The 67,473-nt window shown below is 41.2% G+C and overlaps 1 protein-coding gene and 2 pseudogenes across 1 annotated transcript; 2 read left to right on the forward strand and 1 right to left on the reverse strand.

Moving 5' to 3' along the window:
* Positions 1 to 20,751: 20,751 nt before the first annotated feature.
* On the forward strand, positions 20,752 to 32,107 carry LOC118666922 (annotated as a pseudogene).
* An 18,036-nt stretch (positions 32,108 to 50,143) lies between these two features.
* On the forward strand, positions 50,144 to 51,305 carry LOC118666964 (annotated as a pseudogene).
* Positions 51,306 to 57,237: 5,932 nt separating this feature from the next.
* LOC118658181 (ankyrin repeat domain-containing protein 26-like) lies at positions 57,238 to 66,417 on the reverse strand. Its single transcript, XM_036313357.1, has 4 exons — positions 66,362 to 66,417; positions 65,786 to 65,915; positions 58,037 to 58,318; positions 57,238 to 57,482 (listed from the first exon to the last, which is right to left on the reverse strand). The coding sequence occupies exons 2-4, from the start codon at positions 65,816 to 65,818 to the stop codon at positions 57,270 to 57,272; spliced, it is 528 nt and encodes a 175-aa protein (XP_036169250.1). The 5' UTR covers positions 65,819 to 65,915; positions 66,362 to 66,417; the 3' UTR covers positions 57,238 to 57,269.
* Between the last annotated feature and the right edge of the window lie 1,056 nt (positions 66,418 to 67,473).

The following is a 67,473-nucleotide window of genomic DNA, read 5'->3' on the forward strand; positions in this document are numbered from 1 at the left end:
TAATCTACTTTGTCATACTCTCAACTTCCATGACCCCTCTGCCCACTCTCTGCCAGGCTTTCAACCACCCACAAAAAGGGTTTCTTTTATAGACTAGAATTAAAGCTTTGCACAATTTATACCTGCTGTTGCTTCCTGAGAAAAGGTTACAGGAACTTCAGTACATTTTAATGAGTTAGATTTTTAGGCCTCTACTGATTTATGTCAGAAAACATTTGAGATTTTGTAGTAAGTGTATGGTTGACATGAATTATCACGTCTACCATACCTCATACACCATCCTCTTATTTTAAAGAGTAGCCAAGTTATCAAAGTGGAATAATTATTAAATGTCACTGTTGCATCTCTAATAACTATAAAGAACTAAGTATGTAGAAAATCAAATTCCTGCTTCCTAGATGTGACTCACCATTAAGTTTCTTCTTATGGACAAAATACACTGTTTTGTTTTTTTGTTTTTTTTTAAAAAGTCAGGGCTGCTGTGATTCAGATGAGGAAGGGAGGGTCTTCCCAGGAGGGTTTCTTAGGGAATTCCCAGAAATATCCTCGGGCGTTTCTGGACCCCTTAAGGCAGTGGTTCTCAACCTTGGCTGCACATTAGAATCACCTGGGCATCTTTTTAAAATCCTGATTTCTGGGCCTCATCCTCCGGAAATTCTGTTTCTTTGTTACGAATATTGTGGCCCCACCCCATAACAAAGAAACAGAATTTCCGGAGGATGAGGCCCAGAAATCAGGATTTTAAAAAGATTCCCAGGTGATTCTAATGTGCAGCCAAGGTTGAGAACCACTGCTCTAGATTGTGTCCCCACGCCTGCACCTTTCCCCCAGGCGCCGGGAATCTGGGCCTGAGCTAGTCCATCTGTCCCCCCACCATTGGTCCCCATTGGAATGAGCCTGCACAGGCACCTTCCACTGTGCGCTCCCTGCCTCCCCTCCAAACCTTAGGTGCGGGCACCTGAGCCCCTAGCAGGACCCCGTCCGTCCTGCCCCTCCAAGGTTGGAGCCTGCACCTCCACACCAGCGCGTCTAGGAGTCCCACTGGTCGCCCCCCAACACCACTGGCAATTGGAGCTGGCATGGAGGGCCCAGTGCATTCGCGTCTCCCCTCCGCCTCCCCCCACCAGACTGACCAGACCTGTGGGAATGACTGAAGGTGAGTGCGTGCGCTGGACATGGAGTTTGCAGAAGGCGGGTGCAGAGGGGCCTCCACTGGGCATTCCACGCGATGGGGCGGCGGGGAGGGGCATCCCTGGTGCCTTGGACCCCTCCCTGGGCCTGCCCACAGAGTGCACTAGCCCAGGGCGGCTTTCCAGGCGCCCAGCCTGGGCCACTTTGACTTGCAGAAGTTGCCCAAGATGCAGCTGAGGGAGGGAGGCATGTCCTCACTGCCACCTGCAGCCTTGCCAGAGGCTCTGCAAGGCCCGAAGGGAGAAGGAGCTGCTTCCAGGGAGAGTCCCCACTCATCCAGACAGCCTGGAAGTCCAGAGTCCTCACTGTCCAGCCACGGGGAGCAGGCCCAGAGCGCCCCTGGAGGAAGGTCTCAGCTTAGGGAGAAGCATGAACACATGGAGTCAGAAGGTAATGCCTGCCACTGATTGACAGGTTCACCTGTAGATAACTCAGGTTTATTGAGCAATTAGCAATAATAGGCAACTTATTGTATAAAACAAGAGTTTGATCATTTCTCTGTTCAAAGGGAGGACAGTTGACAAGAGTAAACATTGACTGCGTTTGGGTATGGATCAGGGCCCCCAAGCCCCCCAGGCTTGTTGATTCATTGGGAAGACTGGCGGCTTTGATGTATCACCGGGAAAGGACAAGGCAACATTTGCAAAGGCATTGGCTCCCAGTGGAGACATGGGAGCACTGAACTCCCCAGCACCCATTTCTGGGACACCTGAAGTGTTGCCAGCAGGGACTCAGCACCCTGACATTGTGTTGGCGGCCCATCCTGTGGGCATCCCACACTGGCATACAGCCTAGTCCCAGACCCCAGAAGGACAATCGCGTTTAATACAAAGCACATTGCATAATTGGTTTAGGCACAGAGAGGCCTCGTAAGTAAAGGTGGTGGGACCCTCTTGAAATCTAAGTCCCCAGATGCCTGCAGGGCCAGCCTGTGGGCAGACTTCCTGAGGAGAGAGATGGTTAAGGAGTTTGGCCTGTTCTTTTAAGAATGTTGGGGAAGGAGGAAGTTAAACCTGTATTTAAGACAGTTAATCTTAGTAGATTTTATTTGCATTATTCTGTGTAGAATCAAAAGGTGGCAATTGGATTTTTCTGAACATAAAATTAACTAACTTATTCATTTACTTATTTATTTTTTTTACATACTTTTTGTTTTAGGGAGAAAGGAAGGGAGAGGGAAGGAGAGAGAGAAACATGGATGTGACAGAGAAACAATGATCAGTTGCCTTCAGTACTTGCCCCAGTTGGGGATGAAACCTGCAACCTGGAAAGAAATTGAAGTGGCAACCTTTTGGTGCATGAGTCTACGCTCAACCAACCAGCCACACCAGCCAGGGCAACTTAGTTATTTACTGAGCACCTTGTGCCAGTTTCTGTTGTAGACACAGGAAATGCAGGTGGAGCAAGACAGATACTCAACTTTGAAGCACCAGTGTTGAGTGCAGGCAAGTTATTTATTTTTTTAATTTTAATTCTTTATTGTTTAAAGTATTACATAAGTCTCCTTTTTCCACCATTGACCTCTCCCTGGCCACTCCCACCCCCACAGCACATACCCTCACCCCACTACTATCTGTGTCCATTGGTTATGCTCATATGCATGTATACAAGTCCTTTGGTTGATCTCTTAACCCCTCATCCCCCACCTTCCCTCATAGGTTGGACAGTCTGTTCACTGCTTCTATGTCTCTGGTTCTGTTTTTGTTCATCAGTTTATATTGTTCATTATATTTCACATATGAGTGAGATCATGTGATATTTATCTTTCTCTGACTGGCTTATTTCACTTGGCATAATGCTCTCCAGTTCCATCCATGCTGTTGCAAATGGTAAGAATTTCTTCTTTTTTTACAGCAGCATAGTATTTCATTGTGTAGCTGTACCACAGTTTTCTAATCCACTCATCTGCTGATAGGCACTTAGGCTGTTTCCAAATTTTAGCTATTGTAAATTGTGCTACTGTATCCTTTCTGATTGGTGTTTCTGTTTTCTTGGGATAAATTCCTAGAAGTGGGATCACTGGGTCAAATGGGAGTTCCATTTTTAATTTTTTTAAGAAACGCCATACTGTTTTCCACAGTGGCTGCATTCCTACCAGCAGTGCAAGAGGGTTCCGTTTTCTCCACATCCTCTCCAGCACTTGTCATTTGTTGATTTGTTGATGATAGGTATCTGACAGGTGTGAGATGGAACCTCATTGTCATTTTGATTTGCATCTCTCAGATGATTAGTGACTTTGAGCATGTTTTCATATGTCTCTCAGCCTTCTGTATGTCCTCTTTTGAAAAGTGTTTATTTACGTCCTTTGCCCATTTGTTGATTGGGTTGTTTATCTTCCTTTTGTTAAGTTGTGTGAGTTCCCTGTAAATTTTGGAGATTAAACCCTTATCTGAAATAGCATTGGCAAATATGTTCTCCAATGCAGTGGGCTTTCTTGTTGTTTTGTTGATGGTTTCTTTTGCTGTGCAGAAGCTTTTTATTTTGATGTAGTACCATTTGTTTATTTTCTCCTTCATTTCCATTGCCCTAGGATCTGTGTCTGTAAAGATATTGCTATGACATATGTCTGTTATGTTGCTGCCTATGGCTTCTTCTAAGAATTTTATGGTTTCCCATCTTACATTTAAGTCCTTTATCCATTTTGAGTTTATTTTTGTGTATGGTGTAAGTTGGTGATCTAGTTTCATTTTTTTTGCATGTATCTGTCCAATTTTCCCAACACCATTTATTGAAGAGACTGTCTTGACTCCATTGTATGCTCTTGCCTCCTTTTTCAAATATTAATTGAGCATAATGGCTTGGGTTGATTTCTGGGTTCTCTGTTCTTATGCATTGGTCTATATGTCTGTTCTTGTGCCAGTACCAGGCAGTTTTGAGAACAGTGGCTTTGTAATACAGCTTGATATCTAGTATTGTGATCCCTCCAACTTTGTTCTTCTTTCTCAAGAGTATTTCAGCTATTCGGGGTCTTTTTTTATTCCAGACTAGTGGCCCAGTGCATGAATTCATGCACATTGAAAGGGAATTAATTAGAAGAAATATTTTAATATCACTATTTGCCCTTTCTCTATAATAGAAGTGTCAGAGATTAAAGAAAATTAGAAAAATGTATATGAAAGTAATATATAAATTTATTAATAAATAAACAATAACAACCTGTCTGGGTCCTGGATGCTGGTGAATGGGATTCCTGGCTGTCAGGCCACTGACAGCAAGCTGGCCAATGGCCAATTCCTTGAGGGCCAATTCTGCTTGAGAGCAAGGCTGTCCTGGGCTTGGCGCTCCGGCGGTTTGCAGGCCAGCCATGCCCAACAGGGGTGTAGGTCTCTGCTGAGGGGCAAGGCCGGCCTGGGCTTGGGGAACCAGCTTTTTACAGGCCAGCCAAACCCCCAATTGGGGTGCATGTCCCTGCTGGGGCCGCGGAGTTCTGGTCTCTGGACCTACTGGTGACTGGTTGTTTGGTTGTTCCACATTATGGTGTCATGGCCACAGGCCTTTTATTAGTATAGATGAATTTTTGGAGAGTTTGTTCTAAGTTTTTGAAATATGTTGTTGGTATTTTAATGGGGAGTGCATTGAATCTATAGGTTGCCTTGGGTAGTATGGACATTTTAATGATGTTGATTCTACCAATCTATGAACACGGTATATTCTTCCATTTGTTTATGTCTTCCTCTATCTCTTTTTTCAGTGGCCTGTAATTTTCTGAGCACAGGTCCTTTACCTCCTTAGTTAAGTTTAGTCATAGGTACCTTAATTTTTTTGTTGCAATAGTAAATGGGATTGTTTTTTTAGTTTCTCTTTCTGTGAGTTCATTATTGGTGTATAAAAAAGGCATAGATTTCTAGGTGTTAATTTTGTATCGTGCTACATTGCCAAATTCATTTATTAAGTCTAGTAGTTTTTTGATGGAGTCTTTAGGATTTTCTATGTACAATATCATGTCAACTGCAAATAATGACAATTTTACTTCTTCTTTTTCAATTTGGATGCCTTTTATTTATTCCTCTTGTCTGATTGCTATGGCTAGCACTTCCGGTACTATATCAAACAGGAGTGGTCAAAGTGTGCATCCCTGTATTGTTCCTGTTCTTAGGAGAAATGGTTTTAGTTTTTGCCCATTGAATAGATGTTGGCTATAGGTTTGTCATACAAGGTTTTTATGTTGAGGTATGATCCCTGTATTAAGCTTTTTAAATGACCTAAGAAAATATATCAGATGCCTTAGCTGGTATGTTAGTTTTGAAATTAATTTAACCTAAAGTTAAATTAGTGTTAACTTTGGATTAAATATTTTTCTCTTTACTCCTCTTGAAATTTAAACATTACCGCTCTCTACCCATTTAACCAATATTAGATCTATTACCTGTATTTTTTTTTTAATATATTTTATTGATTTTTTACAGAGAGGAAGGGAGAGAGATAGAGAGAGTTAGAAACATCGATGAGAGAGAAACATCGATCAGCTGCCTCCTGCACATCTCCTATTGGGGATGTGCCCACAACCCAGGTACATGCCCTTGACCGGAATTGAACCTGGGACCTTTCAGTCCGCAGGCCGACGCTCTATCCACTGAGCCAAACCGGTTTCGGCTATTACCTGTATTTTTTATATAGTGCCATGAAAGAAAAAAATATTCTTGGAGAAACATCTTACCATTATCATCTCAAATGCACCCCTAATTCTAATATGGTTAATTCTTTGGGAGAAAAGTTACTTAAATAATTATATTTTATTACTCTATAGTATAAACTGGTCAGTTTTTAACTATAATAACTTTATTTCTAGTTCTTAAGATAAACCAATAATATTTTATTTATTTAGGGCATTGAAAACATAAAAAATGGAATTGAAGATTTAACTGAACCTTTGATAGAACCTGTGTATGAGCATGGCAGGTAATTAACTAAAATTGATAATCTCCTCAAATGGACTTTAATTTAAGAACTTGACTTAGAATAAAGAACCATGGAATCAGAAAATTTTGTCATTGTTAACAGGATAAAGTCTGTGAATTGGAGCAGTCTTGTGCTTTATGTGTTGCTTGCCTTCTGTATGAAATGTTAATTTTCACTTTAGGTTTATGTATGCAGTGCATTTATTGTAGCACATATTTTGTTTCAAGGTGACAGGGGTATTCAAGAATAGTATAACAACTTCTGCTTGATATTCCATTTATGAAACTTATAATAGATGAAATTTATTCATTTTGACTTAGAAATAAGTATATACTTACGTATTTATAAATGTTTTCTTGCTTGGGTAAAAAAATTCTTATTTTCTCTATGAAACTATACTCCTTCTCAAGCTCTTTTATAGCTATTTCTATTAAGATGAATAAAACAGTGATTATTAACTCACCCTAAAAAATAAGTACTTCTTTTTATAACTTTATGCCAGAGGCTGAAAGTCATATATGTTCCATCAAGCACAAAATAATAATATTCATATATGTATCCTCTTAAATTATTATAAAAATTAAGTAAATTATCAGTTTGAGTATCATTCTGTTCATTCAAATATGGTATCTTAGATAAAGTTGTTAAATTTATGTGAATAAATAAAACAATAGATACCATTGTGGTGATTAATTTAGTGATAGTTAACAAGACTGTTGTTCCATTGAGTGTATAAAATGAAAAATGTAAGGTTTTTTTTTAAACTTTGTTTCTTAAACAATATAATTTAATATAAAAAGTCATTACTTTATGCCTTACCATATGGGTCATTTTATTTGAAAGTTAGTTTATTCATATTTTAATTCTTAATTTTTACGAACAGCCAAAGTTTCACCTCCCATTGACAGGACACGCTGTTTCTACTGTATGGGATGGTGATAGAGAATGCTCAGGAATGAGTAAGTATATCCTTTGCTTATTTATCTCTTTAATGATTAATATTTCACTAGGTTATAGTTGGTTGTTATTTATCTGTTTAATGGCTTGTATTACTTAGAGCTTAAGGTAAGTGCTTTATAGGAGAAGAATCCTTTACAGTTTTCAGGGCACCATAATGTGAAAAACTTAGAGTTTGGAGGCAAACTTGGGCTATGATCTCAAGCCTTTCATTTTCGCAAGTATAAAATTGGGAATGCAGGACTATTTTCTTTAGAAAAAGTAAAATATAGATCCCTTTATATAAACCTAGTACCTATTTATGCCATAGTATCTATAAGTCAGGTATACTGTTGCATATTGCATAAAATTGAGAATTACTATAAGTATTGTAATTTGAAATATTTGCTTTGAGTGGTTTTCCTGTATTACCTTTAATTCCATCATTTCCTTTAAGATGCTGGGCAAATTTAGTGTCATCTGATAATTTTTATCCCCCAACATCTACACCACTACCTCCATTTCTGGTCTCAGTTATTTCTTTCCTATCACTTTATATGTTGCCAGGGATATTGCAGGGACACCTTTGGCCAATCCAACCAGCTAAGGAGACCTGATATATAGCTCAGAATAAAATTCCCTTCAGCTTATTGCCAAGTCAGAGTAAATTCATGTATTTACTCACTCAACTTATACCAAATAACACTGTGTACCTTCTTTTGAAGTATGCAGTATAGGACAGGAAGTTCCATAATCCTTATACCAATTTCCAGAGGGAAATTTATTTATTTCTTCTGTAATTAGATAAAACTTTCATCAAATGTCAGAAGCAATGTTATGATTGAGAAAATAAGAGTTACTGATGTATGGTTCCATTTAAGTAGGTCAGTCTTGATCTTAAATATGTACTATTCTCAAATTTTAGAAATATGTATAGTTAATTAAGTGGAACATGAAAGGATATAACATTAAGGAAAATTCAATAAAAGTTATATAATTTTGTAATTAAAAAGCACCTCTTAAGAATATAATGGTAAGGGAAATAAGTCAGAGAAAAAAAGTCAAGAACCATATGATTTCACTCATGTGAGATAGAAAACTGAAAGCAACAAATGAACAAGACAAACAAACAAAAACTCAGAGGCACAGACAACAGAGGGAAATGTTGGTGGTGGGGGGAGGAAGTAAAGGTTGAAGGGGTCAAATATATGGTGACGGAAGGAGATTTGACTTTGGGGTAAACACACAGTACAGTATACTGCTGATATATTATAGAATTGTATACTTCCAACCCACATCATTTTATTAACCAATGTCACCCCTAATAAATTAATACATTCTTAAAAAATTATATAACTTCAAAATTAAAAAGCACCTCAGCATGATCCAACCCTTCATTTCTCTGTTTATGAAATTTTAGAACAACCCTCCCTATGTTAGATAATCTATGGAAATTATTCACTTCATGATGAGGTTAGAATGACAACCTAGTTTTGCCCATTTCTGGTAAAGTTCAAATTTTAAATAGTAAAATTCACAGGCAAATAACTACACAAGTTATCCTGCTCAATTTTATTTTTTTATTTTTATTTTTTGTAATTGAGCCCACCCTCTCCTTGAACCCTCATTCTGACTGAGAGCTGGAAGCACTGCATTTTGCCAATAAAAGGTGTCAGTCTCTCTTGAGGAATATGCAGGTCTCCCCTCTCACCCACGTTGGCTCTGCGCACCTCCTCTTCCTCCTTCTCTTGATGGTTTCTTGGGCGCTGAGGTATCTTATATAATCTGAGACATTAGGGACGGAGGATCTGGTTCCCGCTGAACTTTGGTTGAGGTATCTCAGCCCACTTAGCCTGTGTTCTGGCTACCCCTGTGTGCTGTGGCTGAGAACTCCTGCCACCTGGACTTTTGGCCTTACTCTGGCTCTTGGTCCTAGTTATCCTGGTCCTTCTTTCTACACATTCTGCAGATGCTCCCAGGCCTCTTCTGTTTCCAGAACCAGAATATTCTTTCTGTCTCCTAGGCATTCCCTGCCCCAGCCTGCCATAAGCTTTTTTTTTTTTTTCTGGCCATGTACTACCTTTACAGAACATTAGTCAATTAGCCAAATTTTGATTCTTGATATGTAAAAATTCATCCTTTTCTGTTTCTTAAAATATTAGATTTCAAAGCTATTATCTTGCTATGAATTTGTTTTTAAAATAGTTTAAATATCAAAACTAAGTAATGATGTTGAAATAATTTTGGAAAAGAAAATACATAGGGTATATTTCTTGCATTTTCCCTTTAATTCTTAGGAATGTTGACTTGAGGTTAAATCTGTTTACAGTCACAAAACTTAAAATAAAAATTCATGCATTTATTCTGCATTTATTGGATGTTTTTCTGCTCTGACAACATGGGAGGAGGATTTAAGATGTGTAAATATACAAAGAAAAATTCTAATTGTGTATTAAAATCCTTAGGCAAGCCACGTCTCACAGTTTCAATTTCCATTCATAAAATGTGGAGGTAATACCTATGTCAAAGGGATGTTGTAAAGATTAGGATCAAATTTATAAATGGGCTGCTGCAGCTCAGTGGTTGAAAATGGACCATGAACCAAGAGGTCACTGGTTCAATTCCTGGTCAGGGCATATGCCCAGGTTTAAGGCTCCATCCCCAGTAGGGGGCATGCAGTAGGCAGCTGATTGATATTTCTCTCATCAATGTTTCTACCTTTATCCCTCTCTTGTTTTCTCCCTTACTCTCTCTCTAAAATCAATCAATAAATAACTATCCTATTTAATAAAAGAGAAACATGGTAATTGGCATACGACTGCTACACTTCCCATTGGCTAATCAGCAAGATATGCAAATTAACTGCCAGCCAAGATGGTGGCCGTCAACCAGGCAGCTTGAAACTAACATGAGGCTTGCTTGCTACAGTGACGGAGGACTCCAACGTTCCCTGCCTGCAGCTGCAGGCCTCTGGGCTGCAACTATAAGCAACTATGTAACAAATATAAGAGCTAAATAAAACCCCAGAAACCTGCTTTAGTCTGCGGGATGGCAACATTGTAAGCAAAGGCCAGACACCTACTTTCAGCAGAGGAGGCCTAAGAGCTGGAGCCAAGCCTCAGAGCTAAAGCTGGCCCAGAATAAAAAAAAAAAGAAAAAAAGAAGCGATTGAGAGCTTCAGTCACCCCCAGCCTGAAAACAGCCCTCAGCCCCTCACCCAGACTGGCCAGGCACCCCAGTGGGGACCCCCACCCTGAAGGGTGTGTGACCAGCTGCAAACAGTCATCATCCCCTCACCCAGGCTGGCCAGGCACCCCAGTGGGGACCCCCACCCTGATCCAGGACACCCTTCAGGGCAAACCAGCCAGCACCCAACCGTGCACCAGGCCTCTACCCTATATAGTAAAAGGGTAATATGCCTCCCAGCACTGGGATCAGCAGAGCCGCGAGGCCTCCTGGCACTGGGATCAGCGTGACAGGGGGCAGCGCCCAAACCCCCTGATCGTCCTGTGGCTCTGTGTGTGACAGGGGGTGGGGCCACAACCTCCCTATCCGCCCTGCTCTGTGTGTGACAGGGTGCGGCACCCCAACCCCCCTGCCCCCCACGGGCCCTGCTCTGTGTGTGACGAGGTAGAGCCATAACCTCCCCATCCACCCTGCCCTGAGTGTGACAGTGGTGGCGCCCCAACCCCCTGATGGGCCCTGCTCTGTGAGTGACAGGGGGCAGTGCCCCAACCCCCTGATTGGCCCTGCTCTGTGCGTGACAGGGGGTGGTGTCACAACCTCCCCATCGACCCTGCCTTGAGTGTGACAGGGGGCGGTGCCCCAACCCCCCAATCGACCCTACCCTGAGTGTGACTGAGAGTGGCATCACAACCTCCCGATCCACCCTGCTCTGTGCATGACAGGGGGCAGCACCCCAACTCCCCAATCGGCCCTGCTCTGAGCCCGACCAGGGGCTGCACCTAGGGATTTTGCCTGCCCTCTGCCACCCGGGAGCAGGCCTAAGCCAGCAGGTCGTTATCTCCCGAGGGGTCCCAGACTGCAAGAGGGCACAGGCCGGGCTGAGGGACCCCCTTCCCCCACGAGTGCACAAATTTTTGTGCACCAGGCCTCTAGTTTATATATAAAAGATAAAATTCATAACATGCCTCAACTTGCCATAAGAAGAACTCAGTTTTCCCCCAAAAGCCTATACACCTATACACCTACACACCTAGTTTTGGGATACAAGAACAGGCACACAAATAGCTACAGTGCAAGGTAAATGCAGCAGGTTGAAATAAAGTATTACAGAAGTTCAGAGGAAGGGGAAAACTCACCCTATTGCCCTTATATTGGGGTAAAGGGAGAGATTTTATGTAGGAGTTAACATTTTCATGGGCCCAACGGTATTTTGGGGGAAATACAGCTTATGTTTAGGGACAGGGAGGCACATCAGTGTGATTGGAACAGTGGCTCTTTTTCTTGTTGTTAATCCTCACCTGAGGATATTTTTACCATTGATTTGTAGAGTGGGATGAAGGGAGGGAGGGAGAGAGGGAAGGAGGGAGAGAAATATTAATAGGAGAGAGACACATCAGCTGGTTGCCTTCCCTCATGCCCTACAAGGATAAGGGATCTAACATGCAACCCAAGTATATGCTCTTGACCAGGAATCGAACCCATGACCCTTTGGTGCATGGGCTAATGCTCTAACCACTGAGGTTACCAGCCAGGGCAGAAGAGTGGTTCTTAATCCTGGCTACATGATTATTTGGGGAGCTTAAAAATATGTCAGTGCTGGGGCTCCAGTTGAGAATGCATGAAGGCAGGAAGAATGGAAGGGGAAGGGGAAAAGGAAGGGGAAGGGGAAGGGGGAGAGAGAAGGGAAGGCAAGGGAAGGCAAGGGAAGGGAAGGGAAGGGAAGGGAAGGGAAGGGAAGGGAAGGGAAGGGAAGGGAAGGGAAGGGAAGGGAAGGGAAGAGGAGAGAAAAAGAATCTCTAGGTGGTGGGGCCTATGCATGATCATTTAAAACTGACCCTTACCTACTGGTACCTAGTCAGGCTTGAGAAGCAATGAATAGCACTGGATCTGTGAAGGAGACCAGTCAGACAAAACATCCTATATGCAGCTTTGGGTAAGAACGCAGAGCACTGTAAATACGCAGAAGTTTTTAATTTTGTTGGCAGGCACTAGGAAAGGAGTCATTGAAGACATCTGAAAAGAGGAGGAACATAAAGCATAAAATTAAGAACCTTAATCTGTCACTTTGTAGCATGTATTGAATGGGATGACATGCCAAAAGCACACAGTCAAGACAGGTAAGAGGTAAGGAGAGGCAAAGGTGCATGGCAATGAAAGAAAACAGATCCCCTAGTGTTGTGTACTTTGTGCTGAGCAGTATGCTTTCGATATGTATGTTCCTAAGCCCAATATCCTATCTAATAAAAGAGAAACATGGTAATTGGCATACGACCGCTACCCTTCCCATTGGCTAATCAGCGATATATGCAAATTAACTGCCAGCCAAGAAGGCTGCCATCAGCCAGGCAGCTTGAAGTGAACATGAGGCTTGCTTGCTTCAGTGACGGAGGACACCAACGTTCCCCACCTGCCTTGCTGGCCTCTGAGCCTGCAGCTTAAGAAACATAGTAACAAATATAGAAGTTAAACAAAACCCCAGAAATCTGCTTTCAGCGAGCCCGGGATCTCAGAGCTGGAGTTGATACAGAGTTTTGATTATAGAACCGAAACAAACCAGATACCTTCTTTCAGCAGCGGAGGCCTAAGAGCTGGAGCCTCAGAGCTAAAGCTGGCCCAGAATAAAAAAGAAAAAGAAAAAAAGGAGCAGTTGGGAGCTTCAGTCGGCCTGAAAACAGCCCTCAGCCCCTCACCCAGACTGGCCAGGCACCCCAGTGGGGACCCCTGCCCTGAAGGGTGTGTGACCAGCTGCAAACAGTCATCATCCCCTCACCCAGGATGGCCAGGCACCTCAGTGGGAACCCCCACACTGATCCAGGACACCCTTCAGGGCAAACCAGCCAGCCCCACCCATGCACCAGGCCTCTATCCTATATAGTAAAAGGGTAATATGCCTCCCAAAACCGGGATCAGCGGAGCCAAGAGGCCTCCCAGCACGGGGATCAGTGGAGCCGAGAGGCCTCCCAGTACTGGGATCAGTGTGACAGGGGCCAGCGCCCAAACCCCCTGATCGCCTTGTGGCTCTGTGTGTGACAGGGGCCGGGGTCAAAATCCCCTGATCGGCCCTGCTCTGTGTGTGACGGGGTAGAGCCATAACCTCCCCATTGGCCCTGCCCTGAGTGTGACAGTGACGGCGCCCCAACCCCCTGATCGGCCCTGCTCTGTGGGTGATAGAGGGCAGTGCCCCAACCCCTCCCCCACCACTCCCACGGGCCCTGCTCTGTGTGTGATGGGGTAGAGCCATTACCTCCCCATCAGCCCTGCCATGAGTGTGACAGTGGTGGCACCCCAACCCCCTGATCCGCCCTGCCCTGAGTGTGACAGGGGGTGGTGCCCCAACTCCCCTATCAGCCCTACTCTGAATGACAGGGGGGAGCTCCCCAACCCCGTGATTGGCCCTGCTCTGTGCGTGACAGGGTACGGAGCCTCAACCCCCCTGATGGGCCCTGCTCTGTGCATGACAGGGGGCAGGGTCCCAACCCCCTGATTAGCCCTGCTCTGTGCATGACAGGGTATGGAGCCCCAACCCCCATGATGGGCCCTGCTCTGTGCGTGACAAGGGGTGGTGCCGCAACCTCCCCATCGACCCTGCCTTGAGTGTGACAGGGGGCGGGGACCCAACCCCTGAATCGGCCCTACCCTGAGCATGACTGAGGGTGGCATCACAACCTCCCGATCCACCCTGCTCTGCGCATGACAGGGGGCGGCGCCCCAACTCCCCGATCGGCCCTGCTCTGAGCCCGACCAGGAGCTGCACCTAGGGATTGGGCCTGCCCTCTGCCACCCGGGAGCAGGCCTAAGCCAGCAGGGCATTATCTCCCGAGGGGTCCCAGACTGCAAGAGGGCACAGGCCAGGCTGAGGGACCTCCCCTTCCCCCCCGAGTGCACCGGGCCTCTAGTCCTATCTAATAAAAGAGAAACATGGTAATTGGCATATGACCGCTACCCTTCCCATTGGCTAATCAGGGCAATATGCAAATTAACTGCCAGCCAAGATGGCGGCCAGCAGCCAGGCAGCTTGAAACTAACATGAAGCTTGCTTACTTCAGTGACGGAGGAAACCAACGTTCCCCGCCTGCCTTGCTGGCCTTTGAGCCTGCAGTTTGAACATTGTAGCAAATATAGAAGCTAAACAAAACCCAAGATACCAGCGTTCAGCCCGCCAGGATCTCAGAGCTGGAGTTGATAGAGAGTTTCGATTATAGAACCTAAACAAACCAGATACCTACTTTCAGCAGCTGAGGCCTCAGAGCTGGAGCCAAGCCTCAGAGCTAAAGCTGGCCCAGAATTAAAAAAAAAAAAAGGAGCGGTTGGGAGCTTCAGTCCCAGCCTTAAAACAGCCCTCAGCCCCTCACCCAGACTGGCCAGGCACCCCAGTGGGGACCCCCACCCTGAAGGGTGTGTGACCAGCTGCAAACAGTCATCATCCCCTCACCCAGGCTGGCCAGGCACCCCAGTGGGGACCCCCACCCTGATCCAGGACACCCTTCAGGGCAAACCAGCCAGCCCCCACCCATGCACCAGGCCTCTATTCTATATAGTAAAAGGGTAATATGCCTCCCAGCACTGGGATCAGCATGACAGGGGGCAGCGCCCCAACACCCTGATCTCCCTGCAGCTCTGTGTGTGACAGGGTGCGGCGCCCCAACTCCCCCACCCCACGGGCCCTACTCTGTGTGTGTTGGGGTAGAGCCATAACCTCCCCATCCGCCCTGCCCTGAGTGTGACAGTGGTGGCGCCCCAACCCCCTGATCAGCCCTGCTCTGTGGGTGATAGAGGGCGGCGCCCCACCCTCTCACACCCCACGGGCCCTGTTCTGTGCGTGATGGGGTAGAGCCATAACCTCCCCATCCGCCTTGCCCTGAGTGTGACAGTGGTGGCAACCCAACCCCCTGATCTGCCCTGCTCTGTGGGTGATAGAGGGTGGTGCCCCAACCCTCTGATCCGCCCTGCTCTGTGCGTGACAGGGGGGAGCTCTCCAACCCCCTGATGGGCCCTGCTCTGTGCGTGACAGGGGGGAGCTCCCCAACCCCCTGATCGGCCCTGGTCTGTGCATGACAGGGGGTGGCGCCGTAACCTCCCCAATCGGCCCTGCTCTGAGCCCGACCAAGGGCTGCACCTAGGGATTATGCCTGCCCTCTGCCACCCGGGAGCAGGCCTAAGCCAGCAGGTCATTACCTCCCGAGGGGTCCCAGACTGCGAGAGGGCACAGGCCGGGCTGAGGGACTCTCCCCCCTCCCCCCCGAGTGCACAAATTTTTGTGCACCGGGCCTCTAGTAGAGCCATAAAAATTGAAGCTCAGATAGCTGAGTAGCCCAACGTCGAACAGTAGAGGCATAACTGCATTTGACCACAGCCACAGCCTGTGTTCATCCCACCATTGCATATTCTCCTGCTGTACCCGTGCCTTCTGGGAGAGCGTGCAGGGAAGCGGGCTCTACAGAATTCAGCAACCAGGTACACGCATGAGGGAGAGGTGTACATCACTGGTAGGCTTTCAAATAAGGCTCACTGACTTAATGAACACGGGAAGGAAGCATCATGGCACGTTTGCTTGAAGTCACTGTGTATGTTTCGATGGTGGGAAAAAATCTTTGTCCTCAAGTATTTTATTTTTTAAAATAGCAATTACAACTATTGATCAAGAATGCTCAGTATGAAGCAGTGACAAACATTTAACAATGCCAAGTACTATTGTGAATAACTTAGTGATTATGTTTTTTTCCATTGACTCACTTCATTCTTATAACTATGCTTGAATAGAGGAAACTGGGGCACAGAGTAGCCAAGTATTTCTTTTCATTTTATGCAGCTTAATAAATAGCAAGGCTGAATTTGAACCACAATAGCCTGGTTCCATATAACCAGCATATTTAATCATTATAATATCGTTCCTCATATTCCTTAATTCACAGGCTTGAGTGAGGTAATAAATGTGAGATTATTTGGAAGATATAAATTTTACAGTAGCTTTCAGAAGTAACTTGGAAGATATATATTTATTAACTTTTACAGTAGCCTTGAGAACTCAGGACTTAAAGTCTTCAAAGAGAGTATATTTTTATTGGATTCAGAAATAGGAAGGGAGAGGGAGGAAAACATTTCAATTATGAGAGAGAAATATCGATTGGCTGCCTCCTGCCCACCCCTCACTGGGATTCAGCCCGCAACCTGGACATGTACCCTGACTGGGAATCAAACCCTGACCTCCTGGTTCATGGGTCAACACTTAACAACTGAGCAACACTAACCAGGCAATGATAAATATTCTTAATGGTGTACTTTAGCCAATAAAAGCAGATACAAATTTTAAGTAAATATTGTTTAAGGAAACCAGATTAATACATTTTTTAAATAATACCATCCAAACTACATGATTAAACATGTGATTCTTGACCTAATATGAATAATTTTTTACTCAAGAATTATGAATAGCTACTTTTTTTATACTGAGTAACATGCTATTATAAATAGGCTAAACATTTGTTTAAAATTCCAAAAAAAAGATGTAGTATCTAATCATAACACTAGGTGGTGGTAACGGACTTTATAGAAATTAAAGTGTGAGCCTATTTCTAATGTGCTCTATTTTTTGAACGTGAAAACATTTAGTGCTGCTTTCATTTCAGAAAAGGAGAGAAATTATAAGGCTGTACAGTACCATTTCTACCTGTTCCACCCCACTCCAGCCTTTTCCTTTGAGTGTTATAATCCAATGACTCTCACATTTGTAGGTTTCATCCCCTTTACAATATTAAAAATTACTGAGCATCCTAAAGAGCTTCAGCAAATAGAGATCAATAATTTTTGTTAGAAATTAAGAAATTTGAAATGATGTGTTAATTCATTTAAAATAACAATAATACATCTAAAACTTGTTCATATGAATATTTTAATAAATCTATTTTCCAAAACAAAAACAAATTTGAGTTACTGTTTCAAATGTTTAAAATCCCTTTAATATCTAGGTTATTAGTTGACAGTTGGATTCTCATATTTATTTATAGATTCAATCTGTTAGACTATAACATATAATTTAGTCTCTGGAAAATTTTACTCTATACACTTGACAGTGTAAGGAAGGCAGTATATGTCAGCCACCACCTGTGTTCTGCCTGGGCCCACAAAGAATAAACTACAAGCCATCTGCATTGGGTGCTTCTCGTGCTGGGCTTGGAGGTACCCAGGGGAGGCCAAGCTATGAACCAAGGCTGGCTGCTGCTAGTGCCAGGCCTGGGCCACATAGCTAGAGGCATGGGGCTGGCTGAGGCCAGATGGAGCTTATTTGAGAGATTTTAGGAAAATCTGAAGCATGAGCCAAGACAGGCCAGTCCTATGTTAAAGCCATTGGGAACAGCTTGGGTGGGCCCAGAAAGGTGGCTGGGGTTGGTTTTCAGGGAACCACCAGGTTGGGGCAAACAGTGTGAGCCAGGTGTATGGCTCTCGTGTGGGACTGGGACCCCTCACTCCTCAAAGGGCTACCTCCACAGCCAACGTATCTTCCTGATTTTTATCTGACAGGTGTGTGTGGGACCAACCTATTCCAACCCTCCGTTCCTCCTACCAGTCTCCATGTGGCTCCTTCTTTAAGGTTGTAGTTGTAGGACTTCCCTTCAGCTCAATTTCAGGTGGTTCTGAATGATGATTGTTCTGAAGTGTAGTTGTAATTTTGATGTCAAACCTGGGTCATTTTAATACTCTCTTGTAGTTTAGCCTTCCAGTGGGGAAGATAGGTCCTAAAAAGAACTAGAAAGTGAATTGCCGAGAACAGCACATAAAGGGCAGAAAAGGAGACTAGGACAGTGGTCGGCAAACTGAATCCCCTTAACTGTGGCTCTTCCACAAAATACCACATGTGGACGCGCACGTACAGTGCAATTGAAACTTTGTGGCCACACTCAAGGGGCCAAAGAGCCGCATGTGGCTCGTGAGCCGCAGTTTGCCGACCACTGGACTAGGACCTTTTCAGGGATCATTGTCAGCGGAGGCTTCTGTGGAAATGACAGCTGGGTTGAAACAGGAAGGATGAGAAGAAATTGGCCATGGGACAGAAGAGTGGGTGTGGAGCGCGTGTTCAGGTGGAGGGGGCAGCAAATGCAAAGTCTTTAATGTGGGAAAGAACATGCATGTTCAACACACTAAGCAATGTGGCCAGAGCTTACTAAGTTAGAGGGAGTGTGCTGTGAGATAAGGTTGTAGACAGGCAGGAACCAGATCCTGCTGCCCTTTTGAATGCCATGGTGATGAATTACATTTTCTATTAGCTGGAGTGGGAAGCTGTTGAAAAATTAGAGAAGAAAGATGATCAAACTTGGGTTTTAAGATCATTTAATATTATTTTACATATAATTGTCAAAATGTGATTAAAAGTTAAAAAATTAAGTACACATTATTTTATGCATAACAATTTCTAAAATATGACTGGTGAAAATGGTGGTGCTAGATGTTAGCGATTTGGGGGCAATATTGTAGGCTTTTAAACTGAATAGTTACTGTTCATTGAGGAGCTGTTATATAACAAGCAATGAGGTATGTTCTTTACTCATATCATCACAGAAATATTCTTGAAAAATGAACTACCATCACAGAGTTAGGATTCAAAACCATGTCTGCTTGACTTCATTTTACCAAGATTTTTTTCCTTTATGGCTCTTTGTAGGGAGTTGTGAAAAGAGTTGGGAAGGTTGAAAACTGAGGAGAAGGAAAGCAATTTAATATGTTTATTCAATAAATTATTGCAGATATTTCTCATTATGGGGAGTGATTGGGAAGGTAGATGCTGTGAATTAGAACAATCAAATTGAATTTCCCTATTTAAGATATTATCCTGGGAAAGAATTTCAAATCCAGTTTTCATTAGAAGTTAACATTCACTGGTTTTATGGTACACAATCAGCATAAAAAAGATTTAAAGCATGTACATATCTCATCATTATAAAGTCATCTTTCTAATATTAACAACTAAGCACTTATCTTGAGATCCCCAGGAAAGGAGTTGGGCATGCTTGGTAGATCAGCCTTTGGAGGAAGTAGCTGTGCTGGGCAGAGAGGGCCTGAGCTCTGGAGCTGAGAGCAGTAATTGTTATGGAGCAAAGCAGGGTAGAAACAGTCCTAAACTCTTAAGTGTTGCCTGTTCTTATTTGATAACATGAATGTATATATGTTGTTGAGCCCTTTGAATGTTACATTACTTTAACTTTTAATTTTTTAACTTCTGGTTTATAAGTTGAGAACTTAAAGCAAGAGAGGTGACAGTGGACACCAAAGAATCAAAAAGGATAACTGGCAGCATTTAGACTAACTGGTTGCAATACAATGGTCAAAAGTAACGTGATTTTTCTGTTTGTTTGATTTACACATATTTGGCATATGCAACTTCTCCTGCATGGAATGGCATGTGTAATGGCAAATACGTGACAGTTTTGGAATGACTATACTCAACAAATACCTACATGACACTTTAGGGCTAGCCCAAGTCGACATTTAGACTGGGAAAGAAAATGATATAGGAAAGAAAAAGTATCATGCTGTTAAGGGTATAGCATTGAAGAAATAATTTAGGGGAAATAGCACTAATTAAATCAACTGGCCCAAAGATCAATACACTTTTCTCAAACTAATTCTGTAATAAACCTAATTCTCCAGGTTTTCAATGTTTGCTCAACTCAACTGTGTGTAGAGATTCCTTTCATTTTTGAAATGTTTTTCTTTGTAGAGGAAGACTATGGCTAGTTGACCTGGTTTTCAGGTCCCACATGTTTTTTGTTTTGTTTTGTTCTTTTTTAGAGCCTAAAAGGCTCCACTACACTGGAGTCTATATATATATATATATATATTGCTTCAATTCTGCCTGAAGTTAGTTACCATAATAAATGCTTTTCTCCAAGCATATATTATCCATCAGTGCTGGGAAACAAGGAAAGATGTGTTGCTCTAGGAAGACTGCTATTGTTTTGTTTTGTTTTGTTTTGTTTTGAAATAACTATTTATTGTTGAAAGTATTACATATGCCTCCTCCCCTCGCCCCCACATTGGCCCCCTCCAGCCCCCCAGCCCAGTCCCAGGTCTTCAGCCCCCTATTTTCTGTGTCCATGGGTTATGCATATATGCATACAAGATCTTTGATTGATTACCTCACTCCAGTCGTGTGATCATAGTGTCTACCAGGGGACAGGTGGAAAGCCAGGCCTCTGGCCCTAGAATGGTTGGTACAATCATTCCTGGAGTTTTCTTTTTCTGGAACCATAGCTCTTTGGAGGCCAGAAGAAATTAGCCAGCTATGCGCCAGCAAAGCGTTATATTTTGTGATTTGGGGTTTGGTTTAACTGTTGGTTTTGTGTTGGTTTCAGAGAGAAATGATTTTTGGACCAGGCCCTGTGGACTGATTTCCCCAGCTCTGGATGCTCACACCTCAAGTGAGAGGAGCCAGCCTCTGAGGGCTCCGCCCTGTGGGGCCCCCCACATTCCAACCTGGAACTCCAAGACAGTGGGGCCATGGGAACCAGGGGCTCCTGGCCATTCCAGGTGAGGTCTGGACAAGGGATGAGGAGGGCAGGGGCCCAGGTCTTCAATGGAGAGTTACCTCAGCACCCACTCTAAGGCTGCTGGCTTTGCTCCCACCAAGAAGGCCACCAGCAGCCTTGCCAAGGACATGAAGACAGCCAGCTATATGGAGATGCTAGTGGCAGGAGGCCCTGTCTTACATGGGGCAGGAGAGCCACAGACAAGTCCCATGGGTGTAACTGTGGTGTTGGGGGTGCCCTCATGCAGCGTAGTGAGGAGTAGCAACTGGCTGGTGACAGATCAGGAGGTCTTCAGGCCAGGCCCCTTCATCCCTGATTGTATGACCCTTTGCTTCTTTGGTTAGAGTAGGGGTAGATAGGCCTGGACCAAGGAAATAACGCCTAAAAGGAAAGAAAACTCTCCTTTGTTCCCAACAGGCGAGCACAAAGCCCACTTTCCAGGCAGTGGAGTGGCTGCACTACTGGATCTGCCCCTTCTGGTCAAGCTGCCCATGATCCCGGGGAGCAATAATTTATACTATATGATGAAGTTAAGTGAAAAGGTAATTTTTGCCTTCGTGTTGGTTGTCTTTGCCCATGTCTACTTGCTTTTAAATTGAGGTGCTACATTATACAAAGTCCATTAAGGCAATTCGCATTAACATTAATGGCAGAAAAAAAAATAAAGAAGAAAATCAAACCCAGGTGTAAACCAAGGTATTATTTAGGATTCCTGCCAAGCAACTTCATTTAGTCCAGCTTGCACAGAATCATGGGATGGAAAGGTTTTATTATTCTTAAGTTTTAGAAGCATATGAATTTTTCTTTGTAGCAACACAAGATATACTTATTTAGTGAGATTTTATTTACTTAGAAATAAATATGTTTGGTTCAAAGGTGCAAAATTATTGGTGCTGACTGGCATTTAATTATGTCGTGATCTTAACAAATTGTAACTTGTTACACAACCTTCTCTGTGGTTATGTTTTGAGAGAAATTCTATCTCATACACAACAGTGAGTATAAAATGGAATTGAAATGAGTTGACCTGCTTTAGTACTGTAACTTCACTTTAATGGAAGAAGGCTCTGCCTCCCGGAAGACACTCCATGATTTCCCCCAACCTTCCTGTCCAGTCTTTACTCCCACCCAGAACCTCCGCTTCCTCCCGTTGGGGTCTTTCATACCTCCTCTCACATACCATGGGAATGCTTCTGTGCCTTTCCTCACCTTCCCCCAAACCTGGCGTACTCTTTCCTCTTCTCTGCATTCTATGAACTTCAGCCACATTTCAGTTTTTCTGAGCTATCATAGCCCCCAGAGAGCTTATATTTCCTTAGAATTTGCATTGCCCTTGGTTTATATAATTTTACTCAACACTACAATTCTGTAATTATAGTTTTATAACTTAACTTATACTGGGTTATATTGTGTACTTCACTCAAACCCTTTCTTGTTTTTAGTCTTCCAGCTATTCCCACCCTCAAACCTCCCCAGCCCTTAACCTCAATCACTACCACTGAAGCAGGTTCAGTACATTGTTTTTGAATGGCTTATTTCATTAATATCGCAAAAAATTCTACAAGGAAAAATTCTGAGTGACCGCCTACCTTTCTCTCTATGATGTCAGAAATGAGTCAGGCCTCTTGATATTGTATATTTGCCCAGTAAACATGATTTCTTAAAGCAAGTTTTGCTTCTGGAAAATACTTGTTTTTAAAAACAAATCTGTTCTACTAGGATAAAGCAAGCTGACTAAAAGTATGCCTACCTACCACATTTAACTGGGTCACATTCACAGAAACTAGCTTTCCTGCAGCATGCTTGCCAGCCATGCTTCTCTTACTTTTGTTTCTAAACTTAGCGCTGCCTTTCTTTTGCCTGCTTCCTCAAGTATAATGTTTGCTGTACTATCATTTTCTGTCAAATATTAATTTGCTTGTCAAGTACTTTTAAAAGATGTCCCCCCCAAATTGTCTTCATTTTATTATAATTAGGCACCAAGCGATTTCCTTGATGATTGAGTTTGTGAGAGCTTTCTTTTTGTTTCTGTAAAAGCTCCTCAATGAAGTAATGCTTTATTTATATTTACATTTTCATTTTTTTTGAAGGGAAACAAAACAGTTGGGATACCCTGGATACCCTGGCTCCAGTGAATAGAATTGTTTAAAAGTTGTTCTTTGTTTATAGGTAAAGTAGCCCATGTTTGATCTTGAGAAACATCTCATTGCCATGACCTGCACAGCTAGGTTCAGGATCTGAAGGAGGGGCTGATGCACAAATGAAAACACTAGACTAAAATATCAATTATTAAAGGGTGGAGACCAGGTGGAGCCTCTTTCTTGAAGAGACATACCAAAACTGGATCCTGTCTTTTATTCAGTTTTAGATACCCATCTTGGCCTCAGTAAAGCACAGCAAACAGGTAGCAGACAGACCATCTCTAAAGTCAATAAAGATCAGTAAAGATCATTAAGGTCCAGTAAACATTTACTTGGAGGCTATCAGGTCAGGTGATTGCTTTGAGCCACCACTATCTCAACACAAACAATCGGTGCTTAGTGTCAGCCCTGCTAACCCTCAAGGTCCATTGACCTTCTGTGTTCCTTGGTGCACTCTCATGACAGTATTGGCAAGTGGTGGCTTCCTGAATTTCATCACAGCCAAAAACCAATATCTAAAAGAAGTCAACAGCTAAATGTCAACCTCTAAAAGAAGCCATCAGACAATCCTTGACTCATGATTGTTGGTTGTTTCATATCTGGCTTCACTGAATTCAAGACATTGCCCCATAGAATTCCTTTCTCTTCCTTCTCAGGGAAGCACTGGCAATTAAAGAATGGTTACACTTTATGATTTAGACCCCTTGGAAAGGATTAAAGCCTTTTGTTAAGGCTGAGAACAGAAACATTCCAAGGAAGCTTTAAATGGAAAGGAAAGCTAGCATACTATCAGTTTCCACCAAACTGCCCCTTTGCCCACATATAAAGCATCCTCATATGCCGCAACCTTTTGCAGTGAGGACTCAGGATCTCAAGAAGGGGCTGCACATAAATGGATATACTAGACAAGAAATATAAATTTGGAAGGTATGGGGAACCAGGCAGAGACCTCCTCTCTAGTGGAGTGGCTCCCTGAATCTCTGGACCTATAGCTTTTTATTTACTAGAATATACATTTTCCCTTTAGCAAAGCAAACAGATGTCAATGGTAAGATTTGGTAAACAATAAAGGATTATCACGTTAGGGGATTGCCTTCAGCCTTTCATCCCGCAGCAGGTAATATTATGCTGATTCTCAGCGCTTGCTGAATATCAAAGTCCATCAGCTTTCTGACGGACTTCTCACATTTATATATTAACAACTTGTTGATCTTGCTGCCAGCATATCCCCCTTTTGTTTTCTTAATAAGTTTAGAAGGGTGTATGCCATTTGCAGAGCTCAGGTCCTTTTAAGACTTTTAGATTCAATGAAAAGGATTGAGTTCTATCATGTCCTTTTAAAATGCTGTCAGGCATCTAAGGAACAGGCTTTCAGTACGCTCCTTTCTGGGCCATCAGTTCTTTGTGTCCCCTTCCCAATCACTGTCCCCTGTGACATGACAGCAATGACATTCCAGTTCTGGATGGTGGACAAACAGTGGGCAATGGCAATGCACATCCGACCTTCTTTGGCTTTGTCCAGGGCAACCTACACTGATGCACAGCTGATGACTGCTAGGATGGCAAGGCGTCTTTCCATCCCCCATCTCTGGACTGTTACTCCACAGTCTCCTCAGCGTGTTGCTTGGGGCTACTGCTGTCTGTGGTTGGAGTAGCCTGGTCAGTTCCTGTCTTGGATCCATTGTTGCAGTTTCCACATGGACTTGGAGGAGTTCTCTGGAAATACACAAGCATATCCTCGACCAAAGGTTAATAAAGGGACCCTTCCATAAACCAAACCATTTTCTTTTGGCTTATTCTGACAACAGTGTAATTTCAAGGGCGTTTTGCCATCAGCATTACAAGTTAAAAATTTTTAAAGTGAAAAAATCTGAAGTAATTAAGGCTTGATGTAGTTTACTTACAGGAGATTACTCCACTGTCCGTCCCCCCCCCTTTTTTGTTTTAACCTGCAAGGGTTTGTGTGTTTTTTTTTTTTTTTGCTTGCTGTACAATCATTTGGCTTTTGAAAATCCTACAATGCAGCCTTAATAGCTTTTAATTCAATTCTTAGCACAGAAGTATGACTGCTTTGGATGACTTAGTCTGAATTCATTGCATGATAAGCAACTTTACTATGACATGAGCCATCAGTAAAAAAATAGTTAATGCTCCAGGAATAGGTTCCTGCCTAGTACAACTAAGTTCCCCTGAATATTCACTTATTTCAATTTGCCAATTTAAATCAGTCTGAAATAAGGCTTATTTTCTAACTTCATTTGTCCTTGGGTATGGACAGTAAATGACACTTGAATGTCTGCTATCAGTCTTTGAGTATATTGACATAAGCTTTGTTAGGGAGGCAAAATGCAAATTATTTACTTTTCTTTTTGAGGCCTAATACATTGACTTTTAATTACAACTTTCTAGATATTTGACAGGAATCTCCTGTTTTTTCCCCCCAGAGTAATTTCTAGGCCACCTTTTTGGAGTTCCTTTTAAAAAACTTTTTTCATTCTTTTAAACAGAGCAACAAACTTTGTTGTTTTTTAGATCTTGACCAATACTGTAATGCATACATATCAAGTAAAAGTAACTCTCTTTTTACTTATGGTGTATTATTAATGGTGAGATTTAATGCTTGAATAATAACTTTTAGTTTACTTTATAAGTAGTAGTGGAAGAGATTTTAAAATTTCTCCTTTTTATTAAGCTTAAAATTTACCTTTAAACAGCATTCTTTTTAGCTAGTGCTCATTTGCATACATATGCAAATTTTTACTTTGGCCTTTGTTAAAGCCAATTGCTCATAAAAATATTGGCTTCTCATATAACTGAAGTTATATGAAACCTTGAATATATTGTAAAAAGCTAATTTATTAAGTAATTAAAGTAGGCATCTTTATTGGAAAAGTAAAGTAAGCAAACTTATACATTTGACCTATGAGGTACAAATGCCATCCCATCCCCCAGCCTATTTAAAGAGCAGGCTGCCTGAGGCTTTTGTTTTTAAAATTCTGCTGCTCAATAATACAGTTTTGCTTAAGAAGTATTCAGCAATTTTGTCTTGCCCTCCCTTTATAACATTTAAAATATATGTATATAGATAAAATATAGTTATTAATTTTTATTTGATAAAGCTTCCTATATGATTTCAAGTATATTAGATCAGCCTAATTTAGTTCAAAAATATTTCTTTTCAAAAGAGAGAATAAATCCTTGAATCATTCCAGGGCCCTTGAAATGTCCCAAGGCTTTCTCTCCATTAAAGTCTTGAAATTTAACTTGGAAAGACTATCAAATATACACAATCCAAAGATTATATTATATACTTTTTGTAATTATTATAAAAGATATTAATTAACTTTAAACTGGTTTTTATATTAAAAATTTGGTTCAGACCATAGAATTAATTCTTCTTTTTTAATTAGGCCAATAAAATATTATATCCTAGGTTGAAATTTTACTACATGTAGTACATATAATGACTAAAATATATTTTGAACTACTAATTTCTCCAGAGAAAATAAAAGAATTATTTTCTCAAAAATAAATTTCTATACTTTATGCATTTTGTTATCACAACCTTATAATTTCTCCTCACTTAATTTGAACTTTAAACTCTTAGAAGCCTTACATTTTAGGTGGAAGGTTAAATACTTAGCATTTCTCAGATTAGTAATATCTTCACATTTTTAAGGCTATATTTCAAATAAAATATGACATATTTAATTAATAGATTCAATTCTGTCCTCTAAATTTTTTATATGAGGCAAACTCAGATTAATATTTCAATATTTTGTTATTTTAAAATGCCTAGATATTTAATAATTTTTTATTATGTAATTCAGCAAACTCCAAAGTTTTAAGTTACCAAAGACTTTGGAAAACTATGTTTAGAAGGGGAGGAGGGAAGCAGGTCTTTTGAATTTTAAAACCACCACATTCTTCCTTATAGATAACATCTAAGGTTACTGCTGCAGGAAACAGGGCCAGCCCCCTCCTCCATCAATATACCTATAATTATCACTGAAACGCTCCACCACATATTCTTCATTTTAGCTACATCCATCCATCCATGTTTCAACATCTAAGGCATTTACTTTGGCAAATTCTGCAACAGAGATAACTTACTGGCTTTCAGTGGCTTTAATGTTAAAGTATCATTTTATTTTATTTTCCTTTATAAAAACAGGAGTGCCCCTGGACCTGTGAGGCAACCTTGGAATGCGGTCCATTATTATTCAAGAATGACCTTTTATTATGGAAACACTATTCTTGTTGCCTAAATACAGCCCCTATAAGCTCCTTGTATCATTTTAGCCATCTTTTAGGTAAGCTAGCCTTTTTCTCTTCATGGAAATAAAAATATGGCAAAAATGAGACTTTTAATAGCACTCTCAAGAGTTGGCATCCACTTGACAGGATCACCAAAAGACCTAGTAATTAAGGCACTGGGGCCTTTTTCGTTAATTACCTCCCTTTGTCTCCTAGGACATGTACTATCGGCCACATGTCTCCCCATCCACACATCTTGTTTGCTCTGGGGAAATTCCGTAAATGGCCTGGCCACCTAGGTTTCTTTTCTTACTAAATTAAATTAAAGGCATGCTTAATAAACTAACAATAAACAACAAAGACAGATAAAACTACAATCGACAGACAAGCACCCATAACATATAGACAAGACTTAATAAATCAAAGTTCTTCTCATGAATCTTTCTCTCCATAGCACTGACTAGCTATTAAAGTTATTTTAGCTAAAATCTGCCTGTCCCAAGGCGTCATATGGTAATTTTCAGACAAAGCATTAAAGACTCCTTTTGCATTCGTTTTCCTTGAGCCTCATTCCAGAGAGCACCCTTTTGACATTTTAATTTCTTTATCCTTGAGCATATAAGCTAAAAATTTACAATGATATTTTTGCCTTTCATTTGAATTCCTCTCCATTATGGCCTGGCTTGAAAAAGATGTTCCTGCCCACTTCGGATTGTGAATTCCAAAAGTTGGTACAGGCTTTATGCGCAGTGAGTAAGTCTCCCACCTTTTTCCGTGGCAATTCTCACCTCTCTGGTTGATTTTCCTTTATTTTTCACTCCAGCAAAGCTTCGTCTCCAGTCCCTGTTTTGAGGCGCCAAAATGCCGCAACCTTTTGCAGCGAGGATTCAGGATCTGGAGAAGGGGCTGCACATAAACGGATATACTAGACAAGAAATCTAAATTTAGAAGGTATGGAGAGCCAGGCAGAGACCTACTCTCTAGTGGAGTGGCTCCCTGAATCTCCAGACCCATAACTTTTTACTTACTAGAATATACATTTGCCCTTTAGCAAAGCAAACAGGCATCAATGGTAAGGTTTGGTAAACAATAAAGGATTATCAGGTTAGGGGATTGCCTTCAGCCATTCATCCAGCAGCAGGTAATATTATGCTGATTCTCAGCCCTTGCTGAATATCAAAGTCCATCAGCCTTCTGAGGGACTTCTCACATTTATATGTTAACAACTTGTTGGTCTTTGCCTCCAGCGCTCCCACCTACATTAAAGGAGTTCCTTGACGATCCTACCCAGCCAGGCTGCTTAATGTTCAGAACATGACTGATATGGCTACTGCCAGACAGAACAACACAGGTTCCTGCAGTTAGGTCAGATCTGTGGAGTCTTGCACATTGAATCAGGGCCTGCAAACAGGCCAGGTGCTCTCAGGTTTTCCACATCCCCACACATTCCAGTCACCTTTCACTTGGGCCAGTTCCTGCTTTGATGTTACTTTAGACTAAAACTTCTGTTTTCCTGAGCAGAAACATGTAAATGAAAACAAAATAATATAAAGACATTAGGACAAATTCCACACCTACTTCTGTCCTCCACTTTTTCCTTTTTACAGATTCTCATTAAGGCATTAACAGCATCCTGTTAATGAAAATGGACTAAGAACTCACAACAAAAACAAGCAAGCAAACAAAAAAACCTCACCACTTTGGTACTGTTTTAATTTACAAATGAAATTAAATAACAGGTTTTTTTCTCCAAAGTATCACATATAGAGACATGACTAATAGCTGATATTTTTCTTCTTTCATATGCTAATGGAGATTGCTCAAGGTTGTATTTTGTCTTTCACATATGGAGCAATCTCAATCCCTGTCAAAACCTTTGTAACTGTTTCTTCAATACATTGAACTTTAAAATTCAGATCTTGAAAATTTTTCCTGACTATAGTACTCAGAAATTGCTGGGTTTCTTGTATTAGATAAGACCTCAAGGTACAATAACTATTTAGTCCATCATTTTAACATCTGGGTTTTCTATCTTTTAGACAAACTTGTTTCCATGGATACTGGAAAAAGATTTCGCATTTTCTTCATTTTTAGGTAATTGAGATATAATAGTCATAACTAATATTATATCTTTATAATTGAATGCAGTGCCTTGATCTGAAAGGGGCAGGAGGGAAATGGCGAAACTCAGCATTAAACTCAGCTTTATCCATTAAAACACATTTTATCCTAGTTTCTTTTGTTTGCTCTCTTCCTTTCTTCTCTGGCTCAGGGCCAAGGACTGATGGAGGTCAATGGAGGAATTGAGTGAGGATGGGTTTTTAGAATAATTAAGGTCAATGGAGGGAAAAGTAGGAATAAGAATTAGCATTACACAATCCAGATCTTTATGTTGTTGGTTTTCCCCCTTTCACACACTTCTTGCATGTTTTATTTTGAATGAACATTCTATCATATTAGTAGGTCGATATTTAAAAATGAAACTCATTACGTTTATGTTTGTGGCCTTTTTAAATGTGTTTGTAGCTTTTTTGACATTCTTATGGCTAATGACCAGGAGTTCGAAGAATCAAATCTCTGACCTGAAGATTTAAACAAAAGCCTGGGAAATTTATTGAGACTCCCTGCACGAGGAAGTGGCCCATAATGGGTAGCCACTGAAGCTTTGTCATCTAGGGGTTTATATTTGCTGCAAGCCTGCTTCATAGCTACCCATGTCCCTACCTGCTTGATTCCCTCAGCTGTTCTTGCCCAGCAATGGACCTGGACTTTCCCTGTTCCTATGCATCAGTTCACCTTATTGCTGCAGCCCCTCCCTACATTCACATACCTCCAGCTCTGAGTCTAAAAAACATTGTTGTTTCTGCATGGTTGACTGTGGTTAAGCTTGCTCAAATTGCATTGTCTGCCCTGCCTATGTTCCACCTGCCTTGTCTGCCTACGTGTCAAGCTAACTCCTCTCATTATGGCTTTAACTTGACTGATCTTTAGTTGGACAAGCAATATAACAGTCTCCAGGATCCACAGTTAAGAGCAGCCATTCACACGAAGATATCTGGAGGAGATTACCGGAAGGAGGCTACCTCACCAACAATAAAGTGGGTTGAAGAGCACTTCTTTGTAATCATTGAAGACTTCCAACACTTGATATAAGTGGCTTCTATAACCACTGGGGTGGGTGTGTGGTTTCACCTTTAACTTGATCATGAGAGATAGTTAATGAGAAATTCTAGAAATTACTGAGTATTTTGGGTCAAGGGAAATCAGACTATAGTTGTTTCTAAATGATATTACTCAAACGTTTAAAAATTTTTAATATCAAAATATGATTACCAAATAATTTGAGGATTTAAAGATAATTTCCCAACTGTATCATAGTTCTCTTTCTGTGCCTCCAATGTTCTGTATGCTTGTCAAGGATTATGTCCTACAAAACTTTTTAAACTTGAGGCAAAACACTTAGCAGTATTAGCCAGATAGAATCTTGATAGAAAATAATTGCTTTTGTATTCTAATTTGTTTTGAACACCATTGTTACATTGGTATTTTATTTTAATAATTTAATAAATCAGTTGTGTGTACTAAATTCATAAATTAAATTTTAACACATAATGAGAATCAAACAGAAATGTACTGTTGTTTAACAATTTTAGAGAGATACTTCTTATAAATGGTTAGAAATTTATTACTCTTGCCGAAACCGGTTTGGCTCAGTGGATAGAGCGTCGGCCTGCGGACTGAAAGGTCCCAGGTTCGATTCCGGTCAAGGGCATGTACCTGGGTTGCGGGCGCATCCTCAGTGGGAGATGTGCAGGAGGCAGCTGATCGATGTTTCTCTCTCATCGATGTTTCTAACTCTCTATCTCTCTCCCTTTCCTCTCTGTAAAAAATCAATAAAATACATTTAAAAAAATTATTACTCTTAATACCACATTGTTACGAAATTACATATTATTATTATTTTTCCTCCTGAAAGTGATTGCTGTTCAAATTAAATGTTTGTAATTTTATATATTTTTTTTATTTTGTTGTTCTTTAGGTTGTCTGTAACCTGAGAGAATTTAATAAGTATGGGCAATATCTTATGAGTCTAAAGTTAGATATTAAAAACAACTACTTAAAGAACAAGTAAGTTAAATATTTAAATTTGTTTTCTTACATAGGGTTTGGAAGAAAACTTTACTCATATGAAAATTATTTTCTTATAGTATTTTTACCTTCAATTATGACACATTAATTAAATATGTTTTTCCAAATGTAAATTTAGAGCAGGAATAGAGAATAATTTGAGGTTGCTTTATAGGGCCAAGAAAGGGAAAGGGACAGTCCTCTATATGTCAGTGATTGATAGCAGAAATCGGTAATTAAATTTCTATTCTAATGTGTTCCTTCTGTCTGAGTTAGGGCCAATAGGAAGAGTCTATTGTGGCAGAAAGATTCTGAAGCTGACCTCTAAGAGTAGCTTTTTATGATACATTTTTAAGGGCTGACAGCATTAAATTTGAGGAAGTTCATGCAAAGTGAAAAATAGAGGTTTGATTATATCTAATGCCAATATAGAGATGCATTGTCCCTGAAAGAAAATGTATAAGCTCTACAGATATTACGTGCTCATGTTCAGCCATTACCACTCCATGGTCCAGCCCGTATCTTAGGAAATGAAGGGATATCATATTTTTTTTCTCCTCTTTCCTCCTGCATTAAGGTGAGGGATTGGGCTGCATAGCCTGACTTTTATATTCTGTGGGTCCATTTTGTGGTAGTTCCATAAGCATATTGACATACCAGAGATCAGGACTCTAGATGGAAGATTTGTTGAAGGCTCTGCAAGTCACAGGGAGCCAGGATACATCTTTTTCTTCTGGAAATTCAAACCTGGTGGGGTTTTTTGTTTTTGTTTTTTCCAGATTTGAAATCAATTCTCAGATATTCCAGCTGTCTTTGGAAACTCATACCACTAAACCCACTGAGTTATGAATAATTACTGTGCAAAAATGTTTTGAAGGAATCTGCTCCACATTTTACCACTGTCTTGGCCATAAGATCAGTTACTGTCACGGTAGGGAGATCTGTATGACTGAGCACGCTGAGAGCCAGCTTACAAGTCCTTGAATAGCACTGAGAGAAAAACTGTAAAATTCCTGAGTTCAAGAAGTAAAACTTGAGCAAGGAGGTGGTCTGGGCATTTCAAAGCAGCTGATGCCACTAGAAGGGTAAGATGCAATTCACCTTCACCTGCATTTGTACTTTATTTACATATTTGAATATGACACCTTAGGAAATTAGACCAACGTGAGGGCACAGCGGAAGAGCAGCGCCTCCTCTGGATGGACAGAGAAGAAAGACGACAGCAGGAACAAGAAGAAAACTTAAGTCTTCCTGACTGCGAAGAGGTCAGAGATACATTCAAAATATGAAGAGAAATGTGTGTGCAATGTTTTGTTTGTAAATCATTTTAGCTGTCTGTCATACTTCTTGAAGTTATTTAAGTCTAAATAATTCACCCACATTAATCTTTCTTTACAGCTGTGATATACAAGTTGTTACATTAATAACGAGAATGACACCACAAACTATATGTATGAGTTAATCATCTGCTCTTAAAGAGATGATTGTGGAAGTTATTAGACAACATTTAACTCCCTGATTGCTCTCAAATGCTAGTAAAGGTGAATTGGGTGTTTTAAGTTTAGCTTTAGTAAAAGATAACCATGCCATAAATATCCATGCCTGCATTCCTAGTAGGAGTGCAGGAAAGAAAGAAGCCCATTCGAAAGCATGTATGACTTTCCCTACACTTGACCTGGTTTCTGTTAGGCTCTTGACTTGTCCTAATTTGCTTGTTGGTGGTGGACAAAATACAAGGGGTTAGTGTAAACACTAATCACAGCAACACTGTGCTCTCCAGGAATGGAAGACAAAGGAGATGCTGCTTCTGACAGAGACTGTAGAAGGTGTTCAGAGAGAAGCTGCGATAGAGGAATAATGGAGCAGAAGCAGAGGAGAGAGTGACAAGCAGGTAGAGTTAACTTTCACCTCTAATCTGGGCTGTTAGAGGAGAAGCTTTTCCTAGTTTAGATTTTCAAAAGTAACTTATACAAGAGGATAGTGTATCAGCTCCCTCAAATAATATGTGTTACCCAAAACTGAAAGTTATGGACATGTTTACTATATTTTGGCCATATTATATTCTGACTAATATAAAAAGTGCTGCCCTATTATTTGAGATAACTGCTTTTGACTTTATCTCACACCATAAACTACACTTATAATTTCCATAGAAAAATATAACTGATTTTTTCTTAGAATCAGAATTTCCTAGAAAATGTTCTCATTTCACCACTAATTAATTTATGAGTAAGTACTTTTAATTTTAGATAATATATAATATTTTATGATTTATAAAATATTTTTTATTAAATCTTTGTTGTTCAGATTATTACAGTTGTTCCTCTCCCCCCCCCCCCCCCAGGTGGAGCTCACCTCCACCTGGTTCCCACACCACCTTCTGCCCTTACTCCCCTGCCCACTGTCCACATCCATAGGTGTACGTTTTTTGTCCACTCTCTTCCTGCACCCCCCCACACCCTTCTCTCCCCCCCCCCACCGCCGAGAATAGTCAGTCCACTCCCTTTCTATGCCCCTGATTCTATTATATTCACCAGTTTATTCTGTTCATCAGATTGTTTATTCACTTGATTTTTAGATTCACTTGTGGATAGAAGTGTATTTGTTTATATTTTGTATCTTTAGCTTTTCTTCTTCTTCCTCTTCTTAAAGGATACCTTTCAGCATTTCATATAATACTGGTTTGGTGGTGATGAACTCCTTTAGCTTTTTCTTATCTGTGAAGCTCTTTATCTAACCTTCAATTCTGAATGATAGATTTGCTGGGTAAAGTAATCTTGGTTGTAGGTTCTTGCTATTCATCACTTTGAATATTTCTTGCTACTCCCTTCTGGCCTGCATAGTTTCTGTTGTAAACAGAACATTTCTCATTGGTTTCCCATATGAGAAATCAGCTGACAGTCGTATCGGTACTCCCTTGTAGGTAACTGATTGTTTTTCTCTTGCTGCTTTTAGATTCTCTCTTTGTCTTTTGCTCTTGGCATTTTAATTGTGATGTGTCTTGGTGTGGTCCTCTTTGGATTCCTTTTGTTTGGGGTTCTCTGTGCTTCCTGAACTTGTAAGTCTATTTCTTTCACCAGGTAGGGGAAGTTTTCTGTCATTATTTCTTCAAATAGGTTTTCAATATCTAGCTCTCTCTCTTCTTCTGGCACCCCCATAATTCGGATGTTGGTTCGCTTGAAGTTGTCCCAGAGGCTACTTACACTATCTTCATATTTTTGGATTCCTTTTTCTTTTTGTTTTTCGGGTTGGGTGTTTTTTGCTTCTTTGTATTTCAAATCTTTGACTTGATTCTTGCGAACCTCTAGTCTGCTGTTGGAACTCTATATAATATTCTTTATTTCAGTCAGTGTCTGCTTAATTTCTAGTTGGTCCTTCTTCATATCCTTGAGGGTCTCACTAGATTCCTTGAGGCTCTCACTAAATTTATCGGCGGTCTCACCAGACTTTTTGAGGGTCTTACTAAATTTATCAGTGGTTTCTAGAAAATTTTTGAAAAATCTTATAAGTGTGGTTTTAAACTCTATGTCCAGTAGTTTGCTTTCCTCCATTTCTGTCATTTGTGACCTGTTTCTTTGTCTCTGCATTTTGGCTGCTTCCCTGTGCTGATAGAGTGGCTTTCTCTGCTAGGTGTCCTATAGGGCCCAGTGGCTCAGCCTCCCCAGTTACCTGAGGTGGACACTCTTGGTGCACACCTTTGTGGGCTTTGTGCACAGTCTTGTTGTAGTTAAGCCTTGATTGTTGTAGGTATCACTGGGAGGAATTGACCTCCAGGCCAATTGGCTGTGGGAATCAGCTGTGAGAATCAGTGGGAGAATTTCTGTGCTGGAGACACCCTTCTGGGGCAAGACTTGCTTCAGTGGGTCTTTGGTGCTCACTGAGTCTGCACCCTGAGTGTGTCCCTTATGGATCTGAGGCGTTGTAATCTGGATGGTCCCACTCTGATCACTGCGTACATTGGCTCTTGGATCTCTAAGGAGGTACTAATTTAGCCTCTGCCTGAGGCTACCAAGCAGGAGCTATGGAGAGTTCTGCAGATTCCTCTTCTTTGTTTGGGGTTTGGAGGTGCCCATATGAGGCCCAGCTGTGAAGCAATGCAAGCTGCTGTGGGGCCTTGGGCTTTCTTTTGGAAGTTCTGGTTCTCTCTGACCCAGCTGCAGTTTGTTAGGTAATTTTCAGATTGCAAAGGGCAAGGCCTTTCATATGCAAAAGCCTCTGTGCTCTGCTCGGGTGGGACAGGGTCTCAAGGAATCAACAGGGCAGAGCAAGCAGCTATGACTGCTCCTCAGTCCTACCCTAAGAGGACCCGCATCTCTGTCCCGGTAATTGCCGTAAGCACCTCTGAGAGAAAGCCGCCCTTGAGTTCCACCCGATGCCAGACAGTCCAGTTTCTCCCTGTATGAGTCTGAGTCCCCAGAGACTCGCCTGAAACTGGAGTTCAGAGCAGTCAGGAGCTTGAGACTCCCTCCTGATTGAATAAGACAACGGCGTCCTCAGTTGCCAGCCCTTGCCACATACGCCTCCTTACCTCTACACTTCACTTCCGCACCTCCTCTGAGTCTCAGTGTGCTTTTCTCTTTCCTTCTAGTTGTAGAATTTCCACTCAGCCAGCCTTCCTGTGGTTCTGGATGATGTCCATTTTGTCTTCCAGTTATATTTTTGAAGTAATTGTGCGAGGCAGCAACTTCTGGTGTTTATCTATGCTGCCATCTTGGTTTCTCCAATATTTTATGATTTAGAGTCTAAATCTGTTTAAAGAGAAAGAGAAATCATTTGTAATTTCAGCACCACAATATTAACTTACAGGCACACACACACACTCTTGTATAATATTTCTATGAATGTTTATGTATTCTGATAAATCAGTTCATATTATTATATCCCATAGGCTGTTTTATAGATTGCTTTTTAAAATAACATTGACAATTTTCCATATCAATAAATGTTGGTCCAAATTTGTAAATAATCATCTTATGTCGATTATTTTTTACAAATCTAAACTAAATTTAAGAATTACATAACTTGGTTATACTGATATATAATGCCATGTCACAATTTTATTAATATTTGAAATTCAAATATGTATGACAATATTTTCATTATACTTTTGTCTCATGTGCTTTTTCATGTGTATTATCAGGAACTCACTGCTCAGATGCCAAGCTCAGCTTATTCCAATTTATTTTAATTATTATTTTCTAATATTCAAATTTTCACCACTTTTGGGGTGGGCATTCTCTCCAAGTTGGCCTTTATTTATTTATTCATTTTTCTTCCAGATGCCTCTGACAATATCACTGTATTTGGAGAGCCACAGAATGCCCCAGGTTTCCCCTTCATTTTTACTTGATGCCAATTTCTCTTCCATGAGTCCTACTTAGCCAGCCTTAGTGGCAACCAGTACAATGGGTAAACTCTAGCCCTGGGAATGCCCCCTTCATTTTTACTTGATGCCAATTTCTCTTCCATGAGTCCTAGCCAGCCTCAGTGGCAACCAGTACAATGGATACACTCTGGCCCTGGGAATGCCCATTAGACGTGACCCTGATGGGAGGCATGGTGACACAACAAGCTGCTTAAGGTGTGTTATTGGCAGAGATATTTCAAGTACTGACATTTCCAATGGAGTTATTCTATTTTTTTTGACATCATGTTTTACTACTAAGAACCTCTGAATTCATTTGTGTGTGTTATTATTTTTATAACTTTTCTTTCAGATTTGACATTCCATGTATTTTTACTCCAAATGATGGGCTTAAATTAGAGTTACAAAAATCTCTAAAAGGTTTTTGCAATTGTATATTTGTCAAAGTAAGTCTGTTTTTGAACTCTTTTTTTGCTCTGTAAGTTGTTTAATTTACTGTCTTGAGTATTGTATTTTTAATAATTTTTAAATAAGTATTAGTTTTTCAAGTTTTGTCTTCCTTTTTGAAGTTGTTTTGACTAAACTAAGCCCTTTGACATATTCATATACATTTTAGAATTAGCTTATCAATGTCTACCAAGAAATCTTGCTGGGATGTTGATTGGCATTATGTTGACTCAATAGCTCAGTTTGGGAACAATCAATTCTTGATAATACTGAGTTTTCTAACTCATGAATCAAATATGTCTCTCCATTTATTTGGGTATCATTAGTTTGTTTTTTTTTTTAATCAGTGTTTTGTTTTTTCAGTTTTTAATCAATGTTATAAGTTTGCAGTGTACAAGTCTTACACATCTTTTTGATCTATTTATCCCTAGGTATTTCATAATTTTTACTATTAGTATTTGTACTTTTTTCAGAGTAGATGTTAGTATATACAACAGCAATGTTATATTCCTCTTGTGTTCTGCATTATTAAAAATCACTTATTAGTTCTAGTACTTTTCTTCCAGAAGCCAATCGATATTCTACACAAATGATCATACGGTCTGTAAATAAAGGGTGTTTTATTTCTTCTCTTCAAATTCTCTTTGTATTTCTCTTCTTGCCTGATTGCATGGACTACAGCCTCCACTATAATCTAGAATAGAAGCAGTGATGATTCCATCACTGTCAAATACTTCTTTATTCCTTGCCTCATCTCTACAGAAATATTAGGCTGCTTAGTGTTGTCCCACATCTCACTGATACTCCTTATTTTGTTTCTCTTAGTCTTTTTCTTTGGATAGTTTCTGTTCCTCAACAGGAATTAAACTGTTCTTTTGAATTATCTACTATGCCTTTAATGTATTCATTGTATTACTACCTCACACATTGACAATTTTACTTTGTTCATTTTTATCTCTTTCATGTCTCTTCTTTGCCTTATTAATATGTGGAGTGCAATTATGTTATCTATGTTAATGTTATTTTCTTTAATTATAACATTTGTGTTATTTCTGAGTCAAATTTGACTAACTTAATCATTTTTTTAAAAATATATTTTATTGATTTTTTTACAGAGAGGAAGGGAGAGAGATAGTTAGAAACATCAATGAGAGAGAAACATCGATCAGCTGCCTCCTGCACATCTCCTACTGGGGATATGCCCGCAACCCAGGTACATGCCCTTGACCGGAATCGAACCTAGGACCTTTCAGTCCACAGGCCGACGCTCTATCCACTGAGCCAAACCGGTTTCGGCTAACTTAGTCATTTTATGGGCCATCTTTCTCTTCCTCTTTATATCCTTAGTAGTCTTTGATTGGATGCCAGACATAATGGATTTAACTTTGAAAGGTCCTGAGGATTTTAATGTTTTTATAAATGTTTTTAGCTTTTTCCTTGAATGTAGATAATTTATTTAGGAATAGTTTGTTATAAGACTTTCTTTTTAAAATTGGTTAGATGGAGCCAGAACCATGTTTAATCTGGGACTAGTAGTTCCCCACTACTGAGGCAAAACCCATTTCAATACTCTACCCAACACTCTGTGAATAACATGTTTTCAGAGAGGTTGTTGAGGATACACATGATAGGTGGTTGAGGAGCGCTATTCCCTAATCCTTTAGGATGCGCCTTTCTGTGGCCTTGGGTAGTTTCTCACATGCATGTACTGAACCAGTCTCTTGCTGAATATGATAGGGAACCCTTTGAGGAGATCTGGGGTTCTTGCTCTGTGCAATCCTATTCTTTCTGGTACATCCAGGATGAATATTAGCTCTGAGATTCACAAAGGGAAGTCACATTTCATGTATTATGTCATGTTTACCTATGGTCGGCCTGTGTGACTGTGGTTAAGTCACACAGACATCCACCAATTGAAGGTGATTTAGAAATTCCCTCAGCTTCCTAGGACAGCTATGGATTAAGAGACCTTTTCTGATCTGAACCTGGACTAGTTCCTTGATTATGTGTAGTGAAGTAAATTGCATCTACATGTTAAATATGTATACTCATCATGTTTGACCATAAATGAAAATTTACCCTTAATATACTACCCTCCCATATTCATACTCAGAGTAACCTCATAAGCCACACGACAGGAATGATTGTTCATTTCCAATATACCATCATAATATAAATATTTTTTGCATAGCTCATAGCAAGTTGATGGTAACCAATATATTTTCTTTAATATTTTAGAAAGAAGCACTTTTAAATGAAAATATGGCTTATAATTTTCCAAAAATGCAAGAAGATGTGTTCACAAGAGAAATGTGTTCACATGGGAAAAAATGCATCTGATTACAGAGGACAAGATGGAACACGGTGTGAATGCAAGAGCTTTAAAAGTTGCTGTGGTTCTGTAGAAAGCACTCTTCCATGTATTTACACTAAAATTCTTTTGTAAAACTTTGCTTACACTTGCTCTACTTGCTTTGTACCAGGCACAGTTCTAGGCATTTCCCTATTATAGTTCAAGGTGAAAAGATGATATAATGTAAAAAACAAACCCAAATAATCTTACCAATTGGTTCTGTGGCCAAGCTTGTCTATACTTCAGTTCTATCCAAATTTCCCTATACTTAATGTAGTTTTTTACACTGAAACTTGAAAAAGTTGCATGTAAGATAACAGCTATATACATACCCATATAGTTTTCTGCTATTTTTTTAGCCATAAGGAATAATAGAGAATACCTGAGCAAAACAAAGGGAAGGAAGAATGGGAGGAGTTAGAGAAGGAAGGAAAGTAAGAACGAATTGAAGGGAATAAAAGAAGGAAATGAAGAAAGTTTAAAGGAGGAACATCAGGTCAAGACTTGCCCTGCCTTCTTTCTACCACCTTTCTTTGATTTATAACATTATAAAACTATAGAGGACTCTATCATTTAAAATTGCATGGCCAGAATGCAAAAAATGTAGACCTGTTTTAATTATCAGTGACTGTGTAGTATCAGGAAAACATGATCATCTTCCATGCAGTTATCCTCAAAGCATCCATCCATCCTATCTGTCCCACTAGTCTTGTTTCTAGGTGAGAGCCTACCTATGTCACTCTAGTAAATTACTAACTATCCCCACCAGCTCTTAATTTAACCTACTTCAAACCCATTTTATTTAAACTACTACCTAATGATATTTTTAAAAACTCTTTTTATTGTTTCTTTTTCTGGACCCAAAACTTAAAGATCCCCATTACCTCTCAAATGAAGCTCAGACTTCTTAGGCAACCAACCATTCATCACATTCATCACTGTCTAGAGTCCACACCCAATCTAACCTTTTTACTTTATTTCACATATCACCCTGAAGAAGGCCGCTGCTATGACCTAAGCTTTACTTATATAGACTCTTGAGCCAAACCACTGAAGTCCAAGTCCTGCTTCACCATTTTCCAACCATGTCAATAGCTTGGACAAGTAACCTCTCAAACCATGTAGAGTAAGAAAAGATTTCTTTAGAACTAGGCAAAATATTTAAACAAACACTTTGCAAAAAAAAAATCATGGATGAGCACAGGATAAGATGCTCAGTAAGTGAGTAGACTAACAATGATGGCAAACCTACTCAATGATATACAACTGTACAATTAAAAGGAAGTGAACTGCTGATACACGCAACAACATGGGTGAATCTAAAAATAACAGTCCTCTGTGAATTGAAATAGAAATAAAAACTGTATATTCCATGATTCCACTTATATAGAATTCCAGAATATTGAAACATACAGTGATAAGGGGCAGATCACCGATTGTCTGCAGCCAGGGGCAGATGAAGGGATGGGCTACAAAGGGGCATAAGGAATCCCTCTAGGCATGTTGGATGTGGTCTTTTTCTTAATTGTGCTAATGATTCCACAGGTAGGGACATAAAGCCTCTTGACATACTCTATTTGCATTTTAACAGCTAATTGTTTCACAAGTATCATTCCAGCCTCAGGGTCAGCCACAACCCTGCCTACGGCTTGAACAAATGAGCCACAAAATCCTGATATGGCTCCTCAGGGCCTTGCCAAATTTTGCTTATGTCTAAAGCAGCGGTTCTCAACCTGTGGGTCGTGACCCCTTTGGGGGTCGAACAACCCTTTCACAGGGGTTGCCTAAGACCATCGGAAAACACATATATAATTACATATTGTTTTTGTGATTAATCACTATGCTTTAATTATGTTCAATTTGTAACAATGAAGTTGGGGGTCACCACAACATGAGGAACTGTATTAAAGGGTCGCGGCATTAAGAAGGTTGAGAACCACTGGTCTAAAGACTTTTCCCCTTTTGTTGGTAGTTGCCTCCAGGCTTTGGTGGCACATATATTTATTTGCTGATAAGCTTGCATGAGGTACACTAACTGAGCCTGCAAAGCCCCATGAGGTCTGGTGCCCATGAGCATATTAATTATAATGGGTACCCCATGAGCTTGGTTTCTGTTAGCCTGCTCTGCTCTAAGCTCTGCCCAATTAGCTTTCCATAATAAATGATCTCCAGGTGAGAGGCAAGCCTTCGGGACAGTACTCCAGTCACTAGGAGCCATAGCTTCCTCAGATACTATATCTAGTAACCCCGGCACAAAGGGGGAGGTTGGTCCATGCATAGAACAAGAAGTCTTCAACTCCTTCAAAGTTATAAAAGGTCTGGACTGATGGCCAAGAAGCACCTGACCTGGATTCTGAGGATCAGGCTGCTCAAATACACGATATAAACTGAATCCTGAAATATCTTCTCCAGCCTGCCTGGCCTCATACAGAGTCTGCTGGAGTAGAGACAAAGGCACCATTCTTGTTTCTGCTTATTTAGGGGGTAAAAGGAGAGGTGTATGAGCAACAGTAAGCTCCCCAAATGTTTGCACCAGACCCCCATCATCCCAAACCTCCTGGCGCTGTTCTCTTGCTTCCTCCAATCCTCATTCATATTTGGAGGAAGCGCATTGTCCGGAGGGCTCTCTCCCACAGGAGCTGTAGCCCCAGGGACTGGAGGAGGCAGCAGAGGCACCGATGGTACAGGTGGAGTCAGAAGCCTCTGGTAGCCTTGCCCCTTCTGTCTTGATTCCCCTGCCACATTCATCCACTCCCTTTCTGGAGTGGGCTCTAGGCAGTCCCTAATTAGGGAACACAGACTGAAAGCAGAGGCAGGCATTTCCTCCAGACCTTCAGTTATATGATGATCTCTAAGTTGTTTTCCTACCTGCTCCCATGCCTCTATATTTACCTTTCTTTCCTCAGAAAACCATGGGCAGGTTTTACTTACAAAATCCAACAAATCGAAGAGCTGTTGATACCTCACAGAACAGCCCTGTGCTTGGAGCATAGCCTTCAGCATGGATACATATAAATTCTTTTCCTGAGGTCCTGAATTTCCCATGTTTTACCCCTAGTTATATCAATGAACTTCGCTTCTTACTTTCCTTCTTGTTTTCTGCTTCACTGAAGCATCCTTCACCTGACAACCGAAGTTCCCCCTAACTCAGGCCCCACGTTGAGTGCCACATGTGCCCAGCCAGCTCATCCTGAGGGAGCGTGGCGAAGGATGAAGAAATGACAGACACAGAGAATAAGCTGGGTCTAGGTGGATCTTCCTGTGCCTAGCTGAGGCCACAGAGAGAGATCCAGAGGCAAGCTGAGCCTTTATTTTATAGCCAGAGGTAAAAAGGTAGTGGTCACCATAGTTACAATGTTCTTGTGAGTTTCACATGTTTTGGCAGGGCTTGCTGCACCTCCCTCAGCCCATTAGCTACCCAGATAAGATCTAGGGAGCATCATAAGGTCAAGCCTAGTTATGCTAAGAGGACTGTGCCCTCTATGGTGGGACTTGTTTGTGGCTTTGCCAATAGGCCAGTCTGAGGCTTAACCCTATAACTGTGCCCTACAGAATGAGGAAGGTGAAAGTCTTGGAGGGGCCCCCTGCATAGTGCTGGAGCTCAAGTCAGAGCATCCTTGAAAGGTAAATGACATAGGATGAGAAATCAAAGCCTGAACAAGTTCAGGAGGCATCCATACAGAGGCAAAATGACAACCATGCTTGGATTTTCAGAGCCCGATGGGAGAAATCTTCTGCAGAAGAGGTGTCACAGTGGTCTGGAAAAGGATGGTGTGCAGAGGGCATACAATTGGAAGGGACTGTAGTGGAGACAACCCAATGTGAGGTGTTAAAATCCAAGTGGGGGTAAAGAGGACATGTGCATAGGGGCAGGGACAACAGAGACTGGTTACAAACAAGAAGATTGAACTATTAATCAAAGATACTGATTATGGGAGACAGCTTACTGTCAGAAAGGAAGTTAAAAATTAATAGGGAACAACTGGAATGAACATTGTTGGATTAGATTGGAAGTATTGGTAAGAAGTCTTGCTTTTCAATATGTTTTGATACAGAATTAGAGATTAATGTATGCATGTATGCATGTGTATATATGTACACACATGATTCCCTGCTTCTCACTGAGGGCTATGAGCAATGACTACCCCAATAGCAATATGCACACCTATCACCATTTGTGCCCAGATATTGGTTTCTAAACATCGCTTGCCCCTGAAAGGAATCAGGGCTTTTATGAAAAATGGCTGATTCTAGGACTGGGGAAGAAAACTACAGGATGAGCTTGGAACATCTTGTTGTCCAGAGAGGAAGGAGGTGCCCAAACAATAATGAAGACAGGTCAAAACACATGTACTTACCTTGAAATGCTACCGCTGGCCAAATCAGGGGAAATTAAGCACCAAAATAATAAGCTTTCTCTTTTCCCTCACTTGTTTGTTTGTTTGGTGTTAAGCATTTATCAATATAGAAGGAATGAAATAATAAGAATATCATTTGGCAAACAACATAATAACAGATTTATGCAAGGATAATCAATGGATGCTAAATCTAGTGTGTGAAAATTCGATGAGTAACAAAATATTCACAGACACTCAGAGTACCTCCACACAAGGTATTTGTGACACACAAAGGTAAATAGGACCTTTACTGTGGACTAACCTGGCAGACACTTTGTAACCACATGATGACAGTCAACACTGGCAGCAATGGAGCCGAGCATGTGCCTGCAAATTTGCTGCATGGGAACAAGTCAGCATTCCTGACATTCCTGCCCACATGGCATAACATGAAGCTACATGAAGAAACCTCAGACAGACCTAAGCAGAAAGTCTACAAATAACTGGCCTCTACTCTGCAAACTGTAAATGTCATTCATGAAAAGCAAAGGAAGTCTACAGAACTGTCCCAGATCAAAAAAAGACTAAAGAAACAGGACATTGGGCATAACACATCATCCTGAATTTACTTGGACTATAAAGGATATTATTGAGATAATAGAAAATATCTGAGTAAGATCCAAGATTAAATATTAATACTGACCCAATTTTAATTCATTGATTTTGATCATTATACTACAACTAGAGGCCCAGTGAACAAAAATTTGTGCACTCAGGAGGGTCCCTCAGCCCGGCCGGTGCCCTCTCACAGTCTGGGACCCCTCGGGGGATGACCACCTGCTGGCTTAGGCCTGCTCCCTGGGGGATTGGGCCTAAGATGGCAATCAGACATCCCTGTGGCAGCCCAGGAGTCCTTGGGGAATGTCCCCTTGCCAGCAGGGAGCAGGCGTAGCTGCAGTCAGACATCTTTAGCGCTGCTGAGGAGGCGGGAGAGGCTCCCACCACCACCACAGTACTGGCAGCCATCAGTCTGGCTTGTGGCTGAGCAGAGCTCTCCCTGTGGAAGCACACTGACCACACTGACCAGGGGGAAGCTCCTGCATTGAGTGTCTTCCCCCTGGTGGTCAGTGTGTGTCATAGTTATCAGTGATTCCCAGTCACTCTGCTGTTAGGGTCAATTTGCATATTACCCTTTTATTATATAGGATAGAGGACTGGTGCATGGGTGGAGGCTGGCTGGTTTGCCCTGAAGGGTGTCCTGGATCAGGGTGGGGGTCCCGCTGGGGTGCCTGGCCAGCCTGAGTGAGGGGCTGATGGCTGTTTTCAGACTGGCCACAACCCCTTCAGGGTGGGGGGTCCTGCTGTGGTGCCTGGCCAGTCTGGGTGAGGGGCTGATGGCTATTTGCAGGCTGGCCACAGCCCCTTCAGGGTAGGGGTCCCCGTTGGGGTGTCTGGCCAGTCTGGGTGAGGGGCTGATGGATGTTTGCAGGCTGGCCACAACCCCTTCAGGGTGGGGGTCCCCACTGGGGTGCCTGGCCAGCCTGGGTAAGTGGCTGAGGGCCATTTTCAGGCTGGTCACAGCCCCTCAGGGTGGGGGGTCCTGCTGCGGTGCCTGGCCAGTCTGGGTGAGGGGCTGATGGCTATTTGCAGGCTGGCCAAGGCCCCTAGTGGGGACCCTCACCCCATGAGGTTGTGGCCATCTTGGGTGAGGGGCTGATGGCCGTTTGCAGGCTGGCCACAGCCCCCAGCCACCCAAACTCCCAGTGGAGGCTGGCTGGAAGCAGGTATCTGGGATTTATTTAACTTCTATAATTGAAACTTTGTTGCCTTTTGCAGAGGCCACAGTCGGTCAGAGCAGGCTTCCTCCATCTCCGGGGAAACCAAGCCTCCTGCTTGCTCCAGCTCTGTGGCTGCCAGCCACAATCTTGGTTAGGTTAATTTGCATATAGTCGCTCTGACTGGCTGGAGGGCGTGGCATGGGCGTAGCAGAGGTGAGGTCAATTTGCATGGTTCTCTCTTATTAGATTAGATAAGTATTTATTTTAAACTATAATAGTTTTTAAAATTTTTATACAGCACTACTAATAAGATACCAAATGCACTTTTGGACTTCTGTGGTTCTTTTGCTTTAATTAGCATATTTGTCTTTTATTAGTGTCGATTCTGTAAGATATTTCTATTTTCTTAGGAAATGCACACTAAAGTATTTAGAAGTAAAGAGGTATCATGTCTGCAACTTACAAATGGTTCATATATTATATCTAACAGACTTACATTTACATTTATTTAGTTAATAGACAAGAAGGGAGAAAGGATAAAGTAAATGTAGTAAAATGTTAACATTTGGGGAATGGTTTTAGGAATTTTTTTGTGCTATTGTTGTAACTTTTCTATAAGACTGAAACTTCTAATACAAAATATTTCTAAAATAAAAATTCTAAAAATAATTTTAACAAATTATAACCCATTATATGAAATAAACCACGAATTCATATTGATAAATGAATAAATTAAAAGTTTAATGAAGAAGAGATATTTACACTGGCTCTAAAAACTTCCCTACAAAGCAATAATTGTGAAGTGAAAAAAGAAACATTATAGTGGAGAAACCCAGTAGATACTGCCTTCACTGATCAACATTAACATCACAAAGAATGACAAATCAAAACTGTAGGTCACATCACAGGATGCAATGAGAAGAGTATAGGACTACTTCTGTGATGCTCTTGCTAAAAATGTCTGATCTAAATCCTACAGAATAAAAGCCTAAAATGCTAAGTGTCTGGTCATCTGTTCAACCAATCAAAGTGTAATATGCTATGGTAAGGCCAACCACTTGCTATGACATGTACTGACCACCAGGGGGCAGACACTTGACCCAGTAGATTAGCTTGCTGCTTGAGTCTGGCTGATGAAGATGGGCTGGACATGTCCTGGAGCCCTTCTGCGGTCCCTCTCCTGCTGGCCAACCTCCCGCATCCCCTCTCGCAATCCAGGACCACTCAGGGGATGTCAGAGAGCTGGTTTTAGCCCAATCCTGCAGGCCAGTCCGAGGGATCCCACTGGTACACAAATTCATGCACCGGGCCTCTAGTATTATCATAAGGAAACATCAGAAAAATCCATGATCTGAAATTGAAGGACGTTCAACATACATTAGTTGAACTTCCTCTTCAAAGGATTCAATGTCATGAAAGTCAAGGAAAGACTAAGGCCCTGTTCCAGCCTGAAGGAAAAGAATAGACACTACAGCTCAATGGAACCTATGGATCTGAACAGGGTCTTCATGCTATACAGACAAGTGGCAAAATTTGAAAAGGGTGTGAGGATGAAACTATAGAATGTATTAGTGTGAATTTTCTGGTTGTGAAGGTGGTATGGTAGACAGGTGGAATGTACTAAAGCATGGTGGCACAGTTTACAATTTACTCTCAAATAGTTCAGGGCAACAGAGTTCTTTGAACTAAAACTTGGAACTTTCTGTAATTTTAAGACTCTTTCTAAAAATTCATTCAATAAATGGAAAAGTAGAAAAGCCTTAGGCAATCTTTATTTCCCCCACAAGGAAAAAATTTTAAATCTGTGTTTAAAATTGCATAAGTCCAATGCCACTAGAACAATTTTAATATAGCTAAATAGGAGCCATAGCAGCAGATACCAAAATTATCTCTGTCTAAATCTTTAGGACCAAATATTGTGATAAAATTGGAATATGTAAAAAAATCTATCAACTAGCATCACTAAAATATGAATGACAAGTTGTTTGCTTTGATGTTGTTTAAACAGTTGGTATTTGGGCAATTTGAGTATGTATAATTCAATAGTGCTGGCTTTCATTTACAAAATCTGCTTAAAACTTACTTAGATGCCCCCAAAATACCCCAGTTTAAAATACTATATAAATTTTCATCAAACATATGATCAAAAAATTTTTTCTTTAATAAAAAGTTCACGTCATGTGTCTAATGGAAAACAAAATGTTATGTAAACAGTACAGTAAATAATTTTTTACTGTTTATGTTTCGGATCATGTAATTTTTCACCAAAATCTCTTTATACTCTTTTTGTGCTTTCAAAAGTAAATCTTGACATGAACTTGACTGACTAATCCTACAGATCCTACAGGACAAACACTGTAGGATTCGGCTTCAAATTTAGCAGCACCTGGAAAGGAAAAGAATTGTACTCTTTAAACTACAACTAAGTATAAGTGTTAAAAACAATAAAGACATCTATATCTGGGTATAATACACAACACAAGAATACTATGAAACATAATTATTAATTCAGTGGTTGCACACTGTATTAATTTGGTATCATGGCTAAGTATCAGAGCTTCTGGTTTTCCCCATATTCAACACCCTGCACTAAGGTAGTGTGACAAGCACTGGAGTTACAAGATGAAGATGACACAGCCCACCCCTGAATAATCACCTATATATATAAATGGCTAATATGCAAAGTGTCCCTTCAGGAGTTTGACCAGGAGACCAGAAGTTCGAACGCTGCTATGATGTGTGTTGACCAACAGGAGGTGGCGCAGAATGAAGCAAGGCCTCGGCCTGGAGCTGGAAGGCCCCAATCGGCCCTGATTGCCAGCCAGGCCTAAGGACCCTACCTTTGCACAAATTCAGGCACCGGGCCTCTAGTTTACTGTAAACTGAAAAAACAACAAATGAGCAGGCAATTTCCACTCAGAGTCACAGAAACCACCAACCAATATAACACAGGGCCCTATTGGAGCCCACAGAGGAGACATCCCAGTTTTGTGTCAATATTGTCAATTTTGGTGGAGGTGATATGTAAGTTGATAACTGATGGACCAAAAAAAAAGTATGCCAGAAAGAGAAATGAAGCAGATGCCAGAACTAGAAATGAGGAAGAACATTTGTGGAACTGGAAATGTCTAGTTTAGCTAGCTGCTAGAGCAAAGGGGCAGAGTAGCAAATAGAAGGCTGCATTATTTGGCAACAACTAAATGGATTTCAGTGTTTTTACTCCACACAAAGGGATTTGGAGTTTTTCATGAGGGTAAAAGAATGCCAAGTCAATGACTGGAGTTTTGAATATTGCCCCTCAGTTGACAGTTATATGAACTGTAACTGCTTGACAGTATTACTAGATGAGTCTGGTTACTTGGCCTTATGTCACTAGTAAAAACACGAGAAGTGATGAAGCCAGTTTTCTGACCATAGTTTCAGTGTGCAGGCCGACAGTCCACGGCAGAGGGAAGGAAGAGAATAGCCAGAAATGAAGAGAGATGCATACTGGTAGACTTCTGAGGTCTTTAAAGAGCTGTAGAACATGGTGATTGCATGTGGGATCAGTATATTCTTCCTTATGACTGTTTATATTTCACATTTTTCATTCACATGGAAAAAAATATTTAATGCAGTATATGTTATCCAAACATGGAAACAGATGCCATTTCCTATTCTCAGTTTATTTACAAAATCAATGATATCTAATAAATTTTGGCAACATACCTTCTTTTCGTTCTCTAGTTAGGGTTTCTCCATACTCCTGCCATATATGAAATAGGTCAGATATTATTTTTAGTATTTAAGTTAAATAAGAGACATTATTAGAGGAATGATATATAGCTTATGAAATGTGTCCTTTAAATACTACTTTTAGAGGCTGGAGCATTAGGGATTGCACAAATAGAAAAATAATCACATAAACAAAATTAATTCAGACTCATTTTAATTTTAGATAATAGAGAGCATGCATATATAATGCTATTTAGATAAATCTGATAAAAATACAATTATTATTGGTCCATTGAATAACCATAACTTCAGAAAAGTAATATTTGATACCATTGGTTTAAAGAAGTTTAAACGAGTCAAGTCATATTTAACACTGAATGCATTACTTTGCGATTCCAAGAAACACTGCTATTTATAAAAATTTAGGTTTTTGTGAGTTTTTTAATTTTTTTTACTTAAATTGATTTTTCTTTTAAATGATCTTTACAGCCCCGTTTGGGCCAGGTGCTGCTAGTCTACAGCCCCCCTGAGTTGCCTTTCCCTGCTGGGGGGCGGAGGGAGAGGGCTGCCCATGGGGGCGCTGAGGGGCCACACGGGGTTCTGTGCCTCCCGGCCATGTTGCTGGGTAGGGGTCTGCTCCTGGTGGCGCTTCAGCTTCGCCTGCCCCTCTTGCCACTCCTTCCTGATCCCTAGGCCCCAGCCCAGTGGTTGGTCCTGGCACAGCCCAGGCCAAAGCAATGGGGACCCTTCCGCGGTGTACCTGGAGCAGAGGCCTTTGTTGGGAAGAGGCGGTGTCTGGTGTCTTCCAGGAAACCCGATGGAGCCCGTGGTGACCCCTGGAGACCCTGTTCCCAGCGCTGGGGATCCAGACGCAGCCTGACTCGGGCTGTCATGGATATGCTGGTGGAAGTCTGTGTCGTCATTCTAAATCATGAAAAAGCCCATAGGAGAGATAAGTGACTCGGGACTCAATATATTCAGATGAGTCTGTTGCTTCACATTTTGCCCTTGCCACTGTTTTTTGATGAAGACATCAAAAACGCTTTAAGGATTCAGAGAAAAAAAACCCTTTCCTAAAGAAAAGAGTAAGATTTTCCGAAGAAAAGCTTACAGGCGCTCTATTAGATGAAAAAACATGCTCTGTGGGCCGAGAACAAGTAAATAAGGTTTTATCATGCATGCTGAGAGGTTTGCGTTGATAGAGATAATTTAAAAAGAAAATTGGGTAAAATGAACAAAGACAACCTGAATGTTTAAAAGTATTGAACGAACAGCAGCAGTCTAAAGAAGCAGAAGTCCTCAGGCTAAGAACAGAGATGGAAACAGTGCAGGTGATAAGGAATTTAAATCCACCTTCATCAAACTGGGAGGTGGAAAAGCTAAGTTGTGACCTGAAGATCCATGGCTTGGAACAAGAACTAGAACCGATGAAAAAAGAATGTAACTCTCTCAGAATAGAGCCTCAAAAAGCCAAACAAACACATCCATCTCAGGAAGACAATCTGCAGAGCAGAGCTCTCCAAAGACTAAGTATTTTAAGTGATGATACCCAAAATGTATACTGGGAGCTGAAGGGACAAATATCTAATTTGCATCTGGTGACTCAAGTACAGATTGAACTGAAAACTCCAACTGCAATCAAGAAAGCCTGTGCCCCTTAGGATTCCCGTAAGACCTTCGCAAAGACAGCACAAAACTGCACTTGACAAATTTCACTGCAACAAACAAAAGACACCCCCCTCTCTCACCAAACGGCAAACTCTTTGTCATACCACAGCTTCCCCTTTACCAGGAGATGGAAAGGTTTTATCAGAGAAAGCAGTTTCCCATCATGCACAGATAATGAGAGACCCATTCTTCATGACTGCACAAACTTTCAGGAGCATTACTCACATGGCAGAAATACCCTGGAAGATAATTCCCAAGCCCTCCTAAATCAAGTGAGACAGCATTTGGGGAGACTAAAAATGAAACGTTGCCTTTACCCATCCTGCCACCACCGCATCACTTGGATCAACATAATCAAAACTGCCTTTATAAGAATGAATTCTGAAGAGATCTGTGACTTGGTGATGAAGTTGCTGCACCTCCCCCAAGGGCAATCTTGAGAAATTCTTTAATAAACTGAAAGCGGGATTTGATTAAACTTTTGCCAAGTTCCTCAATGTACACTTTGCACATACTGTAACGTATTATGTAGTTGATTTGCACACCAGCCTGAAAAAGCCCTCACCCCCGCAACCAAGACTGGCCAGCACCCCAAGTGGGGACCCCCACACTGATCCAGGACACCCTTCAGGGCAAACCACTGGCCCCCACCCGTGCACCAGGCCTCTATCCTATATAGTAAAAGGGTAATATGCCTCCCAGCACCGGATCAGCGGAGCTGAGAGGCCTCCCGGCACCGGGATCACATGACAGGGGGCAGCACCCAAACACCCTGAATCGGCCCTGCTCTGTGGGTGATAGAGGGTGGCGCCCCAACACCCATCGCCCCCCCACGGGCCCTGCTCTGTGTGTGGACGGGGTAGAGCATAACCTCCCCATCAGCCCTGCCCTGAGTGTGACAGTGGGTGGCACCCCAACCCCCTGATCGGCCCTGCTCTGTGGGTGAAAGAGGGAGGAGCCCCAACCCCTGATCCGCCCTGCCCTCACGTACCAGGGTCGCAGGTTTGCTCCCCGCCCCCAGTAGGGTTGCATGAGGGAGGCAACCATTAGATATTTCTATCTCTCATGGATGTTTCTCTTTCTCTCTCCCTCTCCTCCCTCCCTCCCACTCTCTCTGAAAAGCAATGGAAAAAGTATCCTCAGGTGAGGATAAACAACAGTAACAAAAATCAATATATAATCCTATAATTGTAATAACCTTGTTTTCTTTCTAAAAATTAGAGCTAAATTTGGAAACAAACGATTATAATTATAGTCTACTTAATAATGAAATGTGTGGGAATACTTCCAATTATATTAAAAGTGTCCTGATCTAGAGTGTTCTTAATAAACTTTTTCTTAAAAAAGGTATCTTTTCACTCAATGCCTGAAACAGGGTTTAAAATAGTATACTGAGCATTAAACACTGTGGTGATCATTATCATGTGATACCCAATGCCAAATTTCAGGTGTGAAGACAAATTTGATGACTAACATGTTCCCCAGTATTTTTGGAGGCTGTTTCTATTAACACTTATGACAATAGCATGATAGACAGGCCTTATTAAATGAATAATGTGGCAACATTACTAGACAGACTTTGTAAAATAAATAGGTCGATACTAGATAAAGACCAAGGCCTTTATTGAATCAATTTTATGTCACCATTAATAAAATAGGTATTATGTGAATCACACTTTTACACAACTTGAATTAAGAAACTACCCATGGAACATTATTATCTGTTCCCACAAAAGCTCCTTTCCTAAATATTTACTTCTGTGATGTTTATGCTTATTTCTAGGTGAGGACTGTGTCCAGACTGTGGAAGGAGCTTGAAGTTCCAACATTAATAAGGAGAACACATCTGCCATTTTATTCCTATTGTGTCATTTTCAACAATATAAAAAGGTGGAAAAAGTATACACATTAAAACAATGTATCAGCAACATTCAATTCAAAGGATTTGTCATTAGACGGATTTTTCTCAGAACTGGTAGTTCCCAAACTCTCTCCCATAGGAATCTGTTTCCCCTGGACACCTGCAGGATTGCAGAGCTTCAGAGTCTCCATCCCCCCTTAGTAAGGCAGCTCGATTTGTCTGTATTATATAAAACATTTCACGCAAATTCTAAAAATAAAAGTTCTAGTCTAACTGATTTGTTTATTTAATTTTTTATCAAGCATATATATGTCATATTTCATGAAAAGTTCCATAGATTTCTGCTTTCATACAAAAAGCATAGTGAAGGTAAACATGAACAAACTGGAAGAAACCAAGATGGCGGCATAGGTAAACACCAGAAATTGCTGCCTCGCACAACCACTTCAAAATTATTTTGATGATGTCTGACAAAAATGGACATCATCCAGAACCACAGGAAGGCTGGCTGAGTGGAAATTCTACAACTAGAAGGAAAGAGAAAAGCACACTGAGACTCAGAGGAGGTGCGGAAGTAAAGTGCAGAGGTACGGAGGCGCAAATGAAAAGGGCTGGCAACTGAGGACGCGGCGCACATGGAAAGGGCTGGCAATTGAGGTCACAGTTGTCTTTTTCAATTGGGAGGGAGTCTCAAGTTCCCGACTGCTCTGAACTCCAGTTCTGGGAGAGTTTCTGGGGACCCGGATTCATACAGAAAGAAACTGGACTGTCTGGCATCGGTCGGAACTCGAGGGCGGCTTTCTCTCGGAGGTGCTTGCAGCGATTACCCGGGACACTGAGATGCGGGGCCTCTTAGGGTAGGACTGAGGAGCAGCCATAGCTGCTTGCTCTGCCCTGTTGATCTCCTGAGACCCTGCCCCACCCAAGCTGTTTGCAGAGGATTTTGCATATGAAAGGCCTTGCCCTTTGCAATCTGAAAATTACCTAACAAAATGCAACTGGGTCAGAGAGACCCAGAACTTCCAAAAGAAGGCCCAAAGCCCCACAGCAGCTTGCATTGCTTCACAGCTGGGCCTCATCTGGGCACCTCCAAATCCCAAACAAAGAAGAGGAATCTGCAGATCTCTCCATAGCTCCTGCTGGGTAGCCTCTGGCAGAGGCTAAATTAGCACCTCCCTAGAGATTCAAGAGCCAGTGTACCCATTGGTCAGATTGGGACCATCCAGATTACAACTCCTCAGATCCATAAGGGACACACTCAGGGGGCAGACTCAGTGAGCACCAAAGCCCCACTGATGCAAGTCCTTCCCCAGAAGGGTGTCTCCAGCACAGAAGCTCTCCCACTGCAGACACAGCTGATTCTCACAGCCAACTGGCCTGGAGGTCAATTCCTCCCAGTGATACCTACAACAATCAAGGCTTAACTACAACAAGACTGTGCACAAAGCCCACAAAGGTGTGCACCAAGAGTGTCCACCTCAGGTAACTGGGGAGGCTGAGCCACTGGGCCCTATAGGACACCTAGCACAGAAAGCCACTCTATCAGCACAGGGAAGCAGCCAAAATGCAGATACAAAGAAACAGGTCACAAATGACAGAAATGGAGGAAAGCAAACTACTGGACATAGAGTTCAAAACCACACTTATAAGGTTTTTCACGAATTTTCTAGAAACTGCCGATAAATTTAGTGAGACCCTCAAGAAATCTAGAGAGACCCTCGAGGTTATGAAATAGGACCAATTAGAAATAAGCATGTACTGACTGAAATAAAGAATATTAGACAGAGTTCCAACAGCAGACTAGAGGATTGCAAGAATCAAGTCAAAGATTAGAAATACGAAGAAGCAAAAAACACTCAACCGGAAAAGAAAAAGAAAAAAGAATCCAAAAATATGAAGATAGTGTAAGGAGCCTCTGGGACAACTTCAAGCATACCAACATCTGAATTATAGGGGTGCCAGAAGAGAGAGAGAGCAAGATATTGAAAACCTATTTGAAGAAATAATGACAGAAAACTTCCCCTACCTGGTCAAAGAAATAGACTTACAAGTCCACGAAGCACAGAGAACCCCAAACAAAAGGAATCAAAGAGGACCACACCAGGGCACATCATAATTAAAATGCCAAGAGCAAAAGACAGAGATATAATCTTAAAAGCAGCAAGAGAAAAACAGTCAGTTACCTACAAGGGACTACCCATATGACTGTCAGCTGATTTCTCAACAGAAACTTTGCAGGCCAGAAGAGAGTGGCAAGAAATATTCAAAGTGATGAATAGCAAGAACCTTCAACCAAGATTACTTTACCCAGCAAAGCTATCATTCAGAATTGAAAGTCAGACAAAGAGCTTCACAGACAAAAAAAAGCTAAAGGAGTTCATCACCACGTAACCAGTATTAAATGAAATGCTTAAAGGTATCCTTTAAGAAGAGGAAGAAGAAGAAAAAGGTAAAGATACAAATTATGAACAACAAATACACATTTATTAACAAGTGAATCTAAAATTCTAGTGAATAAATAATCTGATGAACAGAATAAACTGGTGAATATAATAGAATCAGGGACATAGAAAGGGAGTGGACTGACAATTCTTGGGGGGAAGGGTGTGGGGTTTGCTGGAAGAGACTGGACAAAAATTGTCCACCTATGGATGTGGACAGTGGTGTGGGTAAGGGCAGAGAGTGGGGTTGGAACTGGCTGGAGGAGAGCTATGGGCGGAAAAAAGAGGAACAACTGTAATAATCTGAACAATAAAGATTTAATTAAAAAAATATATTGTAATAATTATGTATGGTGCCATTGGGTTATAAAAGGCCCGTGGCCATAATGCTGGAACGCCAGAACAACCAACTAACCCATCACCAGAAGGTGCATGGAGCACCTCTCAGTCCCTCCCCCCAGCCCGCCAGCCGTTTGGCACAGAGTCGGGGTCTGAGGCCTGTGCGGCGGAGGCAGCAAGCTACTCTCACATGGCGGGCCTGGGGTCCTGCCGGCATGGAGGGTCTGGGTTTTGTGTGATTTTGCTTGCTGGGCCTCTAGTTATGCAAAGTGTCTCCTTGGGAGTTCAACTGAAGACTGGGCATTTGATCACTTGCTATGATGTGTGCTGACCACCAGGGGGTGGTGAGGAATGAAGGGAGGCCCAGGCTGGCAGCCCCCTGATAGGCCCTCATCGCTGGCCAGGCCTCGGGACCCGATCTGTGCACCAATTTCATGCACTGGGCCTCTAGTGTATTGATAATAACAAAGTTCACAATCAAGAAAGTAAATATACCAAGTACCAGAATGTGTTGGAGTACCATAACCCTTTGTGTTTAAGTTTTTATCTTAGCTATTTCTATTTAGGGGACTTCTGACAAGCAATTATACTAATAAATAGTAATATGCTAATTAGACCGGAGACCTTCTGAAGACCTTCTGACAAAGCCAGAGGCTTGGCTAGCCTGCAAACCACCCCCAAACGGCCCTCAGCCCCTCACCCAGGCTGGTCATGCTCCCCCAGTGGGGACCCTCACCCCAATGAGGGCATGGCCAGCCTGCAAATGGCTTCAGTCCCTCACCCAGGCTGGCCATACCCTCCAGTGAAGTCCCCCACCCTGATGGGGGCATGGCTGGCCTGCAAACCACCCCAGCCACTCACCCAGGCTGGCCACGCCCCCCAAGGTGACCCACATCCTGATTTGAGACCCCCTTCAGGGCAGACCAACCAGCCCTCACTCATGCACCAGGCCTCATTCTACATTAATAAGAGGGTAATATGCTAATTAGACCGGGAGACCTTCTGGATGTCTGTCCGGACAGAGTCATAGTGGCGGGGCCAAGACAAAGGTGGTTAGGGGCAATCAGGCCAAAAGGGGAGGGCAGTTGGGGTTATCAGGCTGGTGGGGAGGGGCAGCTGAGGTCGAGCAGGCCAGCAGACAGAGTGGTTAGGGGCTATCAGTCAGGCAGGCAGGTGAGCAGTTAGGAGTCAGCGGTTCCAGACTGCGAGAGGGTTATCTGACTGCCGGTTTAGGCCCGATCCCTGTGGGAAATCCCCACAGGGATCGTGCCTAAACTGGCAGTCGGACATCCCCCAAAGGGTTCCCAGATTGGAGAGGGTGCAGGCTGGGCTGAGGGATAATCCCTCCTCCTCTGTGCACCAATTTCGTGCACTGTGCCACTCGTTTAATAATAATATCGCTGTTTAAATTTTAGAGCTTCAAGACACTCAGGTTAAAGACTAGTAGTAGACCTCCCCAGATAACTACATGGAAATATTAAGCGGGGAAAATAAAGGCAGGTAAAAGCAAACAAAGGGGGAGAGATGAAACTGTCTTAGAGGGACATTTGAAAGGTAAGTTTATTTACTAACATCACTTTCCAAAGTTAAACGACCTAGTTGGCTTTCCCGCCCTACTAATCTATGAACCTGGCCCAATAGTAACTATGTGTAAAGTTTAGAGGCTAATTAATGAATTAAATTTATTTTCTCTGATTCTGCATTTGACTTACTCAGTTAGCTGATTTTCCAGTAACTTTCTGCCTTCCAATTCTTCTTGGCAGAGTCGCACATATTTCTCCAATTCTCTTTCGATATCATCTTGAGAAGTTTGCACTTTAGAGATTTCTGATTCCAGCTCTTTATTTCTGAGTTCCAAGTGACTTGTTGAAGCCTGATCATTTATCATCTGCTCTGACATTTCTTGAGATGCTCTTTGTCTCTACAGCAAATAAAAAGGATACATTCTTAAAGTAATTATAAGCTGAACACTTATATATGTTTTCTTTAGTTTTGAGTCATCAACTCAGAGATCAGCTTTAAGTGTGAAAAAAGCTGAAATTTAAAATAGTTATCATCAATGTCCACTGAATTAAATCTGAGTTATAAAGTTAATCATTCTTCTATTAGTACTCATGTAATCTGATAATTCAAAGAATAATAGAATCAGTGTAAGATATTAAAAGTTAAAAAATATAACTTAATTCAAGAGTATGGTACAATTTTAAAATCATTTTTTTTACCTTTTCTTCCTAATAGTCTTATTTTACATCAACTGATCTTAAAACTAAAATGAAGGATCATTTGGAAAGATCAATTTAGTGATAATGTTGGAAACTAAAATAGTGAAAAGGAAAAACAAATGCCACCTTCCTTCCAGAAATCTACAAAATAAATTGCTATTAAAGGGAGCAAAGGAAAGGCAAAAATACTGTATTTATCCAAAAGGTAATTTGCAGTGAAATGAATTACAGCACAATAAATCAAAAAATTAACCTGTAAAAGTGAATTGACTTTTTCTACTTTGTCTTCTACATCCCGTCTTGCTCTTTCTTCAACCTTCTTTTTATAGTCTTCTAATTCACAGATTTCTACCATATTCGTTTCTATATTTCTGAGGTTTACTGCTTCTTGTTTCGCCTTCTTTACTCTATCCTTCAGTTCTTCACGTCGCTTTAGAAGTGCTTCCATCGATAACTCCTGTTGAGGTGTCTTTTCCTCATCCAGACGTATGCATTTTGAAGATGACGGTTGCAGTTTTGCTATAAGCTCATCATTCTGCATGAATAAAAGAATATAGTTTGGTTATGAAGGTGTGGACACCAGTATGAAATTTTGAAATGAATTCAGTGGCAATAAAATGTTACCTATACTCTGGTATGGTCTTAGAATGTGAAACCTTCAATTACTCAGAATCAAGACCAAAGTTAAAACAACCAGGAGTCACAAAAATGTATTTACTGGTGTCATCTTTGCCACACAACATCTCTTCTGTCCTTGATTTTATACTTTTTTTTTCTATGACTGTTTCATGTCTTTCCTTCACAAAATGACTATGCATTGCTCCTGAATAGAAAGTCTCATATCTCTTCCCCCATCTTAACACTTCATAATCTTACACAAAAGTTTTAGGGATATGGTATTCAAATATTCAGGACTGAGTCAACAAATGCCTCACAAAATAAGACTTTCGAAATGAGACTAATTAATTAATCTTATAAATATAGACTCTAAAATGTCATATATCTTTTATTGAACTATGAACGTTTGATGCTAATTTGAGTTGCATTCCAAAAAGAAATTAATCCCTGCATTACTGAGAAATTATATCTCTCACTGTAAAAGTTTATCGAGATGAGACCTACATTTTTTAGAATTAAAAAAAAAAAATGGGGATGGGGGCTTAATCCAATAGTGCTATCTTGAAATTCTTTGTTACTTCCCATAAAATAAGAGAACATATTAAGCAAAAACAACATCATCAACAAAAACAAACTTGCTGGAATGTCAGTGATCATGACTTGGGAAGAACTACTTTCCTTCAAATCCAATGATTATTTGGTAAGACAAGGTGAGGGATGTTGAGCTTTTGAAGCACGTCTCCAGATTCTCTGGCACTTGTCCATGAAATAGGTGCTGGCCTCAGTGCTACCTGGGTTCTGGTGAATAGGAGATGGTGACTGCTGTGTGACTGCTATGTCTGGGTGCCATCGGACTCTCTCCCCAGGGAAGCTCACCCTGGGAACCCAGCCACCATGTTGTGAAGAAGGAAGCAGCCCAAGCCACATGGTCATCCTCACACAGGTGTCCAGCTGAGACTGCCCCAGCGAGCGTCCCAGCCAAAAGCCCGCTGCAGCTGAGAAACCCGTGAATGAACAAGCCTTTTGATGTTTCCACTTCCCAGCTTCAAGTCATCCCAGCTGATGGCAAGTGGAAAAGCAATGAGCTGGCCTCACTGCCGATTTGTGAACAAGTAAATGCTGCTTTAAGACACGAGGTTTGGAGGTGGTTACTAAGCAGCAATAAGTAACCGGCACAGATACTGACATTAAAAATAGAGTGCTGACACTAAAAAAGGAACACACACATGGGAGCACCTCTGAACAGGAGGCAGGTGGAACCCGACATAATGTAGAGAAGCGTGAGAATGAAAACCAAAAGGGCCTCCAAGGAAGGGTGAGTGGAGGCCTGATGGCCCCTGAGGAGGCTGACAGCAAGGGCTTCTGGGCAAGTGAACACAATGGCACTGAAAGGAAGATGACAGGGATTCTCGCTAGGAAGCAGCTGAAAGTGAAATCGATGAGAAACATAAGCTAAAAATAGACAAATAAATATAAAAGGACCCCATTTACCGGTTTAAAATGAATAAATATCTCGATTTCCTGTTTATACCTTCTCCCACGTGTCCAATTGTCAAATAATCCTAACATAAAGAAATGGCTTCTGGGCTAACATCAAATCCAGGGTGTCCAGAAAACATGTTCGAAGGATGATGCCAAGACTTATAAAACCCTTAAGACCGCAGAAACATTTACGTGGTGCTTCAAAGGATTTTCAGAATGTAAGAATTTTAACGGCACTGTCCTACAACACCTCCAGGGAGCCCAGGTGAAGAGCTGATCTGAAAACAAGTGGTGAGGTGGCTTTTCTAATGCCATGAACCCCAATAAAATTAACTGGACAGACACTCAAAGTTCCTAAGAGAATGCTAGCTTGGCCCCCTGAAGGGAGACCGAGACAGTACACAATCAAAAGAGCCTGTGGGCCTCAGATGTTCCACAGGGAGGAAGCAGGCTGTAAAAAGAGCTGCAAGCACAGGCCATTTCTTATGAAAAGGACAGAGCAAGTCTCAGAGGGAACAGCCAAGGGCCACAGAGAAGCACTCCAAGGTCAGGACTAAGCTTTCCTTTCCTCAGTGAGGAGATAGAGAGGATTATGAAATCATTTTAAATCTCAGTGGCAAAACAACTGCAATGCCTTTTGGTACCATTTAAATACAATTTCTCTAGCTTACTTCAAGCTTGCTTGTAGGTTATACCACAGTGTTTCTCCATAGGAAACAAATTGGCTTTAAACTTTTGAGATTTCAGCCCTAGCTGGTTTGGGTCAGTGGATAGAGCAGCAGCCTGCAGACTGAAGGGTCATGGGTTCCATTCAGGTCAAGGGCACATTACTGGGTTGCGGGCTCAATCCCCAGTAGGCGGCATTTAGGAGACAGCCGATCAATGATTCTCATCATTGATCTCTCTCTCTCTCTCTCCCCTTCCCCTCTGAAATAAATAAATAAATAAATAAATAAATAAATATATGTGTGTATATATATATATGTGTGTGTGTATATATGTATATACATATATATATATGTATATACATATATATATATATTTAAAAATAAAATAAAATTTGAGACTTCAAGTCAGGCATTTCTAAAGAGGAAAGGCGACAGTCCAGATTTTAATCTTAATCTTCTCCTCCCTAGGCAGTGACACCTACCAGCGTCTATGAATTATGAGTTAAACACAATGAAGGAAATGGGTAAGTCAGCAGATTCTGTTACTAGGATTTCATGGAAATGGAAGTGAAGTGGGAGGCACTGAGTTAGAGGCTGAAGGTTTGAATGCAGAAAAAAAAGGAATGGGTGTTATCTTTGTAAGCCTACTTTCCCATCATGTCACAGAGTCAGCAAAACATAAGCTGGCCATAAGCTTTATCAAGAAACAAGAAATCTCCATAAAAGTAGAGGTAAAAACATTCCACTACACTGACTTTTTTTTTATTACATAAAGCAGCTAGTACTATACAAGATAACTGGGAAAGATACTCTTAAAATTTGAATTGGTACTGGCATAAGGACAGACTTATTCATCATTGAATTTGAAGGGAGAATCCAAACCTTAACCCAATTTCGGGCCAACTGCTTTTTGACAAGGGTACCAAACAAATAAATCAGATATGAATAGTCTTTTTAGCAAATTGTCCTGGGACAGCTGGATATCCACATGCAAATGAATAAAATTTGACCTCTATCTCAGACCATACATAATAGTTAACTTAAAATGTAAATGCTAAAAGTATAAAAGACTTAGAAGAAAACGTAGGTGTATATCTTCATGACTGGCTTTGGCACCGTTTAAATACAATGTCGCCTCTGCCTTTCTTCAAGTTTAGATGTGAAACAAAAAGAGATTAACTGACTTCATCAAAATCAAAATTGTCTGTGCTTTGAAAGGCACTATCAGGAAACTGAAAGGGTGAGCTACTGAATGGAAGAAATATTTGAAAATCCTTTATCTAATAAGGGATTTGTATGTAGGACATTTAAAGAACTCTTACAATTCAATAATACAAAAACAATCCAATTAAAAATGGGCAAAGGAATTGAATAGTTTTTCAAAGAATATATACATGTCAAAAGATGGTGAACATCACTAGTCATTAGAAAATTGCAAATCAAAACCAATAATAAGATGCCACTTCACACCCACTAGGATGGCCACAATAAAAAAGAAAAAGTAATGACAAATGTTGGCAAGAATATGGAGAAATTGGAACCCTCATACACCATCAATTAAATGCAAATGGTGCCGCCACTGTGGAAAACAATCAGGCAGTTTCTCAAAAGGTTGAAGATCTGATCAAGCAATTCCATTTATAATTATATTCCCAAGAGAATGAAAACAATATGTTCACATAAAAAGTTGGACATGGAGAGAAACTAAGATGGCGGCATAGATAAACACTGGGAAATTGCTGCCTCCCACAACAACTTCAAAAATACAACAAAAAGACAAAACGCACATCATCCAGAACTACAGGAAGGCTTGCTGAGTGGAAATTCTACAACTAGAAGGAAAGAGAAAAACACACTGAGAGCCAGAGGAGGTGTGGAAGTAAAGTGCAGAGGTACGGAGGCTCGTACGCTCGGAAAGGGACTGGCACCTGAGGACGCGGCTGTCTTTTTGAATCCAGAGGGAGTCACAAGCTCCCGACTGCTCTGAACTCTGGTTCCCAGAAGTCTCTGGGGACCCAGGACTCATACAGGGAGAAACTGGACTCTCTGGCAGCAGGCAGAACTCTGAACTTGATAGCGGCTTTCCCTCAGAGGTGCTTGCAGCAATTATCGGGACACTGAGATGCGCGGCCCCTTAGGGAAGGGCTGAGGACCAGCCATAGCTTCTTGCTCCGCCCCTTGATTCCCTGAGACCCTGCCCCACCCAGGATGCGGCAGAGGCTTTTTCATATGAATGCCCTGGCCCTTTGCAACCTGAAAATTACCTAACAAACTGCAGCTGGGCCAGACAGACCCAGAACTTCCAAGAAAAGGCCCAAGGCTCCAGGGCAGCTTGTATTGCTTCACAGCTGGGCCTCATCTGGGCACCTCCAAACCCCAAAAAAGGAAGGGGAATCTGCAGTTCTCTTCATAGCTGCTGCTGTGTAACCTCAGGCAGAGACTAAATTAGCACCTCCTTAGATCCAAGAGCCAGTGTGCCCAGTGGTCAGAGGGGGACCAGCCAGATGACAACTCCTCAGATCCATAAGGGACACACTCAGGGCGCAGACTCAGTGAGTACCAAAGCCCCACTGAAGCAAGTCTTTTCCCAGAAGAGTGTCTCCAGCACAGAAGTTCTCTCACTGCAGACACAGCTGATTCTCACTGCCAACTGGCCTGGAGGTCAATTCCTCCCAGTGATCCTAAAACAATCAAGGCATAACTACAATAAGACTGTGAAAAAAGCCCACAAGGGGGTACACCAAGAGTGTCCACCTCAGGTAACTGGGGAGGCTGAGCCACTGGGCCCTACAGGACACTTAGCACACAAAACCACTGTACCAACACAGGGTAGCATAAAAAATGTGAAGACAAAGAAACAGGTCACAAATGACAGAAACGGAGGAAAGCAAATGACTGGATATAGAGTTCAAGGCCATGTTTATAAGGTTTTTCAAGAATTTTATGGAAACCGCCGATAAATTTAGTGAGACCCTGGAGGATATGAAAAAAGACCAACTAGAAATTAAGCATACACTGACTGAAATAAAGAATAATATACAGAGATCCAACAGCAGACAAGAGGATCCTAAGAATCAAGTCAAAGATTTGAAATACGAAGAAACAAAAAATACCCAACTGAAAAAGAAAAAAGAAAAAAGATTCCAAAAACATGAAGATAGTGTAAGGAGCCTCTGGGACAACTTCAAGTGTACCAACATCAGAATTATAGGGCTACGAGAAGAAGAGAGAGGGCAAGATATTGAAAACCTATTTGAAGAAATAATGACAGAAAACTTCCCCTACCTGGTCAAAGAAATAGACTTACAAGTCTAGGAAGTGCAGAGAACCCCAAACAAAAGGAACCCAAAGAGGACCACACCAAGACACATCATAATTAAAATGCCAAGAGCAAAAGACAAAGAGGGAATCTTAAAAGCAGCAAGAGAAAGATAGTCAGTTACCTACAAGGGAGTACCCATACGACTGTCAGCTGATTTCTCCACAGAAACCAAGCAAACCAGAAGAGAGTGGCAAGAAATATTCAAAGTGATGAATGCCAAGAACCTACAACCAAGATTACTTTATCCAGCAAAGCTATCATTCAGAATAGAAGGTCAGATAAAGAGCTTCACAGATAAGAAAAAGCTAAAGGAGTTCATTACCACCAAACCAGCATTATATGAAATGATGAAAGGTATTCTTTAAGAAGAGAAAGAAGAAAAAGGAACTCTTACCATTTGCGACAGCATGGATGGAACTGGAGAGCCGATAAATACCACATGATCTCACTCATTTGTGGAATATAATGAACAACATAAACTGATGAACAAGGCCTGATCCAGAGACGGAGAGGCATTGATTGGACTGTCGGGCCTTGGGGGGAAGGTAGGGGAGGGTGGGGGTAAGGGGGAAAATCATCCAAAAGACTTATATGCAAGCATATAGGCCTAACCAATGGACATGGACAACAGGGGGGTGAGGGCATGAGCGGGGGGAGGGGGGAGTAGAGGGTAGCGTGGGGATAAGGACACATATGTAATATCTTAATCAATAAAAAATATATTTAAAAAAACGTGCAGCGTAAATAAACTGAAAATACGTTTAAAAAAAAAAGTTGGACATGAATGTTCATAGCAGAATTAGTAACACCACCAAAAAGTGGAAGTAACCCAAAGGTTCATCAAATGATGAATAGATTTTAAGAAATGTGGTCGCTTCATGCAATGAAACGCTATTCAGCAATAAACAGGCATGAAGTACTGGTGATACGTGCGACAAAAGAGATGTGCCTTGAAAACATTACGCTACATAAAAAAGGCAGTCACAAAGGAGCACCTACTGTGTGATTCCACTGATATATAATGTGCAGAACAGACAAATCTAGAGAGACTGAGAGGACAGTAGTGTTCCTGAGGGCCAGGAAGAGGGGGGAAGTGGAAGCTGGCACAGGATGGTTGGTAAAGGGCACAAGGCTACTTCTTAGGGGGATGAAAATTTCCCCAAACTGACTGTGATGATGACTGTGTAACTCTTTGAATACAGAAAAAGGCACTGAACTGCACACTTTATTTATTTTTTAAATATATTTTATTAATTTTTTGCAGAGAGGAAGGGAGAGGGATAGAGAGTTAGAAACATCGATGAGAGAGAAACATCGATCAGCTGCCTCCTGCACACACCCTACAAGGTACATGCCCTTGACCGGAATCGAACCTGGGACTCCTCAGTCCGCAGGCCGACGCTCTATCCACTGAGCAAAACCAGTCAGGGCTGAACTGTACACTTTAAATGAGTGAACTGCATGGTATGTTCATTATGACTCAGTAAAGCTGCCACCAAAAATTTTTTGGACTTGGTGCTGGTGCCAGGGTTCAAGACATAGAGCAGTGGATCTCAACCTTCTGGCCCTTTAAATACAGTTCCTCATGTTGTGACCCAACCATAAAATTATTTTCGTTGCTACTTCATAACTGTAATGTTGCTACTGTTATGAATCGTAATGTAAATATCTGATATGCAGAATGGTCTCAGGCGAACCCTGTGAAAGGGTCGTTCAACTGCCAAAGGGGTTGAGAACCGCTGACATAGAGAGTTAACAGTAGGCCCTTTTTATAGAAAAGTGATAAAGAAAAGGCTGATACCAAGTCTATAAAATTAACAGAAAAACCTATATTTCACTACTTAAAGCATTGAATGATATCTATTTCCCCAAATTAGGTGAATTTTAGGTCACAAAACTGATTTAAAATTACCTTCTGTTTTGGCTTTTCAGACTGAATTTCCATGTCAGCTGGACTTGGTTTTGAATCTCCAGGGAAACTAAGGTCTTCATGATCACATTCATTTAATTTCTTTTTTATAACTTTTAAATGTTCCTTAATTCTGAAGAAATACACAAAATGAGTATGTCAAATTCTTTAAGAATAAATATTTAATTATTATTTTAAACAGATATTATGTTTATAAAATCATATAAAATAAGCAAATCTATAAATTATGATGCTCTCATTTGTTCTAATCTAATATTGTCTGAAAGCATACTAGCTAAATTATAATGTTCTGTAAATAAACTGAAAAAAGTCATGACATATGTGATATGGATATATAGTTAATATTGTAACTACATAGAGTCCTTATAAACAAGTTATTAATATTTATTTGACTATGTTAATATAAAACATTAATCTATTATTAAATATCAACTAGAAACCAGAAATCAGTATCCAAAGTGAAAAAGAAAACCATAATTACATGTGAATGTTTTGAAAAGACACAAAAATACCTTTTGGTACCTACTGACAATAGTCTACAAGGAGGAAGAAAATTACCAACATCGAGGAGATCATTCAAAACAGAAGGAGAAGCAGGAAAGAAGAATCTTTGAAGTCTGAGTGGAAGGGGAAACCAGAAAGAGGCAGGGATTTAGAAGAAAGGAAATCAGAGAGATAATGTGTAATAGTCTCTTCAAGACGGTTTTAAGAAGAGATCTTTGCTAGCACAATGTTAAGAAAGTGAAAGGGTTATAATATAGAGAAAGACAGTAAAGTGAGAGGAAACACACTGAGAGAATCAAGGAGCAAACTTAAGAATTCAGCCAATAAGCAGAAAGGAAGCCAGGTGGGGGCTCCCCAGACATGGGAAAGATGCCATTGTGTTTCTATGAGTGATAAACACAGGATTACCCAGCTTCTTCTTTAAATCATACAAACATTTTGTATATGTGATATCTTTTATAACTAAAAAAAGAGAAAGAAACATAAGCCAAATCAAGATAATTACTGGCATCGTTAAACAGTGACACAGATAGGTTTAGTTATTAAATTACTAGAGGTATGGTGCACGAATTCGCGCACAGGTGGCATCACTCGGCCTGGCCAGTGATTGGGGCTGATTTTGGCCATCTTGCCCAGTCCCAATTGGGGCCGATAGGAGCTGGCCAAGGGGAGGGACTGTGGGAGGTAGGCCAGCAGCGGGAGGTTGGCCCTGGGAGTGCACTGACCACCAGGGAGCAGCTCCTGCATTGAGCATCTGCCCCTTGGTGGTCAGTGGGTATCATAGCAACCAGTGGACCAGTCGTTCAGACAACCAGTAGTAACAGTCACTTAGGCTTTTATATATACATAGATTTGAGTGCAGAAGGGACGCATACTATGAGAAGAAGGGAATATCACCAGAGAGAGCAGATATGTTGCAGAATTAAAAATTCAAGGTAGACATGAAAAGAACAGTTGACAGGATATGCAAAGGCATCCTCATTATGGTTTTAGGAATCATAAAAGTAAGTACAATATCATGGCCCTCAACGCAGTTTCAGATTGTGCTGTGTGTTTCTCCAGTAAGTTTTTAAATAGGATAATTTAATTATAGAAATTACAGAGGAAATAAATTTGTATTTCAGTTTTAATAATGTAAAATGACAGTTAAATCTTAATTCATGGCA

The sequence above is a fragment of the Myotis myotis genome, unplaced genomic scaffold (assembly GCF_014108235.1).
Source record: "Myotis myotis isolate mMyoMyo1 unplaced genomic scaffold, mMyoMyo1.p scaffold_m19_p_1, whole genome shotgun sequence".
NCBI lineage: Eukaryota > Metazoa > Chordata > Mammalia > Chiroptera > Vespertilionidae > Myotis > Myotis myotis.

Coding starts and splice junctions, on each gene's coding strand:
- LOC118658181 (XM_036313357.1), bottom strand. CDS start 65,818: ATGGAAATTCAGTCTGAAAAGCCAAAACAGAAG. Junction 58,319..65,785: donor CTGAAAAGCCAAAACAGAAG/GTAATTTTAAAT, acceptor TTATTCATGCAG/AATGATGAGCTTATAGCAAA. Junction 57,483..58,036: donor AAGTCAATTCACTTTTACAG/GTTAATTTTTTG, acceptor TATTTGCTGTAG/AGACAAAGAGCATCTCAAGA.